Source organism: Ambystoma mexicanum, chromosome 2p, assembly GCF_040938575.1.
Source record: "Ambystoma mexicanum isolate Mex_15411 chromosome 2p, UKY_AmexF1_1, whole genome shotgun sequence".
In the NCBI taxonomy this organism is placed as follows: domain Eukaryota; kingdom Metazoa; phylum Chordata; class Amphibia; order Caudata; family Ambystomatidae; genus Ambystoma; species Ambystoma mexicanum.
This window is the reverse complement of record NC_090923.1, coordinates 482,972,892-483,044,980: the sequence shown is the minus strand read 5'-3', so window position 1 is coordinate 483,044,980 and position 72,089 is coordinate 482,972,892.

Sequence of the window (72,089 nt, the reverse complement as noted above, 5' to 3'; positions counted from 1 at the left end):
CTGGCTGTTGGGTATCTTGCATCTTCATAGCCCCTTAGTATAAGCCCATCCTTGTTGGTAAATCTTCAAAAGCGCAATCCCATTTATAAAATCTTGACCATTTTTGAGAAAAATAGACCTTCACTAAAACCTCTGTAACTTCTGAACCGTATGTGCTAGGAACACAATTTAAATGCTAACATCCTCAGCTTTCAAACGTTTGCGTTTTTCTTGCGCTGAAATGTTTGCCACAATTTCGCATTTGGCTGAATTTCACCACATGTAAAAACAGCTATTTCTTGCATCCAACCTCTGAATTTCGTTTTCAATCTGCCAACCATTCAATAATCATTGCTAGTGTCTACCTGAACCAATCCAAAGCAACTCTCACTAGTTCTGAATCCCATTTAGCGAATTAAAGTCATCTTTAGCATTTTTCCCATTCATTTCAAACCACATTTAAAAGCAACTGACCTGTGTTAAAATCATTACTGTTCTCTCTAAGCTTGCTGGGGGGAATCGGGATTGAAACTGCAATTGTTGATTGTAATTCCTGAAACCTGTGTGCCCTCATTCCATCTCTTCATATTGCATATTGGGCGGAGTGAGTAGTAACAGGGGGAAATAGTAATCACATTGTCTTTGATTGAATTCATGTCAAGTTTATTCTGTGCTGCATTAAGTTCATATCCTTGCATTCATTGAACCCACATAAAGTTATTCTCTGCTACCTTATTCTTCTCAACCATACTCCTATTTGATTAAAGAGATTGTTGATTATTGTAATATTTCCCATTGCTGATCATTGTAGAAACATTAATAAGTGTGATATTTAGATATTATTCATATTCATAAAAGTGTGATATATATATTGTTCAATTCTTCAAATAAATCTTTTAACTTTGCAAAACAAACCTACTTCTTTGCTCAGTGAGACTGGGGGGATTCAAAGAGAGGGGCGTTATATAAGGGTACATCATCCAGAAATAAAAGAACTTTTGACATAAAAATATATAAATAAGGGTTACAATTGGGCATCCCATACTAGGCATTGACTTAGGTGGAGTGCTGGGTTGAAACCACTTACAATTCATAAGGGGTTTTGCGCACACATCCACACTTTGTACTTAAATTTATCTCCAGGTTCTGTGTAAACCAGTCCATAGGACTTTCATCTTTCTTTCAAAATCCTACTAATTCAGCTGGAAGAATCCTCCATACAATAGATGTTAGGATGGCAGTGATTTATTACCTCAATAAAACAATACCACTTCAGAAGACAGATCAATTATTTGTCTCCATTGCCACTGGAAGAGAAGGGGATCCTGTCTGTAAGTCGGCAATCTGTAAATGGATAATTAAATGTATCCAAATGGGTTACTCTCAGTCAAAGAGAGCTTTACCTTTTATGCCTAGAGCACATTCTACTCGAGGCACAGGAGCTACTAAATCTTTCATTGCAAATATTCCTCTATATGCTATTTGCAAAGCAGCTAACTGGAGTCCTGTTCACAACTTTACACAACATTACTGCTTAGATACACATTCTAAGGCTGATTCTCAGGTGTATCAGGCGGTGTTAAGACATCTCTTTGCTGCTGTTCCTTCAAACATCCCACCTCCATGTCCTGGTACTGCTCGCTAGTCTATACACAGCATGTGAGTCTAAGCAGATTCCAAGCATCAGAAGACATGCTTTACTTACCGTAATCGTATTTACGGTGCTTCTATCTGCTTAGATTCACATGCACCCACCCTTCCTCCCTTCTTGGAGGTCAAGGAACATCGACATCTTACACCTTTCTATCCTTCTGTACTCACTCACTCATTCTCTTCAGGCTCCCTCATGACAGAACAAAAACAACTGGGGGACCTTGACAAGTGAGGTACCATGGGTACACTGCACGTCACAGTAAGGATAGTGTTACAGACATGGCCAAGTCAACGTCCCTTTTTTGATATTCAAAAAGACAATGCATTACTTCGCGATTACCACAAGATGTCGGACTATATGCACAGCATGTAATACTAAGCAGATACAAGCACCAGAAATACAATTATGGTAAGTAATGTATGTCATACTGTTGGCCCATTTCTAGACCTGCTTATCCCCACCTTGTTTACTCGTACTCAATATCCCTTCCACTCTCCTTCTCTCTCCCTGTCACTCTCTCTGCCCCAAGGGATGCAAATATCTATTTTTCTAAATAATCTTACTCTATCACCCTATATTTAAATACATTGCACTTTCATCCATATATTTGTAATTCAAACAAAATGTATTTCTCAATGTTAGTAGGTTAACATTTTTTTTATTTTTATAATATTCTGTGCATGCAGTTAATAGAATTCAAAACATGATGGAAACGATTTTTTACTAGGAAAACATGTGATAAACACTGAGTTATATAACAGTGTCTAACCACATTGAATGACAAAATATCACTCTTCCACTGCTGTATCTAATCTTGCTAATGTTAATACTGACAAATTCATTATCAAGAGTTACAACTAAATGGACATAATTATTCAGATTTAAAAATAATTCTAAATTTTGTGATCAGATTAATAGTCACATTACTAATTCCCATGGTTTGTTATAACGAAAGGTAACATTTTGAATTTCATTTACTTTGCTTTGGCAAAGTAAATTTTGAAAAGGTTGCAGAACAAAAACCAAAAGCAATTTTGACTTTGGCCGGTGGCTGCGTCAAACTGTGTTCACGTTTTATTCTGAACATGCGCTTTTCAGGAGTACACAATCGGATGATAACATATTCTTATGGAAGTGACCGAATAATGAACAATTTGTTACTCGTACAATTTGTTATCACGTACACTTAAACAGAATTATCATTTAATACTTGCTCTTGAAACATAAACAACACCATGCAAGGGAAGTCAAAACCCTGGGTATCTACCTCGACTCCACCTTGTCACTAAAACAAGTTAACTCATTAGACTCCTCTACAGCTTACACCACCAAACCTATCAATGCTTGTAAGCCATTTGTATCCACCATCAGCTGTATTACACTGCTATAGCACTAATCCTCTCTAAGCTGGACTATTGTAATACCCTTCTCCTCAGGACCTCCGTGCGGAATTTAAACAAGCTCCAAGTTCTGCAAATCAATGCACTAAGATACGCTCTAAATATCCCTCACTCCAGTCACATCTCATCTTTCAGAAGAGAAGTTCACTGAATACCCATCTGTGACAGAATCACACTGCGGGTGCTTGTCATCACCCATAAGTGCTTAGCTAAAACAGCTCCCATCTACCTGACAGATAAATTCTCGAGACATCAGACCAATAGACCCACCAGGTCCAACTACCTCAACCAATTTACCATCCCTAACTTCAACCTAAAAACAGCAGGAGGATCCAGCTTCCCAGTGTTAGCGGACAAGCGCTGGAAATTCCTCCCCTCTGGCATTAGAGCAGAGCCTGCGTTCTGGTCCTTCAGAGCCAAAACCAAAGCATGGCTGCTAGCACAAATGGGTCCGGAGCTTGCCTAAACCGATGAGGAGTGTGCAAATGCACAGCTTGTGTTGCTCTCTTTCCTGTGTAAATATGACTTAGGTCTAGTGACTGCATATCATTTGTACATCTGTCTTTAAATATGTTTGACTGCATAGTTGTTTCCTCTATGATTCTCATTGCTCTTGCCTGTAAGATGATTTGTAACACACCTCATACCCAGTTTTTTTGGGTCTTGTGTATCATCTTCTGTAACTACCATGTAACTAAGTAGAAGCGCCCAGATACCCGTGGGTGGGGTGCGCTATATAAGTAAATAAACTAAATTAAACTAACCTAAACTTGTAGAACAGACATGGTGCCTGATTATCAGAAGACTTTTACAATGGCACATTCCCATTGACCAAACACTCTGTGAATCATGCACATGATGTCTACCTGCAGAATCGAAATAATATATAGTTTCAATGGGCCTCATCACAAGTCCGGCGGTAATGGTAATAGCAGCGACAATACTGCTCTGCCGGATCATGAGCCGGGACAAATACCTCTGACTGTAAAAGCAGCCGGCGCTATCACAGCCGGCGCTATTACAGCTGTCACTAATACAGCCTGTGCAATTACAGCTGCCCACACGAGGCGCAAACACAGCTGCATCACAAGTCCATCTCTGGTGGTATTAGCACCAAAAACCAGCACAGATACCACGGAAAACACGGCACAGTAACCTCCAGCATCCAGCTGCAGGTAAATGAACACAGGTGCCTGAAATAAAGCCAAAGGTAATACCAATCCACAACAGAGGGCTAGATAAGGCACAGCCCCAACCCAAACACTGTTTTCACCACCATGCTGCCACTACCCACTGTGAGCTGGGACAGGCAGCTGCTTGTGCAGAGCCTGGAAATGGAGAGGCAGGACGACCAGGCCAGGGCACAGGGAGTACAGTGGGGCGGGGGGAGGAGGAGGAGGAGGATAGCCCAAGCAAGGCGTGTACCGATCCCCAGCGTCAGGACCTCAACCTGTACCCTCATCACAATAACGGACGACATAGGGAGCAGGATCAATATCCGGACAGCTGTGCCCCCACTGCTGAAGCTAGTGCCCCTTTAACAAATCCTTTAAACTGGACCTTCCAGCACTCTGTGGCCAAGATGCATGGCATGGCACAGCCCACATACTGCGCAGAGCTGGGCCAGTTGCTTGATGCCCTCCTTTGGCAAGTGCAATGCCACATCTTACTGCCCACCTCCCCAGCCCAGGTCAATGCAATGAAGACACAGTTCCATGCCATTGCCCAAATGCCAAATATGATTGCCGCACTGGACTGTACCTATGTTGCACTGGGGGCCCCCAAGGACCACGAAGCAGTGTACCGAAACTGTAACCACTCCCTGAATGTGCAGGTGAGCTGCGACCCCAACCTCATAATCACCCACTGATGTGCCCGCCACCCTGGTTCCACCCACAATGCCATGGTCCTAAGGAACAGCACACTGCCAGAATACATGGAGAGCTACAGAGGAAAACAGACCTGGATATTGGGCGAGTAGAAAAGACAGTACACATGCACCATGAAAGCACATGCCCAAATGGGGTGCGGGGGTGCAAATTACTACACAAAGGATGGCATGACAAGTGAATGCAAAGATATGTACTTCACCTCCTCCTGCACTACTGTTACATTACAGAGCAGGAACATGTCAGACTTACCTGCATGGATTAGCAGTAGTACACATACAATAGCAACCATATACATCAACATGACTACAGGTACCACAATGTAACATGCACTTACCAAATCGATGCTGGAAATGGGCCATATTGCAACGCACAACAACAACCCTGCCAGTACCACAGCCATGTACCCAGGTGTGGCCAGCCCACAATGCCCACCCATCGGCCCTAGATGCACAAGGAGGGCCCATGGGGAACCCAGTATGCCACAGGTACCGAGGAAATGTGCTGACATGCCAGCAACCATGTCCGCAGCACATGTCACCAACATGCACCTAACTAAACATATGCCTCAAGGACACAGGGTGCATGTGAAGCACCAACAATACATGACATAAGTCACACTGCATGCACAGACCTGGAATTGTCCCATTTTGTGGAATGAAGGCCCATGTGCATGCACAAGTAGTACATTGAACAGATATTGTGTAAGTCCACCCCCACACCTTACACCATGTCTAACGCCTGTCCCTCCCCCCATGCAGGTGACTCCAGATGCCCACAGCTGCCCTGGCTGATGACCTCTGTGCGTCATCCACAAACACGGCAAGACATTGCCTACAGCCGTGCACACAGAATGACTCATGTGTGCATCGAGTGGACCGTTTGACTCCTGAAGGCACAGTTCTGCTACCTTGACCATACAGGTGGAGCCGAGATGTATGCACCAGACAAAGTGGGTAAAATCATGCTTGTGTGTGCCATGCTGCACAATATCTGCCTGGGGAGAAACGTCCCACTACCCCCTGACATGCACATGCAACCCCCAGAGGATGAGGAAGCAGGGCCTGTGGCTGGGGCAAATGCAAGCATTGCCGGGGAGGATGTGAGGGATGGGAGATTGGCACGCCAGGGACTGATTGATAATTTCATTTTGAATTTTTCACATGGCACAATCAATGCATGACTGTGCAACCCCAGCCAAACAATTATACGACAATGACACAATCAGGAATGTCATTGCAATGATGAATTCTAACAGTGTTTATGTGAAGTAATGCCCGGACAGGCCCCCTACAACCTCTCACCACCAACTCCCAGCACACTATCCCCCTCCCGCCACCAACTCCTCTGCACACTATCCCCCTCCCACCACCAACTTCCCAGCATGGCCACTCATGGTGCCCAGTGTCCCAGTGTTGTTCACAGTCAGGCCTCCGCCACCCCCACCCCCCACCAGCCCCAGGTGATGTTGGGCACAGAAGGCACTGTGATTGCCATCGCAGCATGTCCTGTTATAACCCCTCTATGGGTGTCGTGGAGGTGGATGGTACAGTGCCGGCCACAAGGTTCTACTGATGTTGGAGTTCATTGCCCTGCCGGATGGCTTCCGCTAGGGCAGAGACACCCTCCGCCAGTTCACGTACATGTTGCGCATATAGCATCAGGGCGGACATGTTGGTACTCGTCTCGGCCCTGTTGTGCACCATCTGACACACTACCCGGCGGCTGGCCCCATGAATACTGTCCTTGATGGCCTGCAGATGTGCAGAGTGTGTGTGCCCGATCTGTTCAAACTGGAGCTACCTGCACTCATTTCTTCCAGCCTCTGGAGGATGGTGTTGCTGGGTGGTGTGTGCTGGATGGGAGTGGGAGTGGGGCTGTGAAGTGGCTCTGGGGTGAAATCCGGTGAGTCATAGGATGGCGTGTCAATGTCCTGCTCTGGTGTCATGTCACGCCAGTGGCGGTGAGGGTTCTCGGGGATTTGTGACCTTTCTCTGTGCTGTGATACTGGGCTGAGGTCCCCCTGTGACTGCACTGTGGCCCTGCCGGAATGTGTGGCCTCTGTGCGGGACACTGCAGCTGCAGGAATGGGTGCAGTGGGCCAGGAGGTGCTCCTGGTGGCCTGTGGTGTTCCCATGGGGAGTGCAGTGGTACCTGCAGACTTGGCCTTGCTGGGTGGTGGTGTCTCACGGAGGTACATGTGCCGAGGTGTAGCCTGTGTGCACATCTGTGGGGTGGTGGCTGCCCTGGAGGGCCTGGAGGTACCACTTCCAGATAGCCCTGCCCCCTCGTCCTCCAGCAATGCCTCCAGTGATGCGTGAGTGCATGTAGGACACATAGGATATTCCGTCAGGTATGGTTCAACCACGTGCGTTGGCATGCAAGACACATTTCCAATGGACCAGAGTGGGACCCCACACATTTTGACTGATGGGCATGGTTGGTCTGGTTACATTGCATGTGTGCACAGCATTGTGGTGATGGTTGCAGCAATGTGAGTGTGACACATGGCCAGGTGGCCTATTACATTTGTGTGGGTATTGCAAGGTGTCCATGTTGGGTCTGATGATGTGTCCTATGCATGCATGTGGTCATTCATGGCCCCTAATCCCCTCCCTGGTTGGCATACATCTTGTGGGTATGAGTGTGGTGGCTTTGCCCATGGCACTGCCATGGCTCTATAGTATCCTGCTGTGCAACCAGCAGTTTTGTGCTGTGGGGTGCTGTGATTGGCTAGCTGCACCTATGTCAGTGTAGGGGGACATGTATTTCCATGTGGGTCATCTGCCATGCCAACATGGGACAGTCCAACTGAGCCCGCAACATGTTGGTGTGACTGCGGCACAGTGTTGTGGCTACTCGACTATCACATTCACTTTGGCACAGGGTGCACCAGAAGGGGTTCGGTGTGCATGGCACTTGGATTGGTCCCTTGCCACCCCTTCACAATGCTGTGACATTCAGTGGTGCCCTTGTTGCACAGCCCCATGGCTGCTATGGAAGGGGCTAATGTGGCACCCTGATTGGCCTGGCTAGCTGCTGGGTCTGCTGACGTGTGTCCATGTCCACTGGGGTGTCTTGTACTAGGCTGACATTGGTTCATGGACTTGTGCCGGGGGGAGGGGTTTGACTCACCTCCTGCCCCCGAACTGCTGGCACCCGCATCCACACCTCTGACTCCCTCAATGGCCTCCATCTCCAGGATCGCGCTGCACTTCTCCTCCCAGGGAGTCAGGGCAAGTGGTTCCACGGTCCCACCTCCAGTTGCAAGGGACTCCTGGTGGTGTTGGGATAGGAGTTCTCACACCCTGACCTTGAGAGCATTCCTGCACTTCCTGCAGTCCTCGCCATCACATGGAACGCTGGACACCACTGTCACCTTCTGGATGACGGTGTGCCAGATGGCTGATCTGTGCATGGCTGGGGTCTTCCTCACAGTGTGCCGGCACCTTACCGGTGAGGGCCACCAATTCTCCCTCACTAAACTTCGGCTTACGTAGAAGATTGCCTTAGGTTCTCTCCTGAGACGTTTTAGATGACTTACAGGTCCGGATGGTTGCAGGAAGTGGAGATATGTAATGGATTGTGTTTTTGAAAATGGCTGTTGCAAAGCTTCCCATTCCGGCACAATTAGTGCTGGTTTTGCAGTGGTAGCCCTTATTGTGGCGCAATTGCCGCCGGGCGCTAATAGCATTACCACCAAAGTTGGGGGCGCGTGCACGGCAGGTTGTGATACAGTGCTAATTGCGCCACATGCTGTTTACGCCCGCCAGTAATTGCGCTGAATTACTGCCAAACTTGTGATGAGGTCCAATGAAGGTAATAATGTTATGTTTATCAACAATGGTAACACACTAAAATCCTTTTTGTCTTGATCCCTAGTTACGTCACAAAAATGTGCATGTGACACGGAAGCCATGTTCCCATGGATGGCATGTATTCCCAGCACTGGCGGATCACCATTAGCAACCGATCAATAATCACAATATTATGGGACGACCGTGCCACTTCCATTTGGCCATTTGCAGTACGCAGAATAAGAACCAGCATTCCAGTTATATTCCTGTGGATAGAACTGGTGGATATGTCATGTTTATGGATGTTGAACAAACTGTTTTCTTTACACAAGGCATTTCCATGCGCTTGGTGATGAAAGGAGGCCAAGTGCAATTAGTTGACAGATGTTATCCAAATATGGATTCTTATGTGTGTCAATGGAACATTTTCATTTCCAATTAAAGAACTGTGAATAAAAAAAGTAAAAATAAATATTTCAAGTAACAACCTTTTTCAAAAGAATCTCAAATAAAAATGGGAAAGTGTAGGAATGATTGCATTGAAAAAAATAAGAATGTGATAGTTCCTTATAATATTATATTATATATTGTTATAATATTAATATATATTGCTTGGACTACCGAAAATTGTTTTGATTGATGATCTGTCTTTACAATGGTTATGTACGTAAATGGCTCAGATCTATGTAGTTAAATATTTTCTTTTCAGTACAAAATATAAAAATATGCTCAGTTTTCAACTTTTTGCAATTATTTAAAAATAAACAATTGTATATTCTTTTTGTGAGAAATGAATGAACAAAGTAAGCATGTGAGTGCATTTAATGAGTCTCTTCTGCATTTTGCATTCGGAAATGTGATTGCATAGATACTGATAGTGGACGTTTGGCTACGCTGTGCACTAATGTCATTATTATTATTAGTATTATGGTATTTTTGTTGCGTGGACTCATCTTCGAGAAGCAACAGAGCACTTTTCAGTGGTAACAGAACCATATACAGCGTGGGTAGGATACAGAGGGACACAGAGGAGGGGTAAAGCTTTCCCGGGTGGTGGGGAGGAGAGAGGCGGGCATCGTCTAGCGACTCAGGTGGCGAGAGGGGTATTGAATTATTTTCTGAATTGTAGTAGGATCGTGGGGTGAGTCTGATGCCGATGGGGAGGAGGTTCCATAGTCTTGGCTCATAGGCAGAGAAGGCTTGTTTTCTAATCCTTTCCTTTTTGCAGTGGCAGTTTTCAAGTCTGCATGTGTCCTGGCTTCTGTTGGTGTGCTTTCCCCCGCAGATGCTGAGTTTCTCCATGCGGTAGCTGTGTAACTTGAGGACGACTGCCTTATAGATGATGCAGCAAGACTTGAATGTGATTTGCACGTGCATTGGGAGCCAGTGAAGATCGATGAGGGCTGGGGTGAAGTGGTTCTATCTGCGTAGACCCTTGATGAGGCATGCAGCCGCGTGTAGGACACTTCTCAGGGGCACAGCAGAGGATGATGGGAGGCATTCGAAGAGTGCATTGCCCCCATCCAGGTAGGATAGGACCAGTGCTTGAACAGTGGATCTAAAGCTGTTTTGAGGGGGGAAAAGCTTGACATTTTGCAGAAGGGAGAGCTGATACCAAGCTGTCTGAGTTTTCATAGATATGTGTGTCTTGAAGGAGAGGTGTTTGTTGATGTGGAATCCGAGGGACCTGGCGCAGGAGGTGAACTCAGGTGTGAAGCACTCAGAGTTCATGGTTGATAGCCAGGTCTGTTTGTCTGGGTGTTTCAGTGTTGTTGTTGAGGGGTAGGAATTCGGTCTTGGAGGGGTTGAACTTTAAGTATGAACTGGACATCCAAGACAGTGAGAGGCAGGTTTTGATCCAACGGATGTCCTTGATGGAGTCAATCTTGAGGTATAGCTGTGTTTCATCGGCTTATTGGTAGATATGGATGTTGTGTGTGGCTAAGAGGGCCCCCTGCGTCTCCATGTATAGATTGAAGATCACTGGGGAGAGGATGGAACCCTGCAGTACTCCACAGGTGACGGATAGTATTGGCAAGCTAGAGGAGTCCATCTGAACAAGCTGCTTGCAGTTGGTGAGGTAGGACTTGAACCAGCGTAGGACAAGGTTACTGATTGCCATGCGCCGATATATGGTGTCCGTAAGTGCCTACTGGTCTACTGTGTCGAAAGCGGCCAAGCGGTCGAGTTGAACCAGAGTTCTATAATATAAGGCTGGGGTGGCCTTTGCCAAGAATGTTGAGGGCGTTATTGACCACCTGTATGGTTGCTGTCTCCATGCTGCATCTTGGTCTGAATCTGGATTCGTAGATTTGGAGGAGATTGTTGGTGTCGATGTGTTGCTGCAGTTGTGCAGTTACCGCTTTCTCGATGATCTTACCTAGGATGGGTGTTTGGGCAATAGTTACCTAGGTTGCCAGAATCCGGAGTGGGTTTCTGTAGTAGAGGGAGGATTTGTCCTGTTTTTTAGGGTTGATGGGAAAGTGCCTTGAGTTAGGCAGCTGTTGATCTCCAGGTAGGGAAGGAGAGCTTCTGCTCGGAGGGTCTTGAGGATGGATGCTGGGAGCATGTCATCTGTATACGATGTGGCTTCGAGGGTGGCTACTCTTTTTACTAGGTCCTCTGTCTAGAGTGTCTTAAATGTTGTCCTGGGTGCAGAGATTTCACGAGGAGAGACATGAGGTGGGTCTGTGGATGCAGAGCTGGCATCTATCTGCTGCGAATCTTGCAGATTTTGTCAATGAAGAAGGTGTTGATTGTGGTGGATTTTTCGATGGAGTGTGGTATGGCAGGGTTGAGTAGCGGGTTGATGCACTGCTTGACCACTTTGAAGAGGGCTCTGCTTTTCAGGTCGTTTTCTGCCTTGGCTGTGTTGATTAGTTGTCGGCGGGTTGCTCAGAGTTCCTTGAGGAGCACCAGGTCGGATGTATTCCTAGAGCACTGCCAGGTTTTCTCTTGTGTCCTGATGACTCTTTTTGCTGAGGTTGAGTTCTTGCGTGTACCATGGTACTGACGGTTTCAGTTTGCAGGTGCGTTGTTTCAGAAGTGCGTGTTGGCCGATAGAGGCTGAGAGGGTGGCGTTGAGTGCTTCCAGTAAAGAGTCACAGTTCGGTTGGGGGTGTTAGCGTGTAAGGTGTAGGTTGGCGAGGTCTTTTGTGATGGCTTCCACGGGGAAGGTCTTGAAGGACATGAAGGTTTGTCTGCTGGGTGTGTGCTGGGAGTGCCTGACTTGGGTGGTGTGCAGGATGTTGAATGGCACGACTAGGTGGTCAGACCAGTCAAGCAACGGGAGAGGAGAGTTGTAGCGGAGGGATGTCATGGCAAGGGGTGTGACTTAGCAGTCTTACATGCTGATATCACCAAGATGGTGTGTGTTATGAATTATTGTTACCACGGCACTTGAGTTTAGAGCAATAGATCCACTCATCAGATTATCACAAGATAGTGGTTTTGGACATGTGCCGTTTGAATGCGTAAATGTCATATTTCCTCTTTCCCTGTATGCTTGAGTGAATGAGGTCACTGATAGAATATTGAGTGAGTGGTTGGAATGTTTACTTACAGCAGCTGGTTCCAATGCAAGCAGTTGGAGAATGTAAGGCTTGGTGGTGTGTGCCAGTGGGTCCCATCTGGGGCTCCGCCCCTAGCTGAGCTCCTATCCTGTTACATCTTAATCAATATATGCTCAAAAATACATCCCTTGTCATTTGGCCGAATCAAACTCCTGAGTGAACCTCTCCAATATTGCAAAGTGGTATGATTTAGACATTTTATAAAGTCTCAACCTCTGTAGTTCTGTGGAGACTCAACCCCACTTTTTATTCTTCTGTCCAATATATTACTGACTGCGGGTAAAATTGCTAAAACATATTTTGATCTCGGCAGGACACATGCATTGCTACTCTGGGCTAAGGGGATGGAGGTGTCTGCTAGTGACCTTCACATTTGATAAGTACATTTGGAGATCCTGGAGGCTCAGAGGTGGCGGCAGCCACGTTGGTTACATTAGGGTTTGTGTTAATAGTGATGTTGCCGGCGACTGTGAGTAGAGAGGTAAACATGCTCTTATGCAACTAAGTGATAGTTGGGACCATAATGAACTGCCAACAAATGATTTTCACTTGATATAATGTGTTAAGCAAAGTTATAAAAGGATTCTTTTTTTTATTTATGCAGTTGCTTGCAGGTTTTATATTGTATGATGTATAATTTAGCATCCGAGCTGGACAAAGCCATTGAAGCAAAAGGCTGTTGAATTCTGGAAAATGGAGTTAAGCTGTGGTCCTTGGAGAGACCAGAGCTCTAGCTGTTTGAATACAAAATGTGGAAAGAAATGTGATAGAACCCTCGTGTGCTTAGAACCCACAACCCGGACAGCCGGTAAAGCCCATACGCTGATAAAGGAACACATCAAGATTGGGAAGGCGTGTTAAGCCATTAAAAGATACACGAGCAGCAAAAATAATTTTGCGGATCAGTTTTAAAAAGAGATTAGCATTCATAACAAATTAAATTCTCCATATTTAAAAGCCACTGTAGCAAAACAAAATGGAAGTGACTAACAAATGACCGCAAAGTTCATCATTTTAAAGAAACCAAAGGGAAATACCAACATACTAATAACTGGGGAAGCTTTGAAGGCATTAACAAGAATACCTTAGACAATATATTCACACCAGGCAGTTATCCCAGCCATGCATGTCATAGCTGGAATAAAAAGGAAAGGGGTTTTTATGTGTGCAAGAGCCAAGAAGCTGCTGCTCGGTGAGGTTGGGAAAAGATGGGGAAAGTAACAGATGCCACATGTGCTGTTGCCTTGCCCACACCTCAGCTCAATGACTGAGAACATTGAAAACCCTCATATGATAAACTGGAGCCTGGGAAATGCTCCTGATGAGTGACATGAGTGACATGGACGAAGGCATTTCAGTCAAGACAGCCTATGGTTTGACTTCAATAGGAAAAGTGTACATAAAGAAAGTCAAACGACCTTCATAGAGCTCCTACTTGACCAGCTACATCCAACCCACACATTTTAAACTTGATATAAACTCTAGTTCTTGAAGCTAGGCAAATAGTTACCCAACGTTGAGCAGTAACTAAGTGACATATATAATTTGACCTTTTAGTGTAAGTGCTTTCTTGTAACTTGTCCCGATGTACGTTTTTATTGTAAAGTTTTAATATAAATGTTAGCATTGTAATTGATCTTATTTTTTACTCAGTGTACACATGGAACATGTATTTGTGCGTAAATAAACTAATTGCATTCATTTGGGAGGAGTTTGATGTTTACTCGGAACATTATGCTGGCAATTTCATTATTTTGGTTCCTTTATTGTATTTTGCAGAAAAACCTTCTGGGTATTTGGGGTATATGGGAGGTTGCCCATGCGCAAGCACCGCTAGCAACAGCACATATACATCAGCACTGTATTTGTTGTGGTACTGATGCTGTTTGGGCATACTCAAACCCTACGCACGACACACAATTCACCATAATGCCACCATGGATGTTGCCACGAATAGAAGGAGGACTGAAAAAGAAGATTTCTAGGCTTATGTTTCATGTATGTGAAGGAGTGGTGCCAGGGCATTTAATCGCAATGCATGGCACATGACTGCATTTTCTGAGTGTACTACCGGGGCATGCAATGACAGCGCCTGTGCATGAGTCTGCTTCACAGTCATGTGGGGATACCTGACTGACCCAGGATGGCAGTAATAGGGATCCAGTTAGAAAGTTATTTGATGGCTCTTCACTAGCGTATGATTGCAGTACTTGGAAACAAGCTGGCAGTACCAGTGGATAACCAAGCAGTGCTAGAGCATATCTTGGCACTTCAAAGAAATACGATGGCCGTGCCAGTGAATATTATGGCAGTATCAGCGCAACAACCTCCAGTGTCAGGGCGAACAATGGCGCTTCTCTGGCATGTGACAACAATACTTGGCCATAAGATGACAGTGCCTGGGCATATGATGGCATTGCACAAGTATGAGCGACCTGTACTAAGACATACAATCATAAGGATCGCAGTACTTTGGTGAAGCTGGTTGTGCCAGGGACTATAGCCTTGTAGGGTGCTAGTACACGCACGGGTATATGATGGCATCTCCGGAAACTTCTAGTTGAATTTCACTGCTTTACACCATTCACATCATTGAAGACATGTAGGGCAAAAAGAATCCTGTTTCATCAGGCAACTCAGAGAATATTTCCCAGAGACTACTTGGAATATTGAGTGTGAATCAAATGTCATTAATGAATTAATCAATAACATGGCAGCAGTACTTGGGCATATGCAGGCAGAGTGAGGACACATTATGGCACTTCAAAAGCTTAATATGGAAATACAAACGTATACAAGGAAGTGCCAAGGCATATGATAACACTTCATGGGTATATGTTGGCATACATGAACAGTGTCAGGGCATATACCAGCGCTGCCACAACCTGTGTACTTCACAGGCATACAATTGCAGGGCCATGTCATTTAATAGTGATGTGGCAGGATTGTTATGCCTTGCTATGTTATGCTACGCTATGTTATGGTATGCTACAGTATGCTCTCTCATACATTTAGGCCTCAGATCCTCCATTTTGCCTTTCCCTCTGTTTCCCTCTGCCTCCCTCTGAACTCTACTCCTCTGAAATGCCCAAACCGCTCCTGGTGCTGATTGGACCAAGACCCTGTAACAAGGTAAAGGGACACGTTAGACCGTCTCTTCCGTTTCCTCTCTACAAGTATAGCATGAGCACCAGATATGGTAGATAACAATAGTGTTTCTGTGAGTACTGCTTATCCATATGACAACACAATGTACCCAGCCCATGTCCCTGCAAGGCTTCCTCACAAGGTCACAAGTGAGATGTTGACAGCTATGGCCAAATATCTGCAATTTGTTGCCAAGTACCTCCCACCATTGTGAAAATGCTATAATATATTACTGATTGCATAGGATATGCTATATAACCTGCACTCTAAGGGCTGTGTCTTCACTTGTCCTTCTGTATTTTCCTGCTTCTCCGCTGATAATTTCTCTGTATGCTGTTTATTTCCTATCTAATACAAGAAGCTTTGTTTACCAATCAGTCTGTGTCTAATCTCCTTATTTGCTGCGGGCCGAAGCTGAGGCCAAAGGGACCCTTGGGGAGGGGCCGCTTTGGCTACCACAGATGGTTGCCATGACTCTGGCCTACCTGCGCAGGGGTTCTGTGCAGTCTGCCCTCGACTACGACCACATGGCCAAGTACACACCAAGGTCCTCACCATACCAACACCTGTTGACTGCAAAGTTACCAAATCTGTGCTGAAGGTCGAGAGGTGGGCCATGGAGAATCTCCAGTGCAGCGCACAGCTGTGAACCTTTTCCCCTCGGGCTGATCTGTAAATACATCCTTCCTTCCGCTTATTTTCTGCCACTTTGGTTTTCTCAGCATTGCACTATATTTTGGCTAAACGTTATTTTACCATATCATGCATGCACTGTATCTCTATCAGGAATGGGAAATTGGGTATTTTCCCTATTTTTTGTTACCGGGGGACTGTTTTCAGATCTCGTCCATCTATCTAGCATACAGCCTGTTTCCTGAAAACAGTAATTGGCCAGTAACATTTACTCCTTCGTTTTCCTCCCATACACAAAGAACTGTAGGGCACCAAGAGCGCTGTTTTGCCAATTATCCATTATAGCAACTCATATAAGAAGGAAAATGATTACTTGTGTCAACAACTAGACGAGTCATATCCTTCCAACCGAAAAACTTCTTTTGAAAAAGTAAGTGCAGTGTTTTCCTCTGTTAAGTTTGTTTTCTTTTGAAATACCGGTAATACTGTGATCCATGCCGGGAGGCTGGTCATACACAAATACTATTAAAAAAGGCTAAATCACTTGGGAGACACAGGTCTATTGAAGCAATAAAGTCGGATGCAAATACAAAAACATAGAAACATTTTGCAACACTGTTGATGATTGTTAAAATAATGTTTTAAAGTGTTTTTCTACTATAAGATGGCCACCGCCAAATCAGTGATAAGAGATCCAAGATGGCGTGCATAATACGTGATTAGCACGACCCACACATATGGTAAATAAACTAGGAGAATATCCATCTAATATAAAAAGAAATTGTTAGTGGTTTGAAGAAAAACAAGTGTGTTAAAACTAGCTTGTTCAGTTACCAAAAGGGACTGTTCATTCGACCTGTCTCAAGCGGAGACGGTTTCTGAAATAAGACAGTGATATTGGTTTTTTCCACATTTTTTCAGAATTGTAAGGCCTCTTGTGCGGCTTCTAATAGTGGTCTCTCATACAATCGTGATTTGTGGAAGAGAAGAAGGAACCATTACACTAAGGATTTGACGAACAAGCCCTTTGTCCCTGGAAAATAGGAAAAGTAAGTGTCATTACTGTTTCCCTAAAATCTGTTGGACATGAGGCCAGTAAAAAATTGAAAATGATAAAGACGGGATAAAGCAAATATAGAAAATATAGTTTGAAATAATTACGAACATGAAGACAACTAAATAGTGAATAATAGTTTCTAAGGCTTGAAAACATTTTTTGAAAAGAATTAAATAATCCATCTAGTCCACGTGTGATTCGGTGTCTTGTGGTGTGTGCGCCACCCTTTTTGCCTCCTTTACAGCTCAAAGAACGAAAGTGCAGTTTTAAAAGGAAGCGTCAATAAGAAGCACACCCTGTGTTTAATAGAATTGGGATTACATACTTCCCTCTTTAGAATATTACGGAACCCTGTAAGGTAATAAAAACGAGCTGTGGGCCGTTGTGTTGGTTCAAAATATGGAATGACATTCTGAATGAATTAGAAAAATAGATTAAGTCAAGACACAATAGAAGTTGTGAAATTTCTAAAATACTTTTGAAATCAGGAGAAAGTTGCTCATGTCCATTTGTTATGGCAGAATAGAAAGTGATTTGGACGTTGAATCTGTGTATGTAATATACACCGTTTTATCTGTGAATTATGAATCACACCATGAACCATAAAAGTGTGACTGTGTGTTTTTTTAATCATTTATAGTGTGACCATTTTATACCATGGGGGTATAGAAGATGAATGTAATACAACATGAAAATAACTTTGTCCTGAAGAAGGCCAGTATAACAACTTGGAAACGACATCAGAGATGGTGTCTCATTAAGAAGTAGGGCCGAAACATGTTGACGATCTTCTAAGACTGAAATAATAGCAAGTCTTGTTGTGTTTTATACCTGATGGAACAGAAAGTGATGATAAAATCTGGAGAAAAAAGGACGTCTGTAATAGTACTAGATCAGTACAATAGACACTGATTCCTTTCTAAGAATTGAGAAAAGAGACCATTTAGTTTCTTCCTCTATTTTTCTCTTTTTTGATGTGTTCTGCTCCTTCTACCCCATCAAATGGTTTTTACGCCTTGAGTTGCAATTTGTAAAAATAATTCAAAAAATGGTGACAATTTTTGTTTTACATCAATTTGTTATGTGAAAAATAAAATATAAATGTTTGAAAATATTCAACAGTATCTCACGTATGCTTCATGGCGGAGAAATGTGGAAGAAATTTGTTTAGCTAATCACTTAGCATAATATGGACACAGAGAGGGGTAACCAGTTTTTCTGTTTATGTTTATAACTGTGTCTCTATCTACAATCCTTGGTATATTTTGCATTTGTCTGTATCTAAGTAGATCACTGTGCTTCATTTATTTCTATTTGATTTATTTGTTGTGCTCTGTTGCATTCATTGCATTCATCGTGTCTGTCAGGCTTCTTGTGGTTATTGTCATAGACGCGGCTTTGCTGGCTCCAGTGTAGAGCTCAAATTGAGTCCCCACTAATAAAATTAGTGCCACTGGCTTTCCTGTGCATTGGATCTTTTGCTATCTCTGAGACACCATTAGGGTTACAAGTCTGTGTACAGCGATAGTGGGAGACATGTTCAAAACAAACAGTTATATTGTCCATATTTTATCATACCAGATGCCTGTCACAGCCCACGTCAAAGCCAATGTGTTTGCCAGACATAAAACAAAGATAAAGGCAAGCACTGAATTACATATCACAGTCCTTCTGTAGTTCTATTCAGTACTTTTAATATGGGTATCATAGTTCACTCAATGAAGATCTGCACATTTTAGAGGGCCTTTCTTACAAACAGCGTGTACGTGTTGTTACTGTCTATTTGTCATGTTATGTTAAAACGGCTTCTGCTGCTGCTTATTTTTTTCTTCACACTTTCGCCGGGGATGTTTTGATTTCTATTTTTGGTTTGTCATGTTAGGTTTACCCGTTTATGTTGCTGTTCGCTTTGCAGTTCACACTGTTTATAGATGATGTTTTGAGCCTAATTGCATTTTCTTGTGATTCAGGCCTATGGCCCCCTTTGATGTCACTGTCTATTTCTGGTTTGGAAACTATTGGGACATGCTACTGTCTCCAGATTGAGTGAACTTCAGAGTCACTGCTTCCGTGGTTAATGTGTGCCGCCACATAGCCACGATTTGTGACCTGGGTGGGTGTAAAGATTGCAGGTTCGATGCATTTGCCCCTTGTTGTCTATTAAGAGTTCTTTCTCAGTGTGCCGTCGCTGTTAGAGTGTTATGCATTCCTGGGGCTGCCGTTTCTATGGTCGCAGATGACTGTGGTGCCTTGTGTTGGTCCTCGGCTGCTGTGTCATTTTTTACTTTCTCCATGCAGTGTCTTGCCTTTGCCACGCAATCAGAGGGTCGCTGTGGTATGCCATTAACGCACATATCTTTGATTTATGCCAGACGTCTTTCAATTACTGCTGCAGGCCTTCCTTGTTTTGGGGATTTCCATATTCTCTTGGGGTTACTTGTTATTGTGATTTTGGTTGATGAATTGACTTGATTTATTGTGAGCATTGTCAAGTTTGTTTTGCTACTATTCAGCAGCGCCCTGTCCATGCTACAGACAACTTAGTGCACAGTGTGAGAAACCTGACGGTATTCTCCCACCTACTCCCTCGGGATCTTCCATTCAGGTGGCCAGGGAAGGGCCATCGATTTTGGATCCCGACCCTGGGGGTGGATCTGCAAGGGTGGATTACATGGGTGGAGGGTCACAAGGGATTGGAAGGAGGATACCCAAGGGCAAGACATGGTATTCCCCCAGTCCCAATAATACTCCAACCTACTCCCCCTACTCTCCCTCAGCCCTCATGGCGTACTTTCAGTGTCACCCCATCTTCCCTGCCCCATTTCCAACAAACGCTGAGTCTAGGAGGAGGCAACTAAGAGCAGTAAAGATAACCCATAGAAACAACATGGGGAAAGTAAGGGAAACATACCATAGAAAGAACTCAAGTTGTCCCACTAATAGAGTCAGGGAAGGTCAGGCAGTTAATAATGATCACCCACACCTGACTCCACTTGACTATTATTTTCACTATAAAAGGTGTGGTTTTGCACAAGGGAGTGAGTGAGCTGGGGATGCTGTAAAGACCCGCAAAGCCAGGGAGCACAGAGCAGCAGGAAAAACAGCCTGGAGGAGAACAGCGTGCCGAGGCGCTGATCCAGTGTTTGAGAGGGGCTGCAGAGTGGCGAGGGACTGTATCCTGATGGTGGCGTTTTGGAAACTGCTCATTTCCTTGGGACGTGTGCCCGTCGCAATGGTGTCTGAGGGGCAGGTGGTGAGACCCTGTCCTCAACCTCATGTATCCAGTGGAACCGCTTGTCAACACAACGCTGCTCAGTGAGTGAGAGGGAGAAACTCAGGAACGTGTGTTTGACTGACGCGAAACGGGTGAAAGACACAATTTTAAAGGGGCATGGAGCAGAAAGGTTTGTAAGTCTGCAAAGGACAGAGTATAAGAAGGAAGCAGAAGAAAAGAAATAGAAGAAAGGAAGTTGCGCTAGTGGCACAGAAAAAGAGAAAAGTGGAAGGAAAGGCATGTGAAGAGTTTAAAGAGTGTAAAGCGTGTACGATGAAGGGAAATGCAGGACGTACACGGTAAACAGATGACAATGTGTTAGGCGTGCAGGAGACGTACGAGAAAGTAAAAGGAAAGTGTATGAGAGCATAGTGAAACAAGTGTAAGAGTGCACAGTAAAACAAAAGGAACAGAAAAGGGAAGGTGCAAGTATGCATGGGCAAGAAGCCAAGTAAAACAAAAACGGTGCAGGAAGCACCTCAAGGTGAAAGGTTCAAAAGAAGAGTAAGAAATAAAGAGAGGGGTTGCAGATCAGTGTGGTCATGCCTAGGAGGAGCAAAGATCCAGGCGCTTTAGAAAGTCTCTGATTGTACCCCACATGTAAAGTGTGTGTGAAAGAACTGTGTTCAAAAGGAAAGGTACATCCTGACAAGTTGAACTAGTGTTTGAAGCTGAAAGGGGCCTGAACTTGGGGAAGGGAACCCTGAGATGCCTAACCAAAAAAGCAAAGTGCATTGTGACAAAACTGAATTTGTGTTGGAAGCTGAAAGGGGCTTGAGCTTGGGGAGGGAACCCTGAGAAGCCCAACCAAGTTGGAGACTTATTGTTTTTGTAGTCTTGAAAGGATTGAAGCTTGGAGAAGGGAACCCTTAGAAGCTTCAAAGGGAACTGTGTCATATTTATTTTGTGGTGTTTAGAACTTGAACAAGTTGAAGCTTGGGGAAGGGAACCCCAAGGAACCCAAACACACTGAAGGTATTTGAAACCGTTTGCAAGGGCTCCGTGGAGAAGGTCTTACAATCAGCCCTTTTTTATTTAACTCATTTTTGTGACATTGACCAAACTACACCCGGTGAGAAGACCACCTGAAACCATCTTTGGTTTCTAATTTTCTGTTGAACCACTAATTTCCTTTTTATAGACTTCCCCTCATATTTTTTGTAAAGAGTAAGGGCAAGCATAGGTTTAGAAACAGAAAGGGCCTCATTATAACCCAGGCGTTAAGGGTTTAACGGCGCCGTCTGCGCCGTTAACCCTTAACGCCTGGTTACCATTTTAACGCCTGCTTTTAGCAGGCGTTAAAATGCAAGGCGCTAACCCGCCTTGGTGCTAATTATGGCACCGTAATTTACGGTGCCGTAATTAGCGCCTTCCCCACTCCCATTATGCCCTATGGGGCAAAAATGGGAATGGGGAAGGGTAAATGGGGAATGGGGATTTACCGCCCCACTCACCTTGGAATGGGGCGGTAAATCCGCCATCCACCATGGTGTAAACAAAGTTTACACCATGGTGGTAAAGTAGGGAACTTACCGCCTGGGTTGTAATGAGGCCCAAAGACTTTTATGTTTGACTCTTAGATATCGACGGCCATACGAAACATCATTTAAGGGAGCAATCCCTTTAGAGTTAGGGCCAGGCAAGCATCACACCAACCCATAGTAAATAAAGGTTTTAAAATGTACACCTTTGAATCTGTGTCTCTCTTGATACCATGCCTGTCTCACAACAGACATACCTACATGCTTTGCTACCATGCTCAGGGGAGGCCTTGATTGGTAAGAAAAAAAATGTGATCATAACTACATTTTCGTGATTAGCCCCCCTTCATTGCTTTATCTACTACAACACTCAGAGCCTTGCAGTCTATAACTGTGTTCTTCTTTCAACCAAAGAGGTGATGCTGATTGAACGCAGCCATTTGGGAGTTAAGAATGAAATGTTTTTGCTGAGCTACACCGGAAGCCGTTCCTCTAGTACATCTTGTCTCTTACTTTATCTTTATATTTCGCAGCCTCTATCAATCCTTGCTTTCTGCTGTCTCCCCTTCTGTACCACCTCTCTCGTTTGTCTTTACGCTGTCACCGTCGGTAAATACCAATTGCCAGGAGGTTGTTTGCATCACCGCTGTTGACCTGCACTGCCTGCAGGTCCAACTCCCTTTGTGTCTCCCCTCTCTTTTAATTCCTAGACTTAGCGATGGGCTCTGTGCTATCCATAACAATATTTACACCTGCAGTAGGGACCAACGGCTTCTTCATGTTTTCAACGTATGGGGCATTCACCTGTAAATATTTAAAAGATTGGAATTGTTTGACTCGGGTTCAAAAGAAGTTTCAGTGGCCACTTGTGGGCTCATTTCATGCGGATCATCTTGTCTTGCGCTAGGCTTTGGAACAAAGAAAGTCTAAGGTGTCTGATGGTCATTGGTCAGCCTATTTCACCTGGTACAATGAATCAATGATCAGATTATGTGACAGTCAGACTAGATCGCTTAGGAAATCTCAAGATAGGTTTGCGAACAAATTAGAACAATACAAGCATCCCTCCAAGGCCGGCCGGCCAAACAGTAAACACACTCGCAAAACAGGCCTCTACCCAAGTGTTACTGCAGACACTGTTAAAGACTCCCCTTCAGAAGCAACTACAGTGCCACCTGTTGACCTATTAGATGAACTACCTCCTTTCTCACCTCTCCAGAGTGCCTATACACCACCTACTCCATACCAGAGGGACCGACCTACGCCACAGCAAGCTGCTATGCCACCCCAGCCACAGCTACCTGCCCCTCACCCCCGGAGCTCTCCTCTGGCTCCCACACCACCCCCGGGGCCCCAAACGCCACCTCTAGCTTCCTCCACCACCATTGCTCCCACCAAAAATAGCCACCATCATAGCCTGGAACACAGGTGAACCACTGACTATTTACAAAAATCTCTCGCTGCAGCAGACTCGGGCTCACCACTCTCCAAGGCATTGCAAGAACTAACTAGACAAGAACTTCAATTGTCACATGCCTCCATGTCTACAACCCTGTCACGCTATGGATGACTGATCATCCGCTGATCATATTGATGGGAGCTGAAAAGCATTTAACAGAGGTACAAACGGCAAATCCTGCCTGGAGACTATCTGTTGAATCTCTAAGACAATACCCGTCAACAAAGAGAATGAGGTCTGCATTGGGGAGGGAGATATCCTTGAGGTCGGTTCTTGGTGATGATACAACATCAACCGCTGCAAGGCAGTTGTGTTGGTGCCTGTCATCAGGTGTGGCTAGGAGGGGGCAGGGCTGAGTGGGGAGCATCTGATGAGAGTGATGTTGGTGGCAGAGAGGAGCAGTTTTTCATACTTGGGGAGACGTGCAGCAGACAGGTGTTGTGTTTTACCCCTGAGGAGGAAGGCTAATACAGAGTCAACCATCACTGCTGCCAATGCCCTTATGCCCATGCGCACCTACCATCAGGCCAATACTGATGCTGTACCTATGAGAATTCACACTCCCTGGAGCTCCACTGACTTTTGCCATATGGCACAACCATTCCCCACGTTGCCTGACAACCCCACTGCTTTCATGGAATATTTGAACACAGTGATTGCCTGTTATGATCCCACCATTGGGGACCTTAAGCAACTCTATGAGCTGTGCTCAAGGACACTCTGTACAAGCACATTATGAACAAACTGCAATGGCCTGACACATTGGCAGAAGGGAAGGCTATTACTGCTAATATTAGCACACTTACTGCCCTCATCAAAGAATAATACCCAGTCATATCTTACTGGTCAAAAATAGCAGCATGCAAGCAGAACCAGTCTGAATCTCCCTCTGACTACCTATCTAGACTGACTGACAGTTTTACCAACATTTCTGTATTGCAAACACTGGGGAACAAGCTAAACCTGCATTAGTTTCTCATTTTGTGAGTGGTCTCCTACCTGAGATTTCAAACAATATTCACATTGTTGGATGCCTGAATCTATTGAAAAAGCACTGCAAGCAGCTCAACATTTCTTTGACAAGCTAAAATGTCAGGAGCAACATGGTGCTACCCACCTAATGGCTTTGCAGATACGGCATGCTCAACAAAAGACTGCCTCTTGTGGCTGGGGGTGCCTGGGTTCCTCACGCCAGCCCTATGCCCAACAGAATCCACCATCCCCTTTTCACCAGGGACACCAGCCACAACAGACTTTTGCACACCCATTTCTGCCTGCCCTAAAGCCTCTGCCGTGGCAACCTTTCTGCATATATTTTAAGCAGACAGGCCATCTCATCCAGCAATGTCCTACCAAACCTGCCAGACCATGGCAATATGATCCCACTACTCCTCGTAATGATTTAATTCCACCTGGCAATTTTAATGTCTGCCATCCACCTCCGCCAACAATGCCCCTGCCTCTTCCTTCTCCTAACAGGGGCTAATAGGATATGCATATCTCCTATGCTCCACAATGACCTTGCCAAAGCGACCCTGCAGTTCTTCCTTCTGCTTTGCTCCCGCTGGACCAGTCTGGTCCCTGTTTCAAATGTGACATCCAAGGTAAAAGGGTGAATTGTTTAACTGACACGGGTGCCAGGCACTTCACGCTGCAAGCTGCTGGATTTCCAAATGTTGATGTTTCAAAGGAAATTGTCAGTGCTGCTGTGATATCTGGCACCACTATTCCAAACCCAGTATCAAATGTATTGTCTGTTTCTATTGGTCCCATCACTGAACATCATGCCTTTCTGTTCAGCTCTTGCTCACCTGCTCATCCGTTGGGTATTGATCTACTATGAAAAATGCATTGTACCATTTATTGTTCTTCTGATGGTATTTATCTAGAGGTTCCACAATCTAGGCAAGCTGAATGTTTGTTTCTCCTCCAATAACCCACTCACCCAGAGTCTCCTACAGATCCTCCTTCACTCTTCACACCTGCATAAGCTACACAGGTACAAGACTGTTGTGTATGGCTTACCCAGGCAATAAGGAATGTTGTGACGTCATGTGTAGTGTTGATGCCTGAATGCTGGAATGTATGGGTGAAGGTTCTAACCTGGTCAGTTGCCTGGGTGATGGGCCGCCAGTGTTATTGTCCTATATGTAACTTACTTGTGAACTATGCAACTACTTGTAAAGGTACTTACGTAACTGGGAATAAACCTTACAAGTCATCCTAAGAAGTCTGCAGGCTGCATATTTTCATTGGCGACGAGGATGGCTTTAACAAGAGGAACCCATGCTTGAAACTGCTGGAAAGCTGGTAAACCTGCTGCTGGAGGGTGGGGGAGTGCAGGAAGAAGGGGAAGGACAACACTGCCCCCAAATGAAGTAAGGCCCATCACCCAGGGCGGGAAAAGGGGGAGGAGGAGTGCCTCAGCATGATCTGGTGGGAAAAGCAGTGTCCAGGCGCTGAGATGGGAAGTGCCCCATAATTTTGGAGGAGGGAAGAAGTTGGGAAAAGGGAAGTTGTGCCCAGAAGCTGAGGAGGGGCAGCTGCTTATATGTTGGTGAAGCAGAGTGTAGTGATTTTCATTCGATTTAAATCATGTGACAAAAGTAAGATTATGATTACTTTATAAGTTTAATTCGGAGGAGCCCCCGAAGCGGCCCTCTCAGCTGAGGCACATCTTCGTATGACATTCCATCAACATTCTGGAATGTCATACGAAGATGTAACTATGGCAACAATCTACATTCTTACATCTCCCTTTCTAAACATTGAAATACATATTGTATTCAAACAAAATTTCCTGTTAACTTAAACTAAAACACTAAACAATATAAACATTGAACATCACACTATGTAATTTTAACCAATAAAAGGATACAATTTCTTCCATGTTTTCTTTTTTTTTTTTCAGCCAGTCTTGAAAATATCACTATGTTGAAGTCTTCAATAATATACATAGTCTTGTTTATAATTCCATCTTCTTTTTCTACTTTTTGATCCTGACTGCAAACTGTCATTTTCCTTTTCGATAAGGTCTTTCTGTACTTCTTTCTCTGGTAACCTTCCTTCTCCTGCAACAAAATCATCTTCTTCATATCTTATAACTTCATTCTCTTTTGCCAACATGATGTCATCACATGACCATTTCTTGCCATCTTCCAGTATCACTGACTTTCCTGAGCATTCCATAACTTTCTGTGGAGCACGAAACTTGGACTCTCCTTTCATCACACGTATTGGTTCCCTTACTCTCACCATATCACCTTTCCTGATTGTACTCTCTTGAACATTTCTCTGCTTGTCATAATAACTTTTATATTTCTCTTGTTTCCTTTTCACCTTGTCAAGAATGTCCTCCATGTTAAATTTTTTTTTATTTTCATTGCTCATCATCCACGCAGGCCTCAACCTATTGGTGAAAAGTCTCCCTCTCATCAATGTAAATGGCACCTCCTCGGTAATTGAATGTGGTGTGACCTTATATGTAGTGAGAGCTTCTTTAAGTGTCTCCTTCCATGGTAATCCATTTGCACAAGCTAATTGTAATATACCTTTAATGAAACGATTCATCCTTTCTACCAGTCCATTACTCATTGGGTGGTACAACGCTATAGTATTGTGTTTGATAGATCTGTCTCTTAAAAATCCTTGAATCTCTGACGACATGAACTGGGCTCCATTATCTGACACAATTTCTTGTGGGTCTCCTTCTCTACTAAAAATCTCATCCAAAAACTTCACTATTTTAACAGCGGTCACTGACTCCTCTGCTATGCCACATTCCACCCACTTTGAAGTATAATCAACTAACACTATTAAATAGATCTTCTGACACTCCAAAGATTCATATGGACCAGCTATATCAATAGCCAATTTAGTCCATACAGTAACAGGAATGTCCACCGGTTGTAATGGGGTCACTCGTACAGATTTGCTTTTGTCACTTACAGCACAAGCAGTACAATTTTTAACTAAAGCTTCCATATCACTCCACATGTTGGGCCACCAGTAAGCTTCTCTTACTCTTCTTTTCGTCAACATTCTACCAACATGGCCTTCATGCGCAATGTCCATGATTTTTTTCCTTAAAACTGTAGGTGGTATTATTCGATCTCCTCTATACACACATACCTCATCACTGGACAATTCATCCTTAAATCTTTCCCATTGACTCAACTTGTCATCAGTTTCTCTCCAACCAGCTTCAATAGCCTTACTCAACATCTCTTGTTCAATATCATTGTCTGTTGCTTCCATCCAATCTTTTTTTGAAAAACTAGGATGAACTTGAGCTATGATACAGTCCATGCTCTGTTCCTCTCTGAACTCTTGTTCATCCTCACCGTTGTCTAGATTATTTTCACATGGCAATCTAGAAAAACAGTCCGCAACAACATTATTCTTTCCCGGTGTGTACTTTATGGTCACATTAAATTGCATAATAATCAAAGTCCATCTTCTTATATGTGGAGACATCATGTGGGAATTTTTTGCGTTCAATACATGAACAAGAGGCTTATGATCAGTTTTTACATCTACGGGAATTCCCCAAATAAGACTCTTAAAATGTTCCAATATCCATTTTACTCCAAGTGCTTCTTTTTCTATTGTTGAATAACTTCGTTCAGCTCCTCTTAATGTCCTTGATGCAAACGCTATGGGAACTACTTCTCCATTTTGAACTTGTTCCAAAATACCACCTAAACCTACATTGCTTGCATCCACTGCTATTCTTGTTTTGGCACTTGAGTCAAACAATTTCAAAGCTGGTGCTTTATTAATCATAGTCTTTATCTTTTCAAACTCTTTTCTGCATTCTTCTGACCAAACATATTTCATTCCTTTGCACATTAATTTCCTCATGCTTTCAGTGTTATCTGAGTAGTGATCAATAAATTTCGAATAATATTCTGTGAGACCCAAAAAACTCCTCAACTGGTCTTTGTTGTTTGGTTCCGCTATTTTAAGAATGGTGTCCACCAAAGATTCTTTAGGCATAATGCCTTTATCACTTATTCAATGACCCAAATATGTTACTTCGGTTTGTTTTATTTTACACTTTTCAATCTTGAGTGTCATTCCCTTCTGCTGTAACATTTGCAGCACAGCTAACAATTTTGCATCATGCTCCTCTTGAGAATTTCCAGACACCAAAATATCATCTTGGAAATAATACACTCCTTGTAGACCTTCAAACAGATGATGCATTAACCTCTGAAACACTGCAGCTGCCGAAGCCAAACCAAACGGTATTCTTTTGTACCTAAAAGCTCCCAAAGGCGTCACAAAAGATGTCAAATGCCTTGATCCATTTTCAAGTACTACCTGATGGTAGGCCGATGACAAATCTAAAGTCGTGAAAAATTTTGCTGGACTCATGGTGGATAACATCTCTCCAATATTCGGTAACGGATGTCTGTCAATCCATATGTTGGCATTTAAATCTCTTAAATCGACACACATCCTGATGGATCCATCTGTTTTTTTAACCAAAACAATAGGCGATAACCATTCTGAACTTTCAATAGGTTCAATGACATCTTGTTTGCATAATTTCTCTAACTCAGCCTTTAATGCATCTCTAGTGCCAATGGGTATACTTCTCACTTTATGTACAACTGGTGTCACACCCCGTTTGAGAATAATACGATGCTCAAATCCCTTCAGTAAACCAATCTTGTCATTGAAGACATTCGGAAAAGATTTTGCCAAACTCTCTGCATTGTCACATACCTTTTCAGAAATGCACAGAATGGGTACACTTTCTCCTGGATGAATTTTGATATTCAATGCAGCTTGCTCCCACCATCCTATTATTGAAAAACCATCCTCCGCCACATACAATCTGCAGTATGTCTTGCGTCCTTCAAATCTCAATTTCACCCAATTATATCCTATAATATTAATAGGTGTCTTTCCATAACCTGTTGCTCTGGTGTTCGTCATCTGTAAATCTTCCATCTTCTTCTTCAAAACATTAACATACGTCTGTACATCCACCATAGTATAAGGTGAACCTGTATCTACCATCACTTGTAACGTTACACCATCTATATCCATAGGAACCCAAGATCCTACTCCATCATCTCTTGGTGTGACAGTAAGTATCTGGATTCTATCCTCCGCCCGATCAGTTATTGCTACCAAATTACTGGAACCAGCATTCTCCTCGACAGCTCTCACACCCATGGTAGTTGCATTCCTGCTTCTATAAAATCGACCAGCAGTCCTGCCAACTCTGCCATTAAATCTGCTTCTTCCTCTGTTGGTGCGACACATCTTTCCAAAATGTCCAGTATATCCACACCTAAAACACTCTGCTGCGAATGCTGGACACTCCTTTTCCGTGTTTTCATGTTTGCTCCATCCACAACATGTACACCTACTACTGTGCTTGACTGTACTTCCTCCGTCTTGTCTGTACCCACCATATGTCTCTGTCCTGACCATTCTTTTGACCATGGCAATCAGTTTTTCTTCCTGATTGTTTTGCTGTTCATCATCTATACCTTGGACTGACTTAATTCCAGGGAACTCTGGTTTACTTTGAACCTCTCTCATGCATTTTTCACCCAATTCCATTGACCTGGCTATTTCCAACGTTTTTTCTAATGTGGGATTTTTCGCTTGCCACAGCCGTTGCTGAATGCGCGGGTCAGCCACATGTAACACTATCTGATCTCTTAAATATTCGTCGGTGACTCCAGTGAAAGCACATGTGGCCATTAATCCTCTCAATGTCGCTACATATGAATCAATACTTTCCTCTTTGCCCTGCTTTCTTGTGAAAAATCTATATCTTTCCAACACAATGTTTGTCTTATTACCAAAATGCTTGTTCAATTTAGCCACTGCAATATCATACTTTCTTGACCCACTGGACGCTTCACCCCATGTTTCTTCATCTTGCTCAAGATCAGGTAATGATCTAAATATTCTTAAAGCTTCTGTGCCAATACAGTGTAACAAAGTGGCTTCCTTCTGATCATCATTGAATTTTGCCCCTCCAATCGCTCTCAAATACACTTGAAAATTGTCCTGCCACTGCTCCCAAGGGCATGTTGGATTGCCAGGAGCCGACAGAAATTTTATAGGAGCAGCCGTGTTTTGCATGGCTAAAGTTTGATGAGTAACATGTAATGCCCTACTCATATGTGGTACCTCTTAATTGTTCAGTATATTTACTTGCTTGTTAATATCTGCTGTTTACACCATATATTTTTTCCTTGCTTCCCAACAACAGCCTGAACTCAGTATGACCATGCATCCATAAACGTTGGCTTATTTTCCTTCAGTGCGTTGTCCATACAGCAGCTGATTGCCGTAATCACGAGCAAAACAAACAGTTTTTTTTTTTTTTTTTTTCCAAAATGGCGGCACGCAACTCACGTTCTAGGGTCCTTTACTCTAACCGCCAACGACGGTTGCTCATACCTCTCACACCGTCCTCGATAGCCCTGGTAAGTTGATTCCTTAATTTCCCTGCATGCTGGCACTGCTTCCTGTAGCCGCTCACCCGTTCCTGTATATTTATTGTGTGCAGCAGCCCACACAAAACGGCCGTTACACGTACATCTTTCACTGCATCATTTCATCCTGTCCGGGGGCTCCCTCCACTAACCAGCATCCTCGTCGCCAATTGTAGTGATTTTCATTCGATTTAAATCATGTGACAAAAGTAAGATTATGATTACTTTATAAGTTTAATTCGGAGGAGCCCCCGAAGCGGCCCTCTCAGCTGAGGCACATCTTCGTATGACATTCCATCAACATTCTGGAATGTCATACGAAGATGTAACTATGGCAACAATCTACATTCTTACACAGAGGCTGTGGACTTAGCATGGTTTCAGCTGTGGATAACTGTGTGTCTTGTTGTAACCTAATGGGACATATTTCATAATTAAGTCCAGTGCATCTTTAAGGAGTTCTGTGTAAAATGGACTCAGAGCGTTTATAAAGGTTCCTAATGCGTTTCACTTGGAGTACAAGTGGGGGCCCAGTGGTGCTTAACGCTATGTGCGTAGCATGGCACTGGCTGATGGTTGGGAGAGGCACGGTCCGTTCTATCCCGCGGTCCGTCTACAAATGGTGACGTCAGCAAGTGGTTAAAGGAGTCGGCGAAGGTGTAGATTGCCACGGCATTTCAAACGCTCTTACGTTCTGTGAGAGAAAGGTGCGCGCTCCGCGCAGCTTCGGTGAAGGTGAACGACTGCTATGAAAGTAAACAGGAGCTTTCGAGCAAAGGACTCAAGGACGTCGCCAGGCGTGACCGGAAGTGAAGTGGCATCAGCTTGGGTTTCGGTTCCTCAATCTCCCGTTATTTGGCAACGCGCATCTTGGGTTTCCTAATTTCTGGTGGTCTACCTGTGGAATAAAGTTATTGTACTGGAGAGGCGTAGAAGGCGTGTTGCCATAGATTAAGGTGTACTGCTCTACGAACATGCGGTCAAGCGGATTACTACCGGATGCCAGGCAACTGCCCTTGTTGAACTCTGGCGCTGAGCAAGTTTGTTAAAGGCGTCATATCGGCAGGCAGTGCATGGCTGGCAAGGAGAGGCAGACGCACACGTACCTGCAAATGGACGGCAAGCAATGGAGAGGTGCAGAGCTTTTGGAACGAGGAATTCTATATGTTCGACTTAATGAAGTGTATCCATTTGATATCTGTTATGTTGATGGTTAAGTTGGCCGTGGTACCAACATGTTTCTTTGATGCAATGGTCCATCAGAATTACATGTTAAGGGGTGTGGATAAATCTATGTGCAGTCGGTTTGTCACTATGTATCTATGTGCTCCACGTGGATGCTAGATGGTAATCAGTGCGGGATGACATTTGTTGGCCAATGGTTCAGCTTAACACTCTTTGAGGTTTTGCAGCTTTTAGGGTGCTATGAGGTGCGTGGACTCAGCAGAAAATTAATTGTTTGGAATGGTGCGAAGTGGGTATAGGGACGATTGCAGAATATACATATAGATCTAACCCTTTTGAGGATTTGCAGGGTGTGGCTGCTCGGATGCAACAAGGACTTATAGGTTTGGCACTTACCTGTACACTTTTGTGCTTTTGATGCGCCATGGTTGTATAGTAATATTAGCCTTAAATAATGTTAGGGGCATATCATTTTGGCAACATGTATTGTTTGACATTGTTATGATGCAATGAATTCAATGCAAGGTTAAGTTTTTGCAGGAATTGTATGGAAGCGTTTTTGGTGTGACAGTGTCATTGCTGTGTAAAAAAATGAAAAAAGGGGGAGAGGTGTTTAGAAGGTACAGGCGATGTTGCAAAGATGCGACATTGACACAGGCGATGTTGCAAGGATGCGACATTGACACTTAGGTCCAGAAACTATTAGCTTGGATTGGGACTCATAACATATATTGGCCCTCATTACGACCCTGGCGGAATTCGGAAAACGATGGCGGAAATGCAATACCGCCATCGAATAGCGCTCGGTGCGACTATGACCCGTCACCGCAAAGTACGAAGCCATTAGCGACACCGTAGTGAACGCCAACGCTAACTGCACCAAGCACGCGCGCGCGCGCCATGCCAAACCGTAAACACCACCATGGCGCAAGGGTACGCTAATTCCGACCCTAGCGGACATGTACCTAACGCCATCAAGCATGGCGGAATGTACCATTCCGCCATGGTGAGAAGTACGGCATCGCGAATCAACCGTAAACGGCCCCACTGAGTGCCTGTACACCGCTCCCTGCCCACAAAGTACAACTCCCCGTAGGTGCAATGAAGTCACAATGCAACCATTGAAATGTACAAGTCACCCATGCATGCCAACGAACAAAAGAAACACAACAGGGGCCAATGGGAGCTGCAGGGCACAGATGGCACGAATACAGAAGCCATCCCAATGGACATGACCACAGTCCCCCACCAAGAAACGCACGCAAACACAGGCACCTGTGACCAGCAATATTCCGAAAATCACATCATTCCACCAGTCCACCTGGCTGACCGGCATCTGTTACACAAAACCCAATCCCCCGCCCCTGAGCATGACAACATTCAAACAGTCATATTGGCAGCCCCCATCCCTGACCTCACGGGCTTCGTAGGCAAACGCGCCCAGTACAGTACCACGCAACTAAACTCCGAAGCTGGAACCCAATGCAGATCTCCTCACAATACATCGCTCCCCAAATAGGAATATGCCACATCACTTGCAAAGAAGAACGCTACACGGGCCAAATCAGAATAGAAATTTAATGCACAACAAAATCACCAAGCCCATACAGCCATCAGGCCATGAACTCCAAAACACATTTCACCATTGTGGGCTGCATCCGCAAGAAATGACCAGCCACTACTTGTGTGACGCCCTGTTCCATCATGGTACACAGAGCCACATTCACGTACGAAAAGGCAACATGGAAGCGCACAGAACCGCAGGGCCGTCCCAATGGGGAGGCACTAGTCCAGCTGAAAGGCCGAAATGTTGCTCCGAGCCACCAGTACTGCGTAAGGGCATGTGGCCCATTGGCGATCGTCCCATAAGATCGTAATGCAGCTCCACTGATTAACACGAAGCAGCAGGTGTCGGGAGTAAAAGCCATCTGCAGGAGTGGCATACAGATGGCAGTGGCAAAAGGGGAGGAGATACCTGTCAACCAAAAGAAAAGAAAAAGAACAGAATGGCCATCAGAACTACATTCGAACAACTCACTTCAATGATCACACTAAATCCACAGCCATATGCATGCTAGCCCACTCCAAAGGTTCATCACCACCCAAAAACCACTTGCGACTCATAACTATCTATATCGAGGTGTAAACACCATCACAAACGAGTGTACCTGTGCATGCGTCTGTCATAACAGAATCCATCAGATGGGATTGGTAACGTGCATGGACACAAGTGTCTGAGGGCGCGTCGAGACAGGGAGGGCTCAACAAGGCCAGATAGACGATGGTCACACTATGGCAGCCCTGCATCACATAGCGTAGGGGAGGCGGATAGATTCCAAGAAGCCCTGTACATGGCAAACTCTGTATCAAATCACCTGCCCATGCATCCATTCATCATTCCCTCATCCCGGGATTAAAACGCCTGAATATTTACTCACATAACATTAGAAATATCCATTGAGTCTGTGCGTTATGCAGCCTGCAAAATCCACAGTGCCCCAGCCCGTAATTCCAGTGTAGTGAAGTAACATGTATTTGGGAACGTCCGGCCTCATCGCCCACGTCGCTATTGCGCATCCCAAACCATTCACATCAATCATTGCATCCTCGCCATGGCCCCTGTCCCAAGGACATTGAACAATAGTACGTTATATTTGCAGTCAGACCTGTGGGCATTTCCTCGCCGCTAGCTGAAAACCGAAAGCGCCGCCCTTCGAATTCCTCATTTGCAACATCACGTCGAAGAGGCATCTGTGGCCGTTTGAAATCACTAATTAATCCATCGAGTGCGGCTGTGTGTGAAAATGGCAACTGCCTTCACCCACAAATGGGATGCCCCGCCCGTCGTTGCAACTCGGTACAGTGATGCATGAGGGCCCACCGTTACTCGAGTACTACGTTCCACTGACCCTTCACAAGTCTGTTCGCGACTGCACAGATAGTATGTGAAACAATGGGACCACAGCAGAATGAACATGTCAACCAATGTTACACGGCCATCGGGTACAAATACATGATTGCAATAGCAAGATGCCATTCCTCGAATTGCAGCGTTGTGTGCGGGACGTGCTCGGCCAAAGGGGAGAGCAGTATGCACAGGTGGAATGAATCACCACAGGTGGAGGCCATACAGCCTGAAAACACATAAATTGCACACCCAGTCTCCTCCCACAACCACACCGAAATGCTACCGGCAGGACTCGCGATGTTGGCCCTGGGGGACCTGATAGCACTGCAAGTACTCCAACTCCAAGAAGGAGACGAACACCAACTACAACCGGCCGCACGGAGGAGACGCAGGAGAAGGAGGAGGGCAAGGCAGGGCCAGCAAGGGCCGCCAGCACAGCCACTACCACCACGCAGGCAGCCCGCAATCCCACGCCTCCGAGCACATCCGTTCAATCTCACTGATGAGCAGATCCACACCCTCTACCGTCTGGACCGGGACACCATAGCCGCCATTGTGGACATGACACAGGCTGACCTTGTCAGCATGATAGATAGCCCAACCGCCATCCCACCCCTACTGAAGGTGGTGTCTGTACTCCACTTCCTGGCCACAGGCACCTACCAGCACACAGTCGGACAGTTGCATGGCATTTCTCAGCCACTGTTCTCACGGACACTATTGCAAGTGCTCGATGCCCTCCTGCAGCACGCAGACGACTACATCTCTCTACCACGCTCGGAGCAGGAAATTACCAACACAAAAGTGGGATTCCATGCACTTGCCGGCATACCGGGTTGCATTGGTGCCATCGACTGCACCCATGTGGAATTGGTCGTCCCACATGCCATGGAGGCCCAGTACCGCAACCGAAAACAATTTCATTCTCTGAATGTACAAATGGTGTGTGACTCCAACAGGATCATTACACATTGTTGTGCCCGATTCCCTGGATCAACCCATGATTCTATGGTCTTGAGGAACTCTACAATACCACGCTACATGGAGCGACACGCAGGGAACAGATCCTGGCTACTCGGTGAGTCTCATTACATGCATGATAATGTGGGGTATGTGATTCGGCAATGACCTGGCAGGAAGGGGGGGGGGGTGTGCGTACGTAGCAATGGCATTCCACATCATACGTTTATCGTCCACATACAGGTGATGCTGGATATCCACTGAAGAGATGGCTCCTCACACCAGTCCGGAACCCACGGGACCAGCATGAGGAGGACTACAACCATGCCCACTCACGTACCCGTGTAGTCATTGAACAGGCATTCGGCCTACTGAAGGGTCGTTTCCGCTGCCTCAGCAGGTCTGGCGGGGCACTCCTGTACCGCCATGAGAAGGTTGCAAAGATGGTGATGGCATGTGTCATGCTCCACAACATGTGCGTACGTAGAAATGTGCCCATGCCCCCTGACGCAGAACTGCAAGCACCCGATGATGGTCATGATGAGGGTGGGGATGTGGCAGCACCTCAAGGAGTCTGCGAGGCACCGGAGGGCCGTGACATTCGTCAGCATCTCATTGATGTATGCTTCTAGCACTCACGCCTGGTGGCTGATACATGGACACGGGACTCGTGGCACTGTGTGTGTCTGGGACATGCACAATATGGACTGTACGCCTATGATGGCCTAGTACACAAAGATCAATGTCCACACATCTCATTGGTTGATCGTGCACTGTTTATGGCATATGTGATATCATGTTGTACACCCTATCGACCCGCCACCCAAGTGAGCCCAACACACCCCCTCCACCCTCCTACCTCCCCCCCGAACACCAGTGTCCAAAGATGCTCATTGTCAGTGGGCAGTCGCTATTGCAAGCCCCCTCTGCGGGTATCAGGGGCACCCCTGCCTGTGGAGCGCAGGTTCCTCCCAGATCTACGTTGGGGGCTGCCCTGGACGGAACTTGCAACGGATGATGTCTCTGCCTGCTCACGTCCATGCATGTCCCTAAGGGTTTGCGAGAGCTCAGTGAGCACACGGCGCACTGCGGCAAGTTCGGCACATACGTCCTTGGACGTCGCATGCAGTTCCCCCCTCAGGCTCTCGGTGCTTCTCTCCATTTGGACTCCCAGGCTCTCGGTGCTACTCTCCATTTGTGCCCTTAGTGTCTCTGTACCTCTCTCCATTTCTGCCCTAAGTGTCTCAGTTGATGTTTCTATGTCTGCCTTAGTGCCCCCACATTCATCGGCATGGTCCTTGAGGAGCGTGGCCAGTTGCTGCTGTTGCACGATTAACTGGTCGAGGGACTGTTGCCTCTGCTGGGCCATGGCCATTTGCGGCGGTGTCACAGAGGGGCTGTTGACCTCATGTTGCCTTGCCACAGGGCTTGTGGGGGATGGCCAGTCGTCGTCTTGCGGGTGCCCCTGCTTGGTATCCTCATGGTGTACGGGATGGAACAGACAGGGGGATTGAGACAGGTCATGGATGGATCTGACTTCGACATCCCCGTCTTCTGTGTCGGAGCATGCTGCCATCAATGGGGTGTCACCTATGGTGCTGCTGCCACCAGAGGCAGTGCCTTCTGTGGCATCCGTTGGGGGGACCTGTGGTGGTGGTGGTGTGGGCATGCTGGCTGCTGGGGTGCCTGTTGATGTTCCCTCCTCTGTGCTGCCACCTGATTTGTGCTGCTGCCGTGTCTTGATGCGTGCAGCTGAGGTGGAGGGTCTTTGGCCGTTGGTCTTGGCCCTCTTTGCAGGTGTGCTGGTAGGGGTGTCCTGATGCTCGTCGTTTGGATCGGACCCTGTGGTGGAGTAAAGGAGGGCGAGGGTTATTGATGGGTCTGTGGGAATTGGAATGGCATTGTATCACATGCATTGGGGTGGTACCTGAGGGTGATTCGGGTCAGGGCCTTGGAGGTGCTTTCATTTGTGTGTGGAGTGAGGGTGCAGTTGTTTGGCAGCCTGCAGTTAGGGTGTGCCTGCTGCACGTGTAGTGCGTGTTTTAGGGGTTTTTAATTATTTATGTATTTATTGTGGGTTTTAACGTGCGCTATCAGGCCGATGTGTGTGGACGTTCTCCTGGACATGTGTTTCTGTTGCACTATGTGGACACATGGTACTTCACATGGATGGACTTTGTGGATTTGGCATTGTTTTATCTGGCCCACCTACCTGAATCTTCGGATGTCTGCACTCCTTTCTCCATCCCTCCGACTCCCTCTATGCTCTCCATTCCGATGGTGGAGGCACAGATTTCTTCCCAGGGGGTCAACTTGATGGGTGATTCAGGACCTCCCCCGGTGGCTGTGGCAATGTTGCGGTTGGCAGAGAGTATGCTGCGGACGCGTATCCGCAGGTCGTCCCATCGCTTTCGGCATTGCTGTGGGGTGCGGGGTGCGGTCCCCACCGCACTTACCCGCTGTGCCACCAGAGCCCATATGGCCTTCTTGTTTGCAAGTGCCGTCCTGGTCATTTGCGTGCAGAAGACGACGGCAGCATTCTCCTGGAGGGTCTCTGTTAGCACGGTGAGTTCCTCACGGGAGAAGTGGACCTGCCGCTTGCGGTCGCATGCTTTCTTCGCTACTTTTCCCATTTTTCTTGGTTTCGCTAGGGTGGATGACGGGTTGGGGTGTGTCTCAGGGTAGTGTTTTTAGTGGTTGTGTGGTTTTAGTGGTTTTATAGGTGTACGGCGGGATTTTTCCCGTTCCGGGCCCATGTTTTTACTTCCGTTTCCGTATATTTCCGGTCACCGTACTTTCCGGTAGGCGCACACTGCGGTGTCCGCTGTGATGGGTGGCGGTATTGCACCTAGGGCGCCGTACGGCGGCGGTGTGGGCCGTTTTGGGGTCATTTCCGCCATCGCGGACTTTGCACTTCCGCCATGCCGTGGTGCTCGTGCCCGATGGGTCGGAATGGGCCGCACTTTGCTCCTTCGTGCAATGGCGGAAACGCTATTTACGCTGTGGCGGTCCGGTCAGTCACTTTCCGCCAGGGTCGTAATGAGGGCCATTGTCTGTGAGTACGTATATCAATTGATAAATGTATAATATATTTCAACATGAGCTGCATGGTAAGAGGTCAGTGTTGTATGCTATATAGTACGCCTCCAATGTGCTTGGTAAGCTTGGGGAAAGTGTATGCCAGGTATGTGAGTATGGTTTTGTTGATGGTATGAAATTACCTGGTCAGCGTCTGAGGCATTTGTAGGTGGATACCACATGCACTAGTATGGATGTGTTGGTGGCGTGTATTTACCTAGTCAGTATGTATGGCAAGTGTATCTGGTGCCATATGATTGAGTTTGGCTATGAAAAATGCCAGTTCAGTATGTTAGGCAGAGTGTCTTGGGGTGACTGTGGATTTAAGTCACCCAGGATCATACAAAGGTACGTTGGTCCTGGGAAGTAGCGCCCCCAGTTGGAGTGTGGGCGTGAATGTAGTTGATGTCACGCAGGGTTAAACAACGTATGCTTGTTAGTCGTGGTAGCGCCACCAGTTGAGTGTGGGTGTGACTGTGGTATGTGTCATGCAGGGTCAATGGTTTTTATTTTTGCGTGGTAGCGCCCCCAGCCAGAGTCAGGGCTTGACTGTGGGTGAAGTCTTGCATGGTTAAACAAGGTATGGGTGCAGGGTGGTAGCACCCCCTGTTTTGGTGTGGGTATGACTGTGGTAGCAGTCATGCGGGGTCACACATGTACTTTGGTTTCAGTGGTTCTGCACCACTTCTATTGTGTTTTCTTGCACACAGACAGCTGCGCTTAGCTGTATTGTGTGTACATTTACTACTCTTTCTATCATCAGGTTCCAGTGTGTTCCAGTGGCATTGGCTGTTGGCTCCGGTGTGCCCGATGTGCTGGCCAGGCACACCAGAGGCAACAACCAATGCCAACGAAACACACTGGACCCTGTTGTGTATGGCTTGCCCAGGCAAGAAGGAATGTTGCGATGTCATGTGGAGTGTTGATGCATGAATGCTGGAATGTATGGGTGAAGGTTCTAACCTGGTCAGTTGGTTAGCCCTCTGCCTGGGTGATGGGACGCCAGTGTTATTGTCCTATATGTAACTTACTTGTGAACTATGCCACTACTTGTAAAGGTACTTATGTAACTGGGAATAAACCTTACAAGTCATCGGCCCTCATTACGACCCTGGCGGAAAGTGACTGACCGGACCGCCACAGCGTAAATAGCGTTTCCGCCATTGCACGAAGGAGCAAAGTGCGGCCCATTCCGACCCATCGGGCACGAGCACCACGGCATGGCGGAAGTGCAAAGTCCGCGATGGCGGAAATGAGCCCAAAACGGCCCACACCGCCGCCGTACGGCGCCCTAGGTGCAATACCGCCACCCATCACAGCGGACACCGCAGTGTGCGCCTACCGGAAAGTACGGTGACCGGAAATATACGGAAACGGAAGTAAAAACATGGGCCCGGAACGGGAAACATCCCGCCGTACACCTATAAAACCACTAAAACCACACAACCACCAAAAACACTACCCTGAGACACACCCCAACCCGTCATCCACCCTAGCGAAACCAAGAAAAATGGGAAAAGTAGCGAAGAAAGCGTGCGACCGCAAGCGGCAGGTCCACTTCTCCCGTGAGGAACTCACCGTGCTAACAGAGACCCTCCAGGAGAATGCTGCCGTCGTCTTCTCCACGCAAATGACCAGGACGGCACTTGCAAACAAGAAGGCCATATGGGCTCTGGTGGCACAGCGGGTAAGTGCGGTGGGGACCGCACCCCGCAACCCACAGCAATGCAGAAAGCGATGGGACGACCTGCGGATACGCGTCCGCAGCATACTCTCTGCCAACCGCAACATTGCCACAGCCACCGGGGGAGGTCCTGAATCACCCATCAAGTTGACCCCCTGGGAAGAAATCTGTGCCTCCACCATCGGAATTGAGAGCATAGAGGGAGTCGGAGGGATGGAGAAAGGAGTGCAGACATCCGAAGATTCAGGTAGGTGGGCCAGATAAAACAATGCTAAATCCACAATGTCCAATCATGCGAAGTACCATGTGCCCACATAGTGCAACAGAAACACATGGCCAGGAGAACGTCCACATACATCGGCCTGATAGCGCACGTTAAAATTCACAATAAATACATAAATAATTAAAAACCCCTAAAACACCCACTACACGTGCAGCAGGCACACCCTAACTGCAGGCTGCCAAACAACTGCACCCTCACTCCACACACAAATGAAAGCACCTCCAAGGCCCCGACCCAAATCACCCTCAGGTACCACCCCAATGCATGTGATACAATGCCATTCCAATTCTCACAGACCCATTATTAACCCTCGCCCTCCTTTACTCCACCACAGGGTCCGATCCAAACGACGAGCATCAGGACACCCCTACCAGCACACCTGCAAAGAGGGCCAAGACCAACGGCCAAAGACCCTCCACCTCAGCTGCACGCATCAAGACACGGCAGCAGCACAAATCAGGTGGCAGCACAGAGGAGGGAACATCAACAGGCACCCCAGCAACCAGCATGCCCACACCACCACCACCACAGGTCCCCCCAACGGATGCCACAGAAGGCACTGCCTCTGGTGGCAGCAGCACCATAGGTGACACCCCATTGATGGCAGCATGCTCCGACACAGAAGACGGGGATGTCGAAGTCAGATCCATCCATGACCTGTCCCAATCCCCCTGTCTGTCCCATCCCGTACAACATGAGGATACCACGCAGGGGCACCCACAAGACGACGACTGGCCATCCCCCACAAGCCCTGTGGCAAGGCAACATGAGGTCAACAGCCCCTCTGTGACACCCCCGCAAATGGCCATGGCCCAGCAGAGGCAACAGTCCCTCGACCAGTTAATCGTGCAACAGCAGCAACTGGCCACGCTCCTCAAGGACCATGCCGATGAATGTGGGGGCACTAAGGCAGACATAGAAACATCAACTGAGACACTTAGGGCAGAAATGGAGAGAGGTACAGAGACACTAAGGGCACAAATGGAGAGTAGCACCGAGAGCCTGAGAGTCCAAATGGAGAGTAGCACCGAGAGCCTGAGAGTCCAAATGGAGAGTAGCACCGAGAGCCTGAGAGTCCAAATGGAGAGAAGCACCGAGAGCCTGAGGGGGGAACTGCATGCGACGTCCAAAGACGTATGTGCCGAACTTGCCGCAGTGCGCCGTGTGCTCACTGAGCTCTCGCAAACCCTTAGGGACATGCATGGACGTGAGCAGGCAGAGACATCATCCGTTGCAAGTTCCGTCCAGGGCAGCCCCCAACGTAGATCTGGGAGGAACCTGCGCTCCACAGGCAGGGGTGCCCCTGATACCCGCAGAGGGGGCTTGCAATAGCGACAGCCCACTGACAATGAGCATCTTTGGACACTGGTGTTCGGGGGGGAGGTAGGAGGGTGGAGGGGGTGTGTTGGGCTCACTTGGGTGGCGGGTCGATAGGGTGTTCAACATGATATCACATATGCCATAAACAGTGCACGATCAACCAATGAGATGTGTGGACATTGATCTTTGTGTGCTAGGCCATCATAGGCGTACAGTCCATATTGTGCATGTCCCAGACACACACAGTGCCACGAGTCCCGTGTCCATGTATCAGCCACCAGGCCTGAGTGCTAGAAGCATGCATCAATGAGATGCTGATGAATGTCATGGCCCTCCGGTGCCTCGCAGACTCCTTGAGGTGCTGCCACATCCCCACCCTCATCATGACCATCATCAGGTGCTTGCAGTTCTGCGTCAGGGGGCATGGGCACATTTCTACGTACGCACATGTTGTGGAGCATGACACATGCCATGACCATCTTTGCAACCTTCTCATGGCGGTACAGGAGTGCCCCGCCAGACCTGCTGAGGCAGCGGAAACGAGTCTTCAGTAGGCAGAATGCCTGTTCTATGACTACACGGGTACGTGAGTGGGCATGGTTGTAGTCCTCCTCATGCTGGTCCCGTGGGTTCCGGACTGGTGTGAGGAGCCATCTCTTCAGTGGATACCCAGCATCACCTGTATGTGGACGAGAAACGTATGATGTGGAATGTCATTGCTACGTACGCACACCCCCCCCCTTCCTGCCAGGTCATTGCCGCATCACATACCCCACATCATCATGCATGAAATGAGACTCACCGAGTAGCCAGGATCTGTTCCCTGCGTGTCGCTCCATGTAGTGTGGTATAGTAGAGTTCCTCAAGACCATAGAATCATGGGTTGATCCAGGGAATCTGGCACAACAATGTGTAATGATCCTGTTGGAGTCACACACCATTTGTACATTCAGGGAATGAAATTGTTTACGGTTGCGGTACTGGGCCTCCATGGCATGTGGGACGACCAATTCCACATGGGTGCAGTCGATGGCACCAATGCAACCCGGTATGCCGGCTAGTGCATGGAATCCCACTTTTGTGTTTGTAATTTCCTGCTCCGAGCGTGGTAGAGAGATGTAGTCGTCTGCGTGCTGCAGGAGGGCATCGAGCACTTGCAATAGTGTCCGTGAGAACAGTGGCTGAGAAATGCCATGCAACTGTCCGACTGTGTGCTGGTAGGTGCCTGTGGCCAGGAAGTGGAGTACAGACACCACCTTCAGTAGGGGTGGGATGGCGGTTGGGCTATCTATCATGCTGACAAGGTCAGCCTGTGTCATGTCCACAATGGCGGCTATGGTGTCCCGGTCCAGACGGTAGAGGGTGTGGATCTGCACATCAGTGAGGTTGAACGGATGTGCTCGGAGGCGTGGGATTGCGGGCTGCCTGCGTGGTGGTAGTGGCTGTGCTGGCGGCCCTTGCTGGCCCTGCCTTGCCCTCCTCCTCCTCCTGCGTCTCCTCCGTGCGGCCGGTTGTAGTTGGTGTTCGTCTTCTTCTTGGAGTTGGAGTACTTGCAGTGCTATCAGGTCCCCCAGGGCCAACATCGCGAGTCCTGCCGGTAGCATTTCGGAGTGGGTCTGGTTGTGGGAGGAGACTGGGTGTGCAATTTATGTGTTTTCAGGCTGTATGGCCTCCACCTGTGGTGATTCATTCCACCTGTGCAAACTGCTCTCCCCTTTGGCCGAGCACGTCCCGCACACAACGCTGCAATTCGACGAATGGCATCTTGCTATTGCAATCATGTATTTGTACTCGATGGCCGTGTAACATTGGTTGATATGTTCATTCTGCTGTGGTCCCATTGTTTCACATACTATCTGTGCAGTCGCGAACAGACTTGTGAAGGGTCAGTGGAACGTAGTACTCGAGTAACGGTGGGCCCTCATGCATCACTGTACCGAGTTGCAACGACGGGCGGGGCGTCCCATTTGTGGGTGAAGGCAGTTGCCATTTTCACACACAGCCGCACTAGATGGATTAATTAGTGATTTCAAACGGCCACAGATGCCTCTTCGACGTGATGTTGCAAATGAGGAATTCGAAGGGCGGCGCCTTCGGTTTTCAGCTAGCGGCGAGGAAATGCCCACAGGTCTGACTGCAAATATAACGTTCTATTGTTCAATGTCCTTGAGACAGGGGCCATGGCGAGGATGCAATGATTGATATGAATGGTTTGGGATGCGCAATAGCGACGTGGGCGATGAGGCCGGACGTTCCCAAATACATGTTACTTCACTACACTGGAATTACGGGCTGGGGCACTGTGGATTTTGCAGGCTGCATAACGCACAGACTCAATGGATATTTCTAATGTTATGTGAGTAAATATTCAGGCGTTTTAATCCCGGGATGAGGGAATGATGAATGGATGCATGGGCAGATGATTTGATACAGAGTTTGCCATGTACAGGGCTTCTTGGAATCTATCCGCCTCCCCTGCGCTATGTGATGCAGGGCTGCCATAGTGGGACCATCGTCTATCTGGCCTTGTTGAGCCCTCCCTGTCTCGACGCGCCCTCAGACACTTGTGTCCATGCACGTTACCAATCCCATCTGATGGATTCTGTTTTGACAGACGCATGCACAGGTACACTCGTTTGTGATGGTGTTTACACCTCGATATAGATGGTTATGAGTCGCAAGTGGTTTTGGGGTGGTGATGATCCTTTGGAGTGGGCTAGCATGCATATGGCTGTGGATTTAGTGTGATCATTGAAGTGAGTTGTTCGGATGTAGTTCTGATTGCCATTCTGTTCTTTTTCTTTTCTTTTGGTTGACAGGTATCTCCTCCCCTTTTGCCACTGCCATCTGTATGCCACTCCTGCAGATGGCTTTTACTCCCGACACCTGCTGCTTCGTGTTAATCAGTGGAGCAGCATTACGATCTTATGGGACGATCGCCAATGGGCCACATGCCCTTACGCAGTACTGGTGGCTCGGAGCAACATTTCGGCCTTTCAGCTGGACTAGTGCCTCCCCATTGGGACGGCCCTGCGGTTCTGTGCGCTTCCATGTTGCCTTTTCGTACGTGAATGTGGCTCTGTGTACCATGATGGAACAGGGCGTCACACAAGTAGTAGCTGGTCATTTCTTGCGGATGCAGCCCACAATGGTGAAATGTGTTTTGGAGTTCATGGCCTAATGGCTGTATGGGCTTGGTGATTTTGTTGTGCATTAAATTTCTATTCTGATTTGGCCCGTGTAGCGTTCTTCTTTGCAAGTGATGTGGCATATTCCTATTTGGGGAGCGATGTATTGGGAGGAGATCTGCATTGGGTTCCAGCTTCGGAGTTTAGTTGCGTGGTACTGTACTGGGCGCGTTTGCCTACGAAGCCCAGTGAGGTCAGGGATGGGGGCTGCCAATATGACTGTTTGAATGTTGTCATGCTCAGGGGCGGGGGATTGGGTTTTGTGTGACAGATGCCGGTCAGCCAGGTGGACTGGTGGAATGATGTGATTTTCGGAATATTGCTGGTCACAGGTGCCTGTGTTTGCGTGCGTTTCGGGGGGGGGGGGGGACTGTGGTCATGTCCATTGGATTGGCTTCTGTATTCGTGCCATCTGTGCCCTGCAGCTCCCATTGGCCCCTCTTGTGTTTCTTTTGTTCGTTGGCATGCATGGGTGACTTGTACATTTCACTGGTTGCATTGTGACTTCATTGCACCTACGGGGAGTTGTACTTTGTGGGCAGGGAGCGGTGTACAGGCACTCAGTGGGGCCGTTTACGGTTGATTCGCGATGCCGTACTTCTCACCATGGCGGAATGGTACATTCCGCCATGCTTGATGGCGTTAGGTACATGTCCGCTAGGGTCGGAATTAGCGTACCCTTGCGCCATGGTGGTATTTACGGTTTGGCATGGCGCGCGCGTGCTTGGTGCAGTTAGCGTTGGCGTTCACTACGGTGTCGCTAATGGCTTCGTACTTTGCGGTGACGGGTCATAGTCGCACCGAGCGCTATTCGATGGCGGTATTGCATTTCCGCCATCGTTTTCCGAATTCCGCCAGGGTCGTAATGAGGGCCATCCTAAGAAGTCTCGAGGCTGCATCTTTTCAAAGACCTTATTCACTCATAGCCAGTGCCCTCTGGGCAGCACATGCCAATGAGTTAGGCCACATTCTCTCTGCTAAATCTGCTCGCATCACTCTCAATCCGGAGGTCCCTCTCCCACGTGTGCCTTAGTACAGAATATCCCCTCAAGCAGAGGAAGGTATCAAGCCTGCCATCTCTTCCCTCATTAATCAGGGCATCCTCTACTACAAGACTAGCCCTTCTAATACTCTGGTGCTCCCAATTGAGAAAAAGGGCACTGGCAAATTCTGTTTTGCTCATGATTTGCGTGCCCTTAATAAGGCGGTAATAACCTCAAATCCAGTGGTCCCGGACCCCCTGACCATTCTCTTCTGTATCCCGCTCAACGCCCATTTTTTCACTTGCATTGATCTTGCCTCTGCATTCCTCTCTCTCCCCATCCACACTGACTCTCAGTATCTCTTTGCATTGACATACAAGGGCCGTCAGCTCACATACACGTCCCTTCCAATGGGCTTTATTGACTCCCATCTCTCTTCTCCCAGATTCTGCAGGAAGACCTCCCGGATGTCACCTTCCCGGGGTGCTTCGCTATGATCCAATACATGGATGGCCTACTGTTAGCATCACCTTCCTATCAGGTCTCCCTCGCTGACTCTGAAGTGCTCCTCACTGCCCTAGCAGCAAAAGGTCACAAACTGAACAAGGCCAAATTGCAGCTCTGCCTACCCACTGTCCGTTACCTAGGATACGACACTTATTTCCAATAGCACTAAGCGCCTTGCCCCCTCTCGTGTGTCTTGCATCTTACAATGTCCCATGCCTGCCACTAAGAGACTGTTACGCTCCTTTTGGGAAATGTGCAATTTCTGCTGCCCCAGGATCCTTGATTATGCCTCTACTGTAGCACCTATGCAAAAGATGCTACATGACTCCCAGCCTGATAAATTCACATGGTCTCCTGATGCTTCCACAGCCTTCTCCAAGATCAAGAATGCCCTCTCCATTGCCCCTGCCCTCGCGCTTCCTGACTACTCTAAATCATTCACCCTGTTCTGTGATACGAAAGAGAGGTATGCCATAGGCGTACTCACACAAAAGCACGGGGACCTACAACGCCCTGTAACCTATTTTAGCTCACAGTTAGACCCTGTAGCTTCCGCCTTTCCTAAATGTCTCACAGCAGTAGCTGCCGCTGCCCTACTTATAAAAGCTGACAACATCGCCCTCACACACCACATAAACGTAGCAGCACTACACTCTGTATTAGCACTCCTCCGCAGGGGTAAAACACAGCACCTATCTGCTGCATGTCTCACCAAAAATGAAAAACTGCTCCTCTCTGCCACCAACATCACTCTCATCAGATGCGCCCCACTCAACTGGGCCTCCCTCCTACCCACACCTGGTGACAGGCACCCACATGACTGCCTTGCAGCGGTTGATGTTGTATCATCACCAAGAACCGACCACAAGGATATCCCCCTCCCCAATGCAGACCTCATTCTCTTTGTTGACGGGTCTTGTCTTAGTGATTCAACATGTAGTCTCCAGGCAGATTCTGCCGTTTGCACCTCCTTTGAAGTGTTAGACGCTTTTCAGCTCCCATCAATATAATCGGCACACGTTGCTGAACTCATTGCCCTCACATGGGCTTGCACCATCCCCTCACAATGCACACCCACTATATACACTGATTCATGTTACGCTTTTGGTATCTCACATGACTACGGGACCCTCTGGAAACAGAGATGTTAACTAACTGCACAAAGTACTCCCATTATCAATGCACCCTATGTTGAAGCCCTACTTAATGCAATGTTATTACCTACCGAGTTGGCCATTGTGAAGTGTAAGACCCACACTCTGCTCTCTGACTCTTGCAGGGTAACGCGCTGGCAGATGTCCATTTAAAAAATGCGGCCCTCCATGGCCCTCAGGCTCCTGATAATTATGTGCCACTGTTTCTCCTCTCATTTGAGGACCCCAGCATCTCTTTCCATCCTGGCAGCCCGACAAGATGCAGACCCCAGGCCGAGAAACAGTGCTGGGATAGTAAACAATGTATTTGTTGCTCTGATTGCGTATGGCGTGATAACTCGGGCCGGTTAGTGGCCCCACTCTCAATATTACCGTATCTAGCACGCGTTGCTCACTCTGTGTCCCATTCCAGCAAGGGAAAAATTATCTCAGAGGTCCAGAGATATTGGTTTGCTCCTAAATTCCCTTCCATTACTCAGAGGTTCTGTGCTCACTGTCCAACATGTCTCATGTTCAACTCTGGAAAGCCTGTGAAAACCACTCCTGGGGCACACAAAGTCACTTATGGCCCCTCTGTGAATTTCCAAATCAATTTCATTAGCATGTCCAGGTGTGCCTCCTTCAACTACATCCTTTTAGTGATAGACACATTTTCTGGATGGACTGAGGCCTACCCCAGTAAATATGCTGATTCCATTACAGTGGCCAAGAAACTGTTGAAAGAATTCATCCCATGTGTTGGCCTTTCAGTTTCCATGAACTCTGACAGAGGCAACCATTTCACTGGACAGGTTGTACAGAACATTTGCAGTGCCTTAGGGATGCTCCATAACTTTCATTGTAGTTTTCACCCTCAATCTGCAGGGGGGGCGGAATGCCGAAACTTTGACGTAAGCTCCGCCTTGCCAAGCTCTGCCAGGAAACAGGTCTAAAGTGGCCTGATGCCCTCCCCTTTTATTTTTGTATGTATAAGGCCCTGAACGCCACAAGCATCATGGCGCCGAAACACATACACAAAGGACATCAGAAGACGGGACAACCACGAAAGAAAGGGGGGGAGCAAAGGAGAAGGAAGCCATTAGAGAGAATCTAGGGGAGCCGGAGTTGTGAAGTAATTATGAAAAAGATTTTTTTTTAGTTGAGTACAGAACAAATTTGGGTTGTTTTGTTGTCTAGGTTCAAGTGGTAAGTAATTGCAGAGTTTCGCCAAAGTTGCAGGGAACGATCTACCGAGGCCATTGGATTTCTTGTAGCTTAGGGGACTGACTAAAAATAAGGTAGAGGAGCAGAGCATCCTTGGTGGTTCATAAAGACAAATCATGTTTTTGAGGTTGGTGGGACTGGCACCATACTGGCATCTGTGCACCAGTGTGCCTGTCTTAAATTGCACCCTGGCAGGGACAATGAGCCAGTGCAGTGCTTGCAAGTATTTGGTTATATGATCTTTTCTGGTTTTCTTTTTGAAAATGCAGACAGCATCATTTTGGAACCCTTTGCAGTTTTTGCAGATTCTTTTTTGTTGCACCTCCCAGGAAGGCGTTGCAGTACCTTGTACTCATGGACATAAGAAACACTGTAAATAGAGTACACAGTCTCTCCCCACACAGAATTCTCTGGGATGCCTGTGACAATGCCAGTTACTCTGCAACTCAGTGATTTACAACAGAATGATGATCTTGTTGTTTCCTATTGCAAAAGCCTAATGCTCGTTGTCAGTTCTCACTTCCAGCAAATCTAAGAAGCCCTTTATTGACCACCTGAAACATGGTGCCACATCCTCCTGCCTGGGGACTGAGTGGTCCTGAAAGCGCATCAGTGAAAATCATCCATGTATCCTCGCTGGAAGGGTCCTTTCCAGATCCTGCTGACAAACCACACCGCAGTACGCTGTAGAAGCCATGACTCCGAGTTCCACGCCAGCCAGTGTGTGAAAACAGCACCTCCAATCGACAATGAAGAACAGCAAGAGGTCCAGGACAAAAACAACTCGCCATCTGCCAGCACCAAGGACACAGGAAAGCTGCAATCTGCAGGGGTACAAGATAACAACATCCCCTTCTGCTGCCCACTGGGATCCCAGCAGCTAAAACCCTGGTTACTCTGCATCCAGCACTCCTCGACCACGAAATTCTGCTACCGGTCCTGAGGTACAACTTGCACAGTGCAGCCACTATCCCACCTGACATCACCAGGTGAACCACACCTCACAGAAGCATGCCACTGCTATGCCTTTCTCCTACGGGTGGCCAATCGCTCTCAAAAGTTTGCTACACCTGTCTCCTACGGGTGGCCCATTGCTCTGAAATGTTTTTGTCACTAAACAGCTACAATAACGCTGCGCACCTGGAGTTTGGGTGCATAGGTCCCCCAGCCCAAGGGACGTGAGGGCCAGCTGAATGTGCCCAGAACCTCAGCTGATTTCTTCCAGCTCTAGGCATTCATCATCGGTATTCTTGCAGGGATCCTGAACTTGTACATCATCATATTTCCTGTTAACCATGTCCTGTAACAACAGGCACTCTTTGGAACATTTGGGCACAAGGCCCCGATCTCCATAGAGTTGGACTGCTAAAGCTAGGAATAACGCTGCTATTGCATTTTTGACGCATGTGCCATTCCCTGTCTGAATTGTTTCCCACATGTTGCTGTTCCTTACCATGGTATTGACTTTGCCTCCCCCTACATCAGCCACCCTACACCCAGTTACCAACACCTTCCTCAACTTCTCTTGGGCCGACGCTAACCTAATGAATGCCTCTGATTGTTATGTATGCTCCCACACTCCTATGTATGCCAGTGGGGGATTCCCTTCATCCCCGTCCTGTTCAATCTTGCTGAATGGTGCTATGACTCCCTGATCAGTGTCTCTTCCTGCCCCAATTTGACCCTGGGATTCCTCTACCCCAGCAACTCTGATACTCTCCAAATACTGACTGCATTTGTTCCACACCCTCTTATCTCTTTCACCATGATAGGCGCTCTGCTTTCGATGGGTATCACACTAGCCACCTATGTCCTTAACCAACGTGCTACCACCACCATCAATAACAACTCAGCTGTCAGTAGGATAGGACAATTTCAAAGTAATGGCCCACCAAGCACTGCAACAGCACTCTACACCCACAGAGGGTTATATTTCCTTTGTGGGGCTAGCGCCTACCAATGGCTGCCAGCTAACTGGACTGGGCAGTGAACCATAGGGTTTATTTGCCCAACAATCTGCCATGTGTCCCTTTTTCCAAAAGCTCACTACTCACACTGATGTTACAAACACACTGCTTCGACGTGGTTCAAGTTTCATGGTCCCAAACATTCTCAGCACCATCAACAGGGCCAATCATCATTCCATATCACACTCCTAGAACAGGTAGCTAACAACACTGCAAAAGGAATACAGATTCTTAAAACCAAACAAGTTGCACTCAGAACTATGGTCCTCCAGAATAGAATGGCACTCGATTATTTACTAGCTGCCCAAGGGGGTACCTGTAAAATTATAAGACAAGAATGCTGCACCTGGGTGCCCGATAACTCCTCCCAGGTTGAGGACGTCATAAAACACCTCCAAGGGGTTGGTATCGCCTTACACAATATAAATGGAGGATATGCCGGCTCACTGTTAACTTGGATTCAAAACCCTTTTGGTTCACTGGGCTCTTCTATTCTGCATGATATTTTATCCATTGCTGTTATAATTGCAGCCTTTGCAATGACAGTTCTTATTCGCTGCCTGCTGTCATACTGTGCTAAACAGGTGTCTCACTTGCCCGCCGAGGCCAGACTGGTGGCACTTGAAATAGAGACATATCTAATTAAGGAGGATAAACAGGAAATGGTAGATGTGTTATGACAAATGTCCGATGCCAAATTGTATACATTTTTTAATTTGGACCTTAGAGGCAGACGATCTATGTCTCCAAAGCAACATCCTTTCTGTGACAATCCCTGTGCATATCCACCCTATCCCTATGTCACCCGTGTTCTTGGGCATCTTTGATTGATAATGTGCCCCAATCCTGCTCCTTGCGGTCTACGCCCTGTCTCAGGGATGACCAAACGGGGTGTTGATGTGGCAGGATTGTTATGCTATGCTATGTTATGCTATGCTACATTATGCTCCCTCCTACATATATGTCTCAGATCCTCCATTTTTCCCTTCCCTCTGTTTCCCTCTGCCTCTGTCATGATGCCTACCTCCAAGGAGCCGGGTCCGACCCAGCAACCCCAGAGGCAGGCATCATTTCCCCCAGGGAAGTGCCAGCGGGCCCAAGCTGGGGCCCTTTGGACGCAGTCCTGGCGGCTTAGGCGCAAGGCTCATGTTGGACCTCTGTCCTGGCGCCTTAGGCGCCAGGCTCATAAAGCTAGACATGTGTTCAAGTGTTTTAATGTGCATTTACCTGATGCAGACCATGCTGCCACATCCAGGCCCCCTTGAGGCCTGAATGGAACTACTTTACCTGTGGGACTACTTTCCACCCGGGTGTGGTCGGGGAAGGATACATACCTGATCGGAGGAAGGATACACACTTGGAACTTCTTCCAAAGCTATTTAAACCACACCCGATCAGCAAATCACGCTTCGCGTTGTTCTGCTCCTCGCAGCTGGACGCTCACCGTGTCAGCTCCTGCATCTGGACTTCAGCCACGCCTGTCAGCATCCTGGGTCACCTGCAAAGGGAGACAAGAGACCTTACCAGCTAAATCTGCACCACGGAGACATCACACCGACGATCCTGAAAAGGAAGACATCATTTTTAAAAGCATTTCGTTACGATCGCTGCAGCGCTGCATTTCACTCACCTTTCCTGGGTGCCTCCATCTTCAGCAGCGATCATCCGGATACACAGCCACTTCCCAGAGCATAGAGAAAAATACAAGAATAAGAGGTGAGAGAAGGAAGGGAATAAGACTTGCCTGTTGGGTCATTCCCATTTCATTTCGGGTCTTGCCGCTTCCAGGCATTTTCTGGACCCTGGCCCCTATGGGGAAAAAAGACAAAGACATTGAATGAGCGTATGCAAAGACAGATCCCGAGCGCTCATCCAGAACTAACCTGCCATTTACTGGAACAGGAACTGCACGTTTCACTTCGGATCGGCGCCATATCTCCGGCATTCCGAACCCCGGCCCCTAAGGGGAAAAAAGACATAAGCATTAGCGCTTGCTGCAAAAAGACAATGAACATTATTATTAAGCTTGGACTTTTGAACTTGCAACAGAACTTTTACAGAGCCTTACCTGAATAGTCAAGCTTACCTGAACTCCCATCAATCCTCAAACCAGTGAAGTAACTGGGTTTCAACACGCCCCTGCATCAGAAGCAGGATGGAGAGCTCATCCTTCCTGACCCTAAGGTGAGACTTCACAGGGAATCGTGGAAGGGTATCGTGGAGGGTTGGAAGAGAGTGGGAGGCTTGAGCATAACTCAGTCAGTAGGTAATACTCCCTTTTCACGCACAGGGGAATATTCCTGCGAGCCGGAGAAGCCAGAGTAGAGGGCCCTTCCTGTCCATCTTCAGAGTCCTGCGCTTCACCATTGAAGAAGCATCAGCACTCGAAGCCAGACCTGCGCCTCCGTGGGAATCAGGTGAGCGTTACAGAACGCGAAGCCTACCCACAATTTCCCACCCGGGCGCTATGGAGACTTCCGAGACTGACCAGCTGGCCCAGCTTTTGGGGGAATTACGGGCAGAGGTGCACTCAGCCCGCCAGGAGATTAACGCTCTCAAAAGAGAACTGATCTTATCTAAGGAAAGAACTGATGACCTAGCCAAAAGGTTATTACAGGCCCAGGCAGGGCACACTCCTTTACCTAATTCCGGAGACATTTCCACATCAATGGGTTTGAGTAACCCGGTACAAATTAATCTACCTGGACACATGCCTTTGGCCCAGCCTGAACGTTTTGCAGGGGATCCCAAGAAATATGCCGTCTTTATGAACCAATGTCGTTTACACTTTCTATGCAGACCCGGAGCCTTCCCTAACGACCAGACCAAGGTAGCCTTTATACTATCTTACCTCAGTGGCAGTGTTGCCGATTGGTCTATTCCATTGGTAAATCAGGATGATCCCATTCTCCAGAATTTTCAGGGCTTCCAGGCCAGCATGGAAAGATTGTTCGCTCGACACTCTCAAGGACAGGCCCTTGATAACGAACTGCTATCCTTACGACAAGGTATTCAGGATCTTCTGTCCTACATAGCCACCTTTAACAGACTGGTTGTGGAAACTGGATGGCCAGAAAGCAAAAGGATCACATTGTTTCATCGAGGCCTGCGCGGAGAGCTTAAGGATGTTCTAGCTCAGATAGTAAACCCACCCCAGGTCTGCGCAGACTACATTGACTTGGTGGTTCAACTTGATCACAGACTTCAAAATAGAAAAGCAGATCGGTTCAAGTATGAAAACCGAGCACTGATCAAAACCCACGCTACCTCCAAGAGTACTGACGTATCTGAACCTATGCAAATCGGTGGTGTTAAAGGACCATTAACGCAGAAAGAACGAGAGAGAAGGCGGCAAATGCAACTTTGTCTGTATTGCGGGACTTCCGGTCACTTTCTTCGAAATTGTCCAGTTAAACCACTTAAGAAGGTGGTTGGAGCTACTGATAACGAATTAGTGACACCTGATTCGGGAAACGACCTAGCCCGGCAAGCGTAGGGGTCCGCTTGCCGAGCTTGAAAACTAACTCTTTGACCTCGCATTTTGTCATTCCAATGGTGCTCGTGGACCCAAAACAGCCTCAGCAGTTGCATGCTATAAAAGTATACATCGACAGTGGAGCTATTGGAAATTACATAGACCGTGAATTGGCTTCCAGGATTAAGCTTCCTCTCCACCCGAAAGTAACCCAAGATGTCATTACTACAGTAGATGGAACCGAAATAGCCTCAGGGCCTGTAACGCATTCCACTGTTGAAATGACACTGGTGGGTCAGGATGGACATCGGGAAGCAATCGTGTTTGATGTGATCAAGGCCCCACAATTTCAAGTAATTCTTGGAATTCCTTGGTTAGAAACACATAATCCCAGAATTGACTGGCGAGCAAAGAAGATAAGTTTTCCTGATTGTGAACCAACTTGTTATCCAAGAAATCCAGCTATGGGTCTAGCCACAGCAACTTCCACCCCTGTACAGCTACCGTCAGAATACCAAGAATTCCAAGACGTTTTTCAGAAAGAACAGGCTAACACGTTACCTCCCCATCGGTCTTATGATTGCCAAATCGATCTGGTACCCAATGCTCAACTACCTTGTAGTAGGATTTATGCTCTTACGGAACCTGAGAACCTGCATTTGCGTCAGTATTTAGATCAATACCTAGCCAATGGTTTTATTCGCCCGTCCAAGTCTCCTGTCTCTTCAGCTCTGTTCTTCGTGCCAAAAAAAGAAGGCGACCTTAGAACGTGTATAGACTATCGCGCCCTAAATCAAATAACGATTAAGAATCATTATCCTCTGCCCTTGATCCCTGAGCTTATCGACCAGGTGAAAGACGCTTGTGTGTACACCAAGTTAGATCTCCGAGGAGCTTATCACCTGGTGCGCATAAAAGAAGGCGACGAATGGAAGACTGCATTCCGCACCAAATTTGGGCTCTTCGAATATCAGGTGATGCCCTTCGGTTTGTGCAATGCACCTGCCGCCTTTCAGTACTTTATGAATGATGTTCTTCGGGAACTTATCGATGTCTGTGTCATTGTTTACATTGACGACATCCTGGTGTACTCTTCTTCAGAATCTGATCACAGAAAACATGTTAGGGCAGTTCTTGAGAAACTCCGCCAGCATAGACTATTTGCAAAACTTGAAAAATGCGTTTTTCATACCACAGAAGTTGAGTTTCTCGGGTTCATCCTGACACCTCAAGGAGTCCGAATGGACTTGCGAAAGGTGGACGCCATCCTCAAATGGCCATCTCCAAGCTCTGTGAAGGGAGTTCAGAGCATGCTCGGCCTTGCCAATTTCTATCGAAGATTCATCCCGGAATTTTCCCGAACAGTCCAACCCATCACCGCTCTCCTAAAGAAAAACAAACGCTTCGAATGGACTCTTGAGGCCGAACAAGCCTTCCAGGAGCTGAAAACCAAATTCACCTCTGCACCTGTATTGAAGCACCCGCACCCAGATCTCCCGTACATAGTGGAAACCGATGCTTCCAGTTCGGCCATGGGAGCTGTCCTGTCGCAAAGAGACCCAAAAACTAACCAACTACACCCAGTGGCCTTTTGGTCCAGAAAATGTTCTCCTCCTGAAATCAACTACGCAATTACCGATATAGAGTTACTGGCCATCAAATCTGCTTTCAAGGCTTGGCGTCACTACCTTCTCGGGGCAAGACACACCATCACCGTAATTACGGACCACAGAAATTTACAGTATTTAAAGACGGCCAAAGCTCAATCTTCACGACAACTCCGATGGGCTCTATTCTTTGCGGAATTTGATTTTGTAATTACCTATCGCCCTGGCTGCAAGAATGGAAAAGCGGACGCCTTATCCCGGATTGGCTTGGAAGAACCTAATTCGAGCTTAGAACCTGTGCCCATCATACCTGAGCAAAGAATTTTAGGCTTAACTTCATTGCAAACTATTGAGGATATCCAAACGCAAGTAAAACAACTTCTAGACTCTTCAACCTTACTGGAATGGAGTCAAAAGGGTCCTCATTACACCGTTAAGGATGACTTACCCTACTTCCAGGAGCGGTTGTTTCTGCCAAGTAAAGAATTGCAAGAACTTGTTATTGCCCATCATCATGAATCTTTGATGGAAGGACACCCTGGTATCGCTAAAACGGAGGAAAAAATCAAACGCCACTTCTGGTGGCCTTCTTGGAGAAAAGACATAAAGTCTTTTGTACTGTCTTGTGGAATTTGCGCCCAAAACAAGGCTCAAAAGAAAAGGCCAGCCGGCCTACTTCAACCCTTGGATATTCCACCGGCACCATGGCACACCCTGTCAATGGACTTTATAACAGATCTGCCTCCTTGTGCTGGTTACGGGTTTGCCTTCAGCTTCCATCTTGGCCAAGGAATTCCTGGAGAATATAGTTCGCATACATGGTTTCCCTTCCATATTAGTCTCGGATCGTGGAAGTCAATTTATCTCACATTTTTGGAAGAAGTGTTGCCAACTAGCACAAATAGATGTGCGGTTATCCACCAGTCACCACCCCCAGACCGACGGACAAACCGAGAGAACCAATCAGACTCTCGAGCAATATCTTCGGTGCATGTTACACCAATCCGAGTTAAATTGGAAAGACATCCTTTGGATCGCAGAATATGCATACAACAATTCAGTGCATTCTGGAACCGGACAAACCCCCTTTTATACTTTGTATGGTCACCATCCTCGGACCTCTGACCTAGATCTACCTCTGACCCTGGAAATGCCCGCAGTACATCATCTGCATTCCACAATAACCCGAGCCTTCAAAGAAGCTGCAACTCATTTACAGCAAGCCAAGAAAAAGTATAAAGAAAACGCTGATTTGCACCGAAGTAAAACTCCTCCTTACCAAGTAGGAGACAAGGTATGGCTAGCAACTAAACATTTACCCCTCAAGGGCCCGCGAACCTTCAATCCCAGATTCATAGGACCTTATCCCATCAAAGCTATAATCAACCCAGTGGCCTTTAAACTGGATCTACCGTCCAACGTGCGTATTCATCCAGTTTTTCATGCATCACTTTTGAAGCCAGTACAACCAGGAACCCGATTGTCCAAGCCTCCAGATCCAGTTCAAATTGAAGGGGAATTAGAATTCGAAGTTAAAGACATTTTAGATTCCAAGGTGGTAAAGTCGAAACTCTTCTATCTTGTTGACTGGAAGGGATATGGACCTCAGGAGAGATCGTGGGAGCCTAGTAACCATGTCCACGCATCTCGATTAGTACAAAGGTTTCACCGGAGATTTCCGAACAAGCCCAAACCCCCGGAGGGAAGAACCTTGGGAGGGGCCTTGAGGGGGGGTACTGTCATGATGCCTACCTCCAAGGAGCCAGGTCCGACCCAGCAACCCCAGAGGCAGGCATCATTTCCCCCAGGGAAGTGCCAGCGGGCCCAAGCTGGGGCCCTTTGGACGCAGTCCTGGCGCCTTAGGCGCCAGGCTCATGTTGGACCTCTGTCCTGGCGCCTTAGGCGCCAGGCTCATAAAGCTAGACATGTGTTCAAGTGTTTTAATGTGCACTTACCTGATGCAGACCATGCTGCGACATCCAGGCCCTCTTGAGGCCTGAATGGAACTACTTTACCTGTGGGACTACTTTCCACCCGGGTGTGGTTGGGAAAGGATACATACCCGATCGGAGGAAGGATACACACTTGGAACTTCTTCCAAAGCTATTTAAACCACACCCGATCAGCAAATCACGCTTCGCGTTGTTCTGCTCCTCGCAGCTGGACGCTCACCGTGTCAGCTCCTGCATCTGGACTTCAGCCACGCCTGTCAGCATCCTGGGTCACCTGCAAAGGGAGACAAGAGACCTTACCAGCTAAATCTGCACCACAGAGACATCACACCGACGATCCTGAAAAGGAAGACATCATTTTTAAAAGCATTTTGTTACGATCGCTGCAGCGCTGCATTTCACTCACCTTTCCTGGGTGCCTCCATCTTCAGCAGCGATCATCCGGATACACAGCCACTTCCCAGAGCCTAGAGAAAAAGACAAGAATAAGAGGTGAGAGAAGGAAGGGAATAAGACTTACCTGTTGGGTCATTCCCATTTCATTTCGGGTCTTGCCGCTTCCAGGCATTTTCTGGACCCCGGCCCCTATGGGGAAAAAAGACAAAGACATTGAATGAGCGTATGCAAAGACAGTTCCCGAGCGCTCATCCAGAACTAACCTGCCATTTACTGGAACAGGAACTGCACGTTTCACTTCGGGTCGGCGCCATATCTCCGGCATTCCGAACCCCGGCCCCTAAGGGGAAAAAAGACCAGTGCTTAAAGCGGGCCGGGGCCTTCCGGGGCCGGGCCCCGGCAGTCTCCAAAAAGTGGGACTGAGCCGGGGCCCTGCCGGGGCCCACGTCCAACCGCAACATTGCCGGAATGCATTATCCCGTCGCGGCCGCAGCCGAGACGGGAGATGCGCCTGCCATGAAGACAGGCGAGCCGACAGAAGTGGCAGCCAGACACAGCGACGCTGTGACTGGCTGCCACTTCCGTCAGTCATATAACTGCATCTGGTGACCCCTCGGGCGAGAGGTCACCAGAGGCAGTTACTGTCCCTTTGTTTCCCCAGGTCGCCGAGGCGTCTTTAACCCTCGGCGAACCTGGGGATTCCTCGACGTTTATAAAAGATGGCTTTGAAAGTACACATTTCAAGCCATCTTTTATAAAGCTTTGTCGACGGACAATTTTGTCCGTAGTCAAAGCTTTATAAAAGATGGCTTGAATTGTGTACTTTCAAAGCCATCTTTTATAAACCCGAAATCTTTAAAAAAAAAAAAAAGATGGCCTGAAAACTAGGCAAACCGTAAGGTATGCACACAAATATATTTTAATGTTATATATTTGTGTGCGTACCTTACTATGGTTTGTGTACTTTGCAAGCCATCTTTTATAAACGTAGAAATATCTACGTTTATAAAAGATGGCTTGCAAAGTACACAAACCATAGTTAGGTACGCACATAAATATATAACATTTATATATATTTGTGTGTATACCCTACGATTTGCGTACTTTTTAGGCCACGCCCCTCCCACAAGCCACGCCCCCAAATGAGGGCCCCCCCTCGATTTCTTACCCCACTTAAAGCCCTGAAAAAGACATAAGCATTAGCGCTTGCTGCAAAAAGACAATGAACATTATTATTAAGCTTGGACTTTTGAACTTGCAACAGAACTTTTACAGAGCCTTACCTGAATAGTCAAGCTTACCTGAACTCCCATGAATCCTCAAACCAGTGAAGTAACTGGGTTTCAACGCGCCCCTGCATCAGAAGCAGGATGGAGAGCTCATCCTTCCTGACCCTAAGGTGAGACTTCACGGGGAATCGTGGAAGGGTATCGTGGAGGGTTGGAAGAGAGTGGGAGGCTTGAGCATAACTCAATCAGTAGGTAATACTCCATTTTCACGCACAGGGGAATATTCCTGCGAGCCGGAGAAGCCAGAGTAGAGGGCCCTTCCTGTCCATCTTCAGAGTCCTGCGCTTCACCATTGAAGAAGCATCAGCACTCGAAGCCAGACCTGCGCCTCCGTGGGAATCAGGTGAGCGTTACAGCCTCCTTCTGCCTCCCTCTGCACTCTGAGCCTCTTACATGCCCAAACCCCTCCTGGTGCTGATTGGACCAAGACCCTGTAACAAGGCACAGGGACACGTCAGACCGTCTCTGCCGTTTGCTCTCTACAAGTATTGCATGAGCACCTCATATGGTAGATAACAATAGTGATTCTGCGAATACTGCTTATCTATATGACAACACGATGTACCCAGCCCATGTCCCCTCAAGGCTTCCTCACAAGGTCACAAGTGAGATGTAGATAGCTATTGCCAAATGTCTGCAATTTCATGCCAGGTACCTCCCACCATTGTGAAAATGCTATAATATATTAGTGATTGCATAGGATATGCTATTTGACCTGCGCTCTAAGGGCTGTGCCTTCACAGAGCTCCGAGTGCCAACTGCCCATCACTTGTCCTTCTGTATTTTCCTACTTCTCTGCTGATAATTTCTCTGTATGTTGTTTATTTTTTTATCTAATACAAGAAGCTTGTTTTACCCATCAGTCTGTGTCTAATCTCCTTATTTGCTGCAAGGCAAAGCTGAGGCCAAAGTGATCCAAAGTGACCCTTAGGTAGTGGCCGCTTTGGCTACCACAATTCATGGGCAAATGATGCAAGTACTTTTTTTAACATATGGTGGAAGTGACAGGGCCTATGTTGGCACACCACAAGCACACGTTGGTACCTACAGGCATATAATTGCAGTGTGAACACATTTAATGGCAGCACTTAGGTATAGGCTGACAGTACCAGGGAATTTTACTGCCAGTACATGTGCTTGCACTTCATTGGCACACATACACAAACACACTAGCAGCTTCACAGACATATTATGACAGTGTTAGGGTAGATAATGTCAATGGCGGTTATGACATGGTTATGATTTGACCCTGTCACGGGCGGCGAGGGACCCCTTTCGCCTTGCGTAACGGGCCTAAAATGGCAATGCCAGAGCCCGACCTACACCACTGGTCGTGTGACGGAGTTGAGAGGGACTATGTCCCTGGCTCCCTGGTATACATGGAGTCATGTATGGACCTTGATACCACTTTTCCCCAATGCCTATCATCTTCTGTCCTGGCCAAGACCCTTTTTTGATGTTTCAGGTGGTTCCCCGAAGGGAGCACCATCCCAAGACAAAAGACTACAACTGCATTGGGTCTAACGGTTAAGACCTGGCCCAGAACAGGGAGACCCAACGCCTACCCCACAGGCCCCAGACTGGCTACAGGGGAACAGTGGAGTAGTGGCAGTGGAGCTGGTACCCGAAGGGAGCAGCCCACCACTATGGGAGATCAGGAAACACTCCCCAAAACCTTTGTGGACAATTACTTACTTGATCCAGGAGGGGAACATTGAACAACCGCGAACACATGGCTGCCTGGAGAGAAATTGAGACTGAAATGAGGAGGAGCTAAAGCCCCTTATGGAGGTTTCCAGGTATCAAGAGTTGCACAGGGCACCCTAGGTAGTTGCAGAGGCTTCTATGCTTGTATAAAGGGGCAGGCTAGCACTTACAGCAGGAGGGTAAACAAGAAGGGAGAAAAGGCAAGTTACATAGGAACAATGGAATAGGAAGAAGACTGTGGTGATTAAGAAGAAGGGATGGGAACCACATACTGGACAAACAATGAGGAATCCCACTAGGGCTGTACTCGGGTTGTTCCTGAAACTACCCACAAAAATAAGCAAAGCTCAATATCTCTGTGCAGGTTACTCTTACAGGCAACACACCCTGCAAGCCCATGGGGTGGGGGGGCAGCAGGAGTGGCTTCTGTATCTGGATATTAAGGCACAAAAAGGAAGTTTACTTACATAAGACAGGCCTGTGTAGGTCTAGCGCAAACATACAGTGGATGCCTGCTGTGAGAGGGAGAGGGTGTAGGACTGAGCCTGCTAGGCAGCAGAGGAGCATGGAAAAGGCACAGTTAAAGGACAATGCAAAAGGTCAGCAAGGCAGAGAGAGATTCCAAATGTGTCGCAGCTGCACAAGGTACAGAATGCAATGCAAGAACAGAGAGCTTGAGATAGTGGCAGCTTATAAACAGTACTAGCAGCGAGGAAAGCCGGGAGGAGCTATATGATTGGCTTGCACACAAGCAGTCACATGTTGGTTAATGGAAATCCCTGGTATGGGCTTTGGGAGAGGATCCAGTGAGGACAAACTCTTAAGAGATTTTGTACAAAAGCACAGCAATTGCTTTTGCATTTTGAATGTTGCAGTCCATTCAAATGTGTCTGTCTCCTTCCAGTCACAGTGAAAACAGTGTGCCCGTAAAAGAGAGTCCAAAAGGGTTTCTGAATTGGTCTGTCGAGTTTTGCAGATGCATTATGGGAATTCTAGTCCAGGTTTCTGGAATTACAGATTTGTGCCAGGAAATATTAAATAGTGATTCAAGATCTTTTCTGGTGATGGTTGACAATGCCCCGCTGGTCTGTAGACAGCACCACCCAGAGGCAAAGATTCACATATGTTGGTTTGTTTAAAGGCAGTGAAGATAAGAGGGTGGTAATGATAATGATGTGTTATTCATACAGCGCTTTCGCCAAAGTGCCGTACAGAGAACATATTTACATACAATTGATGGCTACCATGGAAAGGGAAAACAGACTGGCCATTTTGCTTGAAAAAAATGTTTTCTGTTCCGAAACGCTGCAGCGTTTCAGAACAGAAAAAATGCTATTAGTACCCCGGTCTTGCACACCGGGGTACTAATAGCAATAACCCCCTCGCTTCACTCGGGCCTATAACTATGGGCCTGGGGCATTACCTGACTCACAGTGATAAAATGACTACTGCTTTGCAGGCATTTAGGAATGAATAGCGGATAAAACTCCTATTCAGCCTCACAATTCTATGAAAGCAGCAGTGATCCAAATCATAAAGGTGACATAGGCACAGCCCGACAAGTATATCTCCTTTGCTTTGGCTGATAACAGGCTATAGGGGGGAGGTGAACTAGCCCATGAGCAGTAAAACAACAATAGTGCTGCAGTACCAAAATAAAAATATGCCCAAACAAGGTTCTATAAAAATAGGACTGTTTAATTAAACTAAAAATACAAACGCACTCATCAAAAACCATATAACAGACCCCTGTAAGAGAAAACACAGAATATGGAGACTTTGTAATGAAAGGCGTTACTCCGGGTCAAGGAAAGGGAGGATAGGCAATAATTAACAGCAAACTCAAGCTCAGTGAAGATGTTTAAAAAAGATAGAGAGAGGGTTCCTATAGTCACTAGGCCTTTTTAAGACAGCCCATGGGGACAGAACCACTTCAAAATCTTGTCTCGAATCGGGGTGAAGAATAGGCAGGCGATGGCCAAGTCTTTGTCTCAAATCAGTCGATCATCCTACTCGATCTCTCTTCTGCCTTTGACACGGCCAACCATGCCATCCTGCTCAACTGCCTCTGTGATAACCTGGGTATCACTGATCAGGCCCTGGAATGGCTGACCTCCTTCCTCTCCAACCGTCCCTCCCAGGTCCAACTTGGGTCCTTCCTTTCCTCTATCTCACTCTCCACTTGTGGTGCTCCCCAGGAGTCTTAACCTCTCTCCCTGGCTATTACGCCAATACCTGGCACCCCTCGCCTACCGCATTGCTGCTCTCTGCTCCAATTTTGAGTGCTACGCGGATGACACTCAGCTCGTTTTCAGGCTCCCCTCTGCCACCTCTTCTCCCTTTCTGATCTCGGACTGTCTGTCTGCAATCCAGTAGTGGTGTGCCACCAACGACCTCTGCCTTAATGCCTGTAAGACAGAGATCCTCCTCATTGGTACTCCTTCATCTTCCTTTCCTGTCACTCTGTGGCCGGCCTCCCTTCAACCTCTCCATGCTCCCATCTGTGAGGCTAAGAACGTCTGGGTCATCTTCGACTCCATGCTCTCCTTTTCTCCACGCATCTCTGATGCCTCGAAGAAGTCAAACTACCAACTGCACCTCCTCAGAGGTATTCTTCCTTACCTCTCCTTCCCCCAGAAGCTCACTGTCTCTAGAGCTCTGGTTCTCTCCAGGCTGGACTACTGCAACAGCCTCTTTTTAAATCTTCCTGCTACCACTCTCCGCCCTCTGCAACTCATCCAGAACAGGACTGCGAGACTTGTCCTTGGCCTCAAGTCCTGGGACCGTATCTCTCCAGCCCTGAAATCTCTTCATCGGCTCCCAGTGGCTGCAAGGATTAAATTCAAGACCGTTTGCATTGTCCACAAGGCCTTCCGGGGCCTAGTTCTGTAATACCTTCAACTCTCCCTTTGGAAATTCCTTCCTACTCGAGTTCTTCGCTCCTCCACCTCCAACTCCCTCAGGGTCAGTCGCTTCTCCAAGCAATGAGTTGGGGGTAGATCTCTTTCTTCAGCTGGGGCCTCCCTCTGGAACAGTCTTCCTGCCTCTGAAACTTGAGGAGAACCATCTGCGGTTCCGAAAGCACCTCAAGACCTTCCTCTTTCCTTCTGGCTTCTCTCGACCTATCACCTTCTGATCTCTGTCTGTTTCGGCGCTGGGCACCTGGCTACCCTCTGATTTCAGGCCCAGATCCCTGCCCACTCAGCCACATACCCGCACTGCCTCCTGGCAACCCTTGCACTTGGGTCTGTATCTGCAACCCTACAGTCCCCTTCCTCTACACTTATTAGACACTGTTTGTCTGCACCCTATTATTGCACTTGTGCCACCAGCTGGCTGCACTACCTGTTGTTGCTTAGGTCATGTGTTCAGCACTTTCCACTCCCACCGACCCTTTGCACTTTCCCCCTTCCCTCTCCCCTGCACTTGCGCATTCTCAATGTCACTGGGCCTAGTAAGATCATTGTTTTGTTCTCACTTGTACCCCTTCCTTGCCTCGTCGCGCCCTGAAAAACTTGTGTATGGGCACAATATAAATAAAATATCATATCATATCATATCAAATGGGTGGGTAGGAGGTAGGCAATGAGTTGGATAAATGGCTTGACAGTGAATGTCAAGGACAGACCCAGGTGCTTGCAGTGAGTCAAAAAGAATCTCGAAGCGGTCGAGCAGGCTTGAAAACTGTTCAAAGTGGGCAAACAGTGCCCAGAGCTGGTTTGTGACTTCTGATTACTGGGAGACCCCGTCCAGGGTTTCCAGGGGCAAGGTGGATCCTTATTCTGCACCTCTCCGCCAGGAAGATTGCCAGAGAGCACTTGTAGGAGCTGTCACCTCCATTGTGCAGGTTCCTGGGTAGCAGTAGGCCTTGTCCAGTCAGCAGACCACCCAGACTTTCATCTGGGATGGTTGAGGGAAAGAGCTTGCCCCTTTCTTTGAAGCCTTTGTCTTCGCCTCACCACTGAAGAGGACTTTGGGGAAGACCGTATACCCTACAAAGTTCCAATTGAAATCCTTCTTCAGTAATCACAAAGATGACCGAACACGGAGGGTGGTCTCTCCCCCATAAATAGGTTGTGGATTAGCCCCTTTATAGCCTGTTATAAAGGATCCAGTATTGGCTGCTGTGCTCATAGTCTGTTGCCTAGTAATGTCAGCCCCAGGGTGGTTTCACATATTAAGTAAGAGGGGGTGGAGGAAGTGTGGAAGCCCTGGGAGAATCCAAGAGGGTGGGACCTTCCTCTTGACTGGTACCTCTCTCGTGACCACTCTAACTCCCCCATCTCGTCTGTCTGCACTGCATCAAAGAGTATTGGTTATTTACCACCCTGAAGTGAGCTCACCATTCTCCTGGCAGTGCTTGCCTTTGAAGCAGTGGTTAACAGCTACCTCCTGCTGAGATTTCCTGTCTTTAGGTGGTGGTGGCAAGCCTTCCCAAAGATATCAAAAATTGTGTTGACTGGGATGGGCCCAAATGGTTGTTTTAGGTTAAATCCAGCCCTAGACACTGATGCATAGAAAGCCGTATAAATGGAATGAGGCACCAGCGACCAATCTGACAATAATATGACACTAATAGGTTTTGTCTAGTGTAATTGTAGATTCCCACAGGCCACCATGTCAAACATTGACATGGCTTATATTTAAGATTTCAATCTGCCACTACCCTGACTTCTGGAACTTGGATTTCCAACAGGCTAATGGAAGGAATGCACATGTTCTTTGAAACTGCCATTTTGCCAAACTATAAGGCAGTGCCTGAGAGGTGTCGGTAGACAGGCTAAGCAGAATGACATGTTTGCACTATTACACATTTGCACTATACTGTTGAGCACACAGCATTCTGGAAGTGGGGCCTGATTAGCACACCTTGCTCTCATGGACAGAGGAACCTGCATCATTTTATATTAAAAATCAAACTTTCTCAGGCTATTCCACTCTCAAGCATGGCATTCTGTCATAGTTAAGTTCTAACGTATTTAAAGGACAATTCTCATGGCATGCAAGTGGCAGAAACCACCACTCAGCAAACACACTTCTCCTTTCTGTTCCCTGATTGAAACAGAAAAAGTAATGGGCAACTTATTTCGAATCCAGGCAGTTGGACTCTGGAATATCTTGCCCATCGAGATTTCAATAGCTTCCTTTGTTGGCGTTGTCTCTTCTTGTCTTCTCATTGTTGCCTCAGGCACTTTAATACCCGTGTTCCTCAATCAATCAATCAATCAATCATAGACTTTTGCTGTCTACCTTATACATAGTGGCATAAAGATTTCCTTTGTGGATCAAGTGAGATTAATGTGTGAGGAAAGCACAGTTCTTGGACGGATCACAAATGCAATAAATGCGTCCCACAGCTCGAAGTCACAGAATGGACCTTATTCACATACAATCAGGCAGCTCAGAAACATTTTGAGGATGACCATTTTTGAGCTGTCTGATTCTTGGAACTGCCTAGTTCAATGGGGGCCTATGCATTGCCTGGGTGTGAGGAATTGCCATCTGGCAAGGTTTTAGGAGTCCTGGTCTTGTGCTATTTTTATTGATTAATAAATGATGCAGGTAATTCCTTCTATTTTAGGTATGCACCCCTGTTCTAAAAACTACACAACTATAAGGATGTTGTCCTGGGGGCAAGTTAAACTGTAAACATAAACTATACCTCAGTTTAGGTCATGGAGGATAGCATTGCTCATAATCAGTTATCCAAGCCACATCAAATTCTATGACAAGACAGGAGGCTCATATTGTGCATTACAATCTTTACTCTGAAACCACAGCAGCAAAGAACAACATTTTTCAAACAGAAAAAGTTGTAAAGATCAGAACTAAATAGAGTTCAATGTCAATGAAAGGGAGCTCCCCAATCCATCATGGAGGACAGGTCAGGAGACCAATGAGCAGGGACCCTTCCTTATACAAGTCCATTACTCTAAACCCAGCTCCTCTTTGTTTGCTGCTGACACCACAGCTAAGTCACTCCTTTCAGTTGTGTCTTGCATGTTAGTCAGTAGTAGGAGTTTAAATACTGTATATATTGTAAATATATGTCAAGTTACCGTTATTATAAAGGAAGTTTTTGCTTGATACATTGTATCTGGGAAGCCGCGTGCGGCCGTTACTGTTATTAATGTGTCTTTTGTTAGAATGTTAGCAGTGATATTTTCTTAGGTCTGTAACTCATGTTTCAATGGGTGAAAATGGTGCGCGACGTAGTGGCGTAGTGCTTAATGGAGCTATGCCTGAAAGCACGATGTCTTGACTTCGAATCCTCCATGGAGCTTCTCAGTTTTAAACGCTCGCGCTTGTAAACTTCTGTGTATTAAGCGCATTTAAATATATGTAAAAATCATTTGGACCCGTACGCGCTGGTCAGGCTTCTCTCCCGTCGCACGCGAGCATAATTTGGGCCTCTTTCATTACGCCCGAGAATACCAGGTGCGGTGGATTGATGTGCGTGTCGCCCTTTAGGCTCCAGTTGCGCGCGAGTCAGAAAAAAGCTGTTGCTTCAGATCCCGCGCGCACGGGTCTCTTGATTGAATTAGAGCACCTTATGGTTTTACAGTCGCCTGGGGATTCCAGGTGCTGCAGGCTTTTGGGCTTGGCCTGCCCTCTATGGCCCTATGTTTCGTAACCATGCTTGTTGCTTTTGAAGTGTAACACAGCCTCTGCTTCAGTTCAGAGGCAGAATAGCTCAATGATAGAGCTGCATTTCTTCCATGCAGAAAAACCCGGGTTTGATTCTTGCCAAATACAGTGCATATAATTTTATAGATTTTTTTATAGATTATAGATTTCCACGTGTACTGCAGTGCACTTCAATTAATGCATTGCAAATAGGGCTGGGCTGGCTGTGTTGTTCACTGAACCTGGGGGACTGGAGGAGGTGGAGTTTGCCCGGGCCCAGGCTGGGCTGGCTTCAGGGAGCCTGGACTCCCTGGAGGAGGTGGAGTTTGCCCGGGCCCAAGCTGGGCTGGGCTGGCTTCAGCAAGCATGGGAGTGGGAGGAGGTGGAGTTTGCCCAGGCCCAGGCTGGGCTGGCCTTAGCAGCCTGGGAGTGAAGGAGGTGGAGTTTGCCCAGGCTCAGGCTGGGCTGGGCTGGCCTTAGCAGCCTGGGAGTGAAGGAGGTGGAGTTTGCCCGGGCCCAGGCCCAGGCTGGAACATTCCTGAATCGTGCACCTGTCACTGTTTGGGCTGCATACCCTGCTGTCACACTTCCAAACTCTACGTGCTGTGACTGCCTGTGCCACGGATTTCCAAGGTTCCAGGAAGGTAAGCAGCCCCCAAACCAGGACCGCTATCCTCTTTTTCTTCCCTCCCTTCTCATGGCCTTCTTTGCCTCTGTCCTGCTTCTCCCCCTTTGTTCAAATCTAGTGCTGTATGATTAATGCCCCCTTAATACGTGTGATTGCTACTTAAATTTGTTGTTATTATCTATCTACTATTATTTGAAATTCTATATTTTTAAACAATTTAACCGATTTGGGTGCATCACGCAAGGAAATTTGGCTGTCACACTAAGTTGTCAGCACCAGCTCGTAACAAACTGTCCCCTGAGCTGCACGCTCCATAGACTGATAATGAAGGACATGTTGTTTAATGAGCAGGTCGTAAATAGAGCAGGGTTCTACTAGTGCTGCGGGAGAAAAAAGAATGGCATTGCAGTTGGAAGCACGAGAAGGGGTGTGTGTGATAGTGTCCCAAACTGAGCTAAAGGAGATGTGCCTATTGAGTTGCAATTAAGTGGTACGAGGGTGGACTTCCTACTTTAGGGTTCATACATTCACCAATGTTCCCAATAGTTGGGGTGACTGACAGTCTGTCAGGTTCTGAGACCTGTTGTCTGTACCTCATGCAGTGGTCGAAGTGTGCAGGAGCAGTGCTCCCATGCTTTTCTTTTTTGCATTTCACTGTTCCTATACTTTTACTTTATAAAGAAACCGCTCCGGAATGGTTTCTTTTTTAAATAAAAGTATAGGAACTAGTAGAAAGTCTGCGTCTGCTGTCTGACCCGGGTAAGGGTCGTGATGTCTCAGCTGTGCCTGTGCTTTTCTACATTAAATGCATGCGACCACTAGTGCGCAGGTCGTGTTGGAATAAAGCACTCACTTTATGTGCCTGAGCTTCAGTGAAGTCTGCAGAGTGACACAGAACCTCTTAAAATTCTGCTGCTAGTGTGCGATTTCAGCACACCCCAGAGCACCTCACACTTAAAGGTAAGCCTGCCTTATAATTAACCAGTCGTTTCATCCCTGGGCCTGGCCAAGTTCTATGGCAATCTGTCAGCAAACACACAAATGTTAATTTTTATTTTTGTATTTCATTACCGTTGGATCCCACATGGCATATGAACAGAGATCTTTGCGTTGCCAATGCTAATACTACGGTCATGAAATACAAAAGTTAAAAGCTCAGTTTATATGTGTTTTTTTTTTCCATTCCTTGAAAACCCGTGTTTCAATTCAGTTGTGTTGCTGTGGTGGGCGGGAGCGGTGCTCCTATACTTTATTTTAAACATTTTACTTTTCCCATGCTTTTATTTTAAAAAGAAACCAATCCGGAATGGTTTCATCTTAAAATAAATGTGTAGGTAGAAGTTGAAATTTGCACCTCAATGCATGAATGCACTGCACTCAACATTCCCTTAAACAGCAGGTGTCTTGTTTGGGGTTTTGAATTGCGTGTGGGAGGGAGTGGGACGATGGGGTTTGGGGGAGCGTGGTTCAAGTCAGCAGGAAGCATAGCTCCACTACTTCTTTTTGCACACTTCGACCACTGATCCATCCTCCCTTACTTGTCTCTTGGGAATGGTTTTCGTTTAGAGACCTGTATTTATATAAGTGATTTGTTTTTGAATGAGCATCATGGTCACTTTTGGTGGTTAAGTGATTGCCATGTGTGGCCTTGCAAGGCAGTAACAAGCCTGTGCAATAAATAGTATGTTCTAATTTCAATTATGTTGTATGACAAAAGGTGTTGTCGTCCAGTGTGTGGCCAGGCACTGCTCCTCGGTCTCTAATGGCAGAATGCAGTTGCTGGTGCTAGGCAGTACTTTGCATCCCAGCAACTAGTGTTCCTTCTGAACGTGTTTTTAGTAGCAGTGGCTACATATTATCACCTTTTAGGAGCAGGCTATCTACAGAACATGTAAACATGCTGGTATTTCTGCATCATAATTTGTGAATTTTTTTATTTTTCTAAAAAAAAGTTTGTTTGCTGCTTATTCAGACTTGCGTTCTAATACTTACAATCTTTTCAGACTTTGAATGTAAGTAGATATATGATCCTTTTGACAGTTTTACCTTGGTAGTGTTGCTAAAACATAATTCAGCAAACCAAAAGGTTTGGCATAACTATGCCTGCAATTGATTGATTTTAAAACCTTCCAGCTATCATACTTGAGACCCTACGGTCACATACGTCTTGGCCTCCTACTTCTTTAGTTAAACTTCTAAAAAGGTTGTATTGGTTTACAAAGTAAAATTGGACCTCCTGCTCCGTTGAGTTAAAACTAAAATAAATGTTTGTAAGAAGAACTAAGACAACTTCTTGGTGATGTTTTCTTGTTTGTGTATTGTGTCTTGTTGAAAAAGTGACACTTCCAGTCAAAATAATATTTAAGACCATGCTTATAAACACACGTGCGCACTATACTGCAATAACCGCGGTATACTGTCATTTCAAATGAAGGTTATCATACCGTCAAAAAATCAATATTGTGACATCCCTATAAATGTAAACAGACCCATGTGGGGGGTTGTACCTTCCTCTCTAACCATCACTCCGGTGTTAACCTTTGTCTTTTAGTTAAATTTGTTGCCCTTTACATTATTTTGTTTCAGGACAACTCAGTCCTTTCCTTAGGCATTTATTTCCCCAATAGCAATTGCTCCACTCAGTACCCGTGTTGATTAAGTTGCAGAATTTTCTCTCGACATGAGGAGGAGAAAAATGACACTTGATGTCCCTATTGAGTGCTGCAGTGCTTGATTCTCTCTTTAGAGGGTAGCATGTTTCCTTTACTATTTGTCCCATTATGACAATCATTATACACTTTGGCATATTGGTAGGGACAAGGGCAGCTCGAGGGTAATTGAGCAGTTTTGTTGCAAGGCAAGTTGAGCAACCATGTTCTGATTTGGATAGAGTTTTTGGAAACACTTGCTGGTATCAGAGGGAGGGGTTACCAAATAATATCTTTTCTGGCGCCAGCCCCATGGTTTTTCCTCCCAAGGCTTGGCCTGTGTTCCGCTAATAGCCTAGTGGTGTGTTACAATTTCTCCTCTGCTCGGGGAGTACAAGCAGGGTTCTGTACTCTCAAGAGACTTGTTTAGTTTCTTTCATGATATATTTTGCCTACAGTGCAGCAAATAGAGCGCTTGCTTTCAGATCTGTACAGAGCCTACGGATGCAGGTTCCTAATTTTGTAAGGG